This window comes from Peromyscus californicus, unplaced genomic scaffold (assembly GCF_007827085.1).
Source record: "Peromyscus californicus insignis strain IS unplaced genomic scaffold, ASM782708v3 Scaffold_5__1_contigs__length_169319896, whole genome shotgun sequence".
Classification (NCBI taxonomy): Eukaryota; Metazoa; Chordata; class Mammalia; order Rodentia; family Cricetidae; genus Peromyscus; species Peromyscus californicus.
In genome coordinates, this window is record NW_026294573.1 from 128251650 (window position 1) to 128323738 (window position 72089).

Sequence of the window (72089 nt, forward strand, 5' to 3'; positions counted from 1 at the left end):
GGGAATAGAACCTAGGTCCTCTGCAAGAATAAAAAGTTCTCTCTTAAGCTTGGGGGAGCGGGAGATCCCAGCTGGATCAACAACAGAGAGGGAGAACAAGGAATAGGAGACCATGGTAAATGAAGACCACATGAGAATAGGAAGAAGCAAAGTGCTAGAGAGGCCCACAGAAATCCACAAAGATACCCACACAACAGACTGCTGGCAATGGTCGAGAGACAGCCCGAACTGACCTACTCTGGTGATGGGATGGCCAAACACCCTAATTGTCGTGCTAGAAACCCCATCCAACTACTGAGGGATCTGAATGCAGAGATCCATGGCTAGGCCCCGGGTGGATCTCTGGGAGTCCAATTAGCGAGAATGAGGAGGGTTTATATGAGCGAGAATTGTTCAGACCAAGGTTGGATAAAGCACAGGGACAAATAGCCAAATGAATGGAAACACATGAACTATGAACCAATGGCTGAGGGGTCACCAACTGGATCAGGCCCTCTGAATGGGTGAGACAGTTGATTGGCTTGATCTGTTTGGGAGGCATCCAGGCAGTGGGACCGGGTCCTGCGCTCATTGCATGAGTTGGCTATTTGAAACCTGGGGCCTATGCAGGATCGCTTGGCTCGGCCTGGGAGGAGGGGACTGGACCTACCTGGACTGAATCTATCAGGTTGATCTCAGTCCGCGGGGGAGGCTTTGCCCTGGAGGAGGTGGGAATGGGGGGTGGGCTGGGGGGAAGGTGAGGGGGGCTGGAGGGGGGAGAACAAGGGAATCCGTGGCTGATATGTAGAACTGAATTGTATTGCAAAATAAAAAATAAAAAGTTCTCTCTTAACTGCTGAACTATCACCCCCATCCAATCTTATACATTCAAAGTATGTAAATTATGAATGATCCAGACTACACTCAACTACTTTTCTTATATCTCCCAGGACTACCTGCCCAGGGATGGCACTGCCAATACTGGCTAGGCCCTTCCTCATCAATCATTCATTAAGAAAATTCCCCCACAAGCCAGGCTTTAATCCCTTTAATCCTAGCACTAGGGAGGCAGAGGCAGGCGGATCTCTGTGAGTTCGAGGCCAGCCTGGGCTATGGAGCAGCCAGAGCTACACAGAGAAACCCTGTCTTGAAAAACAAAACAAAAAACCAACTCCCTCCCCTAAAAGAAAGGAAGGAAGGAAGAAAAAAGGAAAATGTCCCCCATAGACTTGCCTATAGGCCAATCAGATTAAAGCATTTTCTCAGTTGTTTCCTTTTCCCTGATATCACGGAGCCACGGAGTAACCTTAATCAGGACAGGAATCTACCACACAAAGAAAAGTAAGTAAAAGCAAGAATAACTTTATTGAGAAATGGGATATATAGCTTTCTGTATCAGATTCGTTTGTAGTAAGTGAAATCATTTATGCAGTTCTTCCTCCCGCTCCTCTATCTCCCTGAAAAGAGCCAGCGGCAAGAGTTTTACCCCGTCAAGGTGAGGTTCCTGTGACATTTTAACAAGAATATTGTTTAAGGAGTGGTTAGTTCCTTCTACCTTTCCTGAGGACTGATGGTGATACAGGATATGAAAATGCCAAGGGTTGTTAAGAGCTTTATATAAGGTTTGGGAAATCTGGGAGGCGAATTCAGGAGAGAGGTGGGAATCCCAAATCAAGGAATAATCTCCTGGAGAAGGTCAGAGATTGTCTGAACCTGTTTGTTAGTCGTTGGAAAGGCCTCAACTTAGCCTGAGAATATATCTACTACTAGAACCAGGAGATACTTAACTTGTCTGACTGTGGGCATGTGAATAAAATCAAATTGCCAGTCAGTCCCCAGGAGGGAGCCCCGAGCCTGGTGGGCAGGAAAAGGGTGGCTCTGATATTTAGAATTAGGGTCTGACTTTGACAAATTTTATAAGAGGCAGCAATAGTTTTTAAGAACTGTAAGTCCTCAGGGGTGGGCTGTAGGTGAGCTTTGACAAAATGAGACAGAGCCTGACTATTAGGATTAAAGAGCTGGTGTAGATAGTACAGAATTTGCCAAGTGTCAGGGGCTGACTATGAGGATGTGGGTTGTAGTGTATGGATTGATTCCCTGCAGTGGGTGGAGTGAGTCTGGGCCCTGGAGGGCTGCTATCCTAGCTGCCTAGTCAGCCTGGTTATTTCCCTTGGAGATGATGGAGTTGTTGGTCTAATGAGACCAGCATTGTTGGTCTAATGAGACCAGCAGTGAATAATTCCTATAGCTTTGGAGAGATGGGGGGCTTTTTGCATGGCCATAATTTGGCCTGAGTTAGTTATGGATCCTCCTTTTGTTGTAAGAAGTCCGTACTCTTTCCAGATGGCAATATGGGACAGGAGGCTATGAAAAGCATATTTAGAATCTGTGTAAACATTTAGGGATTGTCCTTGTGTTAATTGGAAGGCATAGGTAAGGGCTATTAGTTCAGCCTGCTGGTTAGTAGTGTGAGCAGGGAGGGCCTATGCATTAACCACCCTAGTATCTGACTCTACGGCATAGCCTGCTTTATGGGTCACCTCATGTAAAAAGGAGCTGCCATCTGTGTAGCAGGTATAGGTGGCCTGAGGCAATGTGCCCTCCTGTATGTGAAGGATGGGACAGTAGTTCCTCTAGGGTTTCAGTGCAGGAATGAGATGGGGAATAGTCAGTATTAGGTTGAGGGAGAAGACTTGAGATATTGAGGGTGGGCAAGATTGGAAAGTAAATGTGGCATCTTCCAGTAACGCCACCTGGAGAGAAAGAACTTGGGAAGGAGGTAGAGTTTGTTAGCTTTATAAGTAAAGAGATGGGACAGGTTGTGGTGGGAGAAGACAGTGGTGGGTGACCCAAAGGTTAGTTTCTTTGATTCACAAATAATGAGCTCAGCAGCTGCTAGAGCATGTATGCAGGGTACCCATCCTTGAGTGGTAAGATCTAGTTTTTTTGACAGGCATATCCCTCCTTTTCTATTGCCTAGCAGGAGAAGGAACAAGTTAGGTCTGGGAGATGGAGAGTTAGAGCCTGGAGAAGAGCCTGTTAGAAATTCTGAAAGGGCTTACTAATGGGATGGAGGAGGGGGTTTGTGTGGAGAGCCAAGAGCTGTCTCATATAAGGGGTGAGCAAGGGGAGAAAAAGGGGATCCAGGAGCATAAGAAGTCAACCATTCCTAGAAATGATAAAATCTCTTTTGTAAAGGGGACTGCAAGAGACTGGATTAAGTGCTTTCTATGTAAAGTAATAGCCTTGTGGGTTGGGGTAATGGTTAGACCCAAGTAGGTGTCCTGAGGGGTGGACAGTTGGACCTTGGAAGGTGAGACTCTATAGCCCTGGCTGGACACGAAATTTAGGAAAGCAGAGGTGTTAGTTTGGCTAAATTGTAATGACAGGCTGCAAAGTAGAATGTCATCTACATACTGTATGAGTTTAGAGTTGGGGAGAGACAAAGAGAGTAAGTCATAAGGCAGGGCCTGGCCAAATAGGTGTGGACTGTCCCAGAATCCCTGGGGTAGGACAGTCCAAGTGAGCTGTGTGGAAAGGTGAGTGTCAGTCCAGCTGAAAGCAAAGGTATTTTGAGACTCAGTGCTGAGAGGGATAGAGAGGAAAGTGTTCTTGAGATCCAGAACTGAGAAATAGGAGGTTCCTGAATGGATAGTGGAAAGAAGTATGTAAGGGTTAGTCACTACAGGATAGAGGGGGACCACTGTACTGTGGGATGTCTTTCAGTATGCTGTGAATATGTGTTGCTCTGATTGGTTGATAAATAAAGCTGCATTGGCCTATAGCAGGGCAGGATGGAGCCAGGCGGGAAAATCCAAGAGAGATAATAAAAGGAGAAAGGAGAGTAAGAGCAGATGCCAAACTGCCGTCCAAGGAGCAACATGTAATGGGATGCAGTTAAAGCCATGGAACACATGGCAATACATAGATTAATAGAAATGGATTAATTTAAGATGAAAGAGCTAGCTAGCAAGAAGCCTGCCATAGACCATTCAGTTGATAATTAATATAAGCCTCTGAGTGATTACTTGGCTATGAGACCTCAGGGCTGGGCAGGTGGGACACAGGAAAACTTCCAGCTACATTATGGCTGTGGGATCTCAGGACAGGCAGGACACAGGAAAACTTCTAGCTACATTTTGGCCCCCAACACAGTAGCAAGAATTTCCACTCAAAAACCTGAGAAAGCTTTTTAAAAGGATTCTAAAATGGATCCAAGAACAGCTTCTAATTCATGTCGCTCCTGGCGGGCCGCAGTACAGAGACATGTCCCCTGGCCTCAGCAGGCTTCAGTGGCAACATGGCAGACTCCCATGGTCTCTGATGGGCTGGGCCTCAATACAAAAAGGCTTCTCCCAGCCACTGCCTGCTGGCTTGGAAGCACAGCTGTGGGCTTAAAAACACAGGCATACTACTTAATACTGCTTCCCAGAATTGGAGAGATAAGCATGACTTGTTAGTACCTGCACCATGTTAAAAAACCTAGTGGGGTGGGGCCAGCAGCCAGTGCTGCTACTGCTTTGGTCCTAGCCACACTGCAATATAAATCAATGGTCAAAAATGATTACAGATTCATGATAAGACAGATTCAGATGGAATAAAACTCTAAACGGTTTACAGTGTGTGTAAAAAGGTACATAGGCTTGAGAGAGAGATATAGCTAGTCATAAAAACAAAATAAAGTCTTAAAAAATAAAATAATATATAAAAAATATAATAAGCCATGCAAAGATGGAAATTACACAGAAAGTCTGGATTATGTTGTCTTTGGGATTTTTAACTAGAGAGAGATTTGATTGTAAGGGCATAAGAGCTGGTGAGTTAAATCTCTCTCTCTATATATATATACATATATATTTTAAAGGTATCTGATTTCAAAATTTATGTGTAAGGATATGTTGCTTTTCTTTCCACAGATGAGAAGCTATAGATTCCTTCCAGGTTAATATGGTTCGATCAAGGAAGACCCCCCTGAGAGGTCTCCAGATGATCCAACATCCAGTACAGCTTCAAAGCAACTGATTCAGAGAATACAATCTCACAGACTACTCCAGGCAGGACTTGACCATAATCCTAAAATTTTCTTTGTGTCCCCCTAAGACTACCCCAATCAGGAGGAAGTAGCCAAGAAAACTACACCCACATTCCCAAAAAATGGATTATGGATGTTTGTCTTTGTTTAGGGGTTAATTAAAAACTGTTATTGGTCACAGTCAATGTCTTTCTAAAAGAAAAAAAAGGGATATAGATATGATAGGATGAAAGGGTAGATTATTGAATCTACTTTTAAAGAGCAACAACTTGTTTGAAATGTTTTACATTGCTATGGATTTTAGTGTATTGATAAAAATTTAAAGTTAATTTTGTTATATTATATATACATTCTTGTTTAAGGTATTATGTTCATGCAACTCATTTAAAATTGTAAAATATAATTAAAAATACAGAATAATTAGTTATTTATGATAATCAAATTTATAGTCATGTTAGTTTTTTAGATATACAAAGATATATTTCAATTAGGTAATTTTCACACACTTCAAATACCTACAGAATATGGCATTTAAAATGTTTTAAAAACTTTGACTTTCTGGACAGTGAGACATGTCTGCTCCTGGCAGCACCGATTTATTTCAAAGAGGAAGATAGGCATCAAAGCCACTCCATATGGAGTTTATCTTCTTGGCAAAACTGGCCATTTGGGCAAGAAACTGCTCATGCCTGGACTGATTAATAATATGTTGTATAAACTGGACATATAGAACCCATAGGAAAATGACCACTGATTTTTGCCAAAACAAGGCAAAACAGTCCTTCAGGTTCCTGCTTCACAGAAGAGACTGCCAGACATTCTACAGGACACAGGGAAAAGTGACTCCAGGCTTATAGGCTGAAGATGGATGCCCCAACATTGCAGGGGAACTTTGGGTGACTGTCCAGGCAGCCAGCTGTCTCTGTCATTTCTAGAATTATTGAAGTTGCTTGCAATGCACTTCCTGTTTACTTAGGTAATATTATATCCTTCTGAGGACTTTGATGGAGTTGAAGACTAGATAGTTATAATTATAGCTTTTCTTGGTCATGATAAAAGATAAATTAGATATAAAACTTTAGACTCACAAAAACAGGATAGATGGTAGAATATTTTCTAATTTTGTCAATGATAAATAGACTATATATTGTAACTGTAATTCTTGCTTTATAACTGTTTTGTTATATGTAATTTTACTATATAAAAGTTAAAACCTTCCTTTTTGATTAGACAGAAAAGGGAAATTGCTGTGGGATGTCTTTCTGTATGCTGTGAATATGTGTTGCTATGATTGGTTGATAAATAAAGCTGCATTGGCCTATGGCAGGGCAGGATGGAGCCAGGCAGAAAAATCCAAGAGAGATAGGAGGAAGAGAAAGAAGAGGCAGAGAGATGCCATACCACCGTCCAGGTAGCAGCATGTAATGGCATACAGGTAAAGCCAGGGAACATGTGGCAACATATAGATAAATAGAAATGGGCTAAGTTTAGTTATAAGAGCTAGCTAGCAAGAAAATTGAGCCATAGGCCATGGCCATGCAATTCGTAATTGATGTAAGCCTCTGTGTGTTTATTTGGGTCTGAGTGGCTACAGGACCAGGTAGGACACAGGAAAACTCCCAACTACAGCATTAAGCTTAGAGGTTTGAGGGTTTCTAAAAGAATCATCCCAGAGGAGATGTTGGGCTTTTATTGTTGGAAGGCTTATTCCCCATGGTCGAGGCAGAGAAAAATAAACAAATGAGATCCAGTGGCTTTTAATCTACGGTTGTAGATGGACCTGGTTCAGGTTCCCAGCATGGGGAGGTGCCAGGAGAACCTGTTCAGCATGAGAATGAACCATAAGATATACAACAAAACTCACTTTAAGAGTTCTTTTGGTGGAGAGTAGGGAAAGGGAAAAGGGGGGAGTGCACAGGTCTGTCTGCAAGAATGTGGTGGAGAGAAGGTGTGGGTCTGGTGAGTCCACTTTTAAAGGTAGCTCAGCGCATGCATATAGATTACGTGGGATGTAAGGCCCTGCGATGACTAAGCATTCTGTCTGAACGCTGATGGTGCATGTGTGGCGATGGGCCCCTAGAAGTGGTTAGGAGGATGTGGAAATGATATCAAGTCCCACAAGGTGGAAGGAGAGAAATGATTCCCAAGAGTTGTCCCCTGATCTCTTCCACACGGGCTCCATGGTATTTTTATGCCTGCAAACACACACCCATACACACAGAGAAACACAGACACAGACACACTGACACACACACGCTATTTTAAAAATTTAAATGAACCAGAGGAAGGAAACGCTTATAGAGGGAACAGTTGCTGTAGACTGCTGATTGCTGAAGCTGGCTTTTATGAAAACAGGATAGAAATGAAAATTGTGAGGACATGAAAAAAAGGGGGGGGGGGGCGGAATCCCCTTCACCTTGTAATCTGCTTGAAGCTTCTCACCAGCAGCAGAGCAGGAATTCCAGAACAATTAACAACTGCTTGGGGCCTTTCTTCCTTCCAGATACAAACCTGCAAGTGTTTAGAAATCTCAGTAGAAACCTTGCTTGCAGGGAAAAAAACATGTACTAAACTCCTTGTTCAACTCTAGTGGCTGATAGTTTTACCTTATCAGATTATAATTCTATCCAAAGCATCTCAGGAACCACCCTATTGTTGTGTGATATTTTGTGTTCTAACAAATAAAGCTGGCTTGGAGTCAGAGGGTGCAGCTAGCCACTAGTTAACCATAGAGGTCTGGAGGTCTATATAGAGAGGAACAGGAAATGATAAGGCGAGGCAGGGACAGGATCTCGGCCCCTTTTTGATCAGAGGATCCAGAGAGGTAGGAAGTGACTATGGCTACTCCCTTGCTTCTCTGATCTTTCAGATTTTTACCCCAGTATCTGACTCCTGGTTTTTATTGATAAGATTAATTAAGTTTATGCTTCACCCTATAATCTCAAAGGGAGGATAAGATGTGATCCATCACAATGGTATATATGGTGAATGCTAAGACAATTGCAACTCTCCCTTGAAGAGCCCATACCAACACTTGGGTGTGTCTTGCTTAGTTTCTGTGACTCTTCTTTGAGAAGCACACACCAATGCTCTTGAGTGTGCCTTTATTCTTTGGAGTGTCTATCAAAATGCCTTTTAAAAATTATGAGTGTCATATACTCACATAGATACATACATAAATAAAAGTCTTAAAAACAAATTGTATCTGTGTGCACGAGTGTGGGTGTTCAGGGGCCACAGCATGCATGTGGAGGTCAGAGGGCAACCTTAGGTGTTGGTTCTCTCTTTCTACCTTGTTTGACGCAAGGTCTTGTATTATTTGTCACTGCATAAACCAGGCAAGCTGGTCAGGGGTATTCCCGTCTCTGCCTCCCATCTGGCAGATGTTAGGATTGCAGTAACAGATGTGTAGTAGCACATCTGACTTTATGCAGGACCTGAGGATCCAAATTCAGGTTTTGAGCTTGCACAGTAAGTGTTGTGCCCACTGACTCATCTCCCCAGCCATAAAATATCTTTAATAAAACCTCCAACTTTGCTTCACACTGACTAGTCTTGCAATCTTTTCTGCATCAAAGTCATGAATCCTGGAATTCCTCGGGCTGCTGCAGGTACCAGCATGGAGTTGTCTCTCTGTGCCTCATTGACACCTACTCTAGAATTCCTATGATGCTTTTTGTTTTCGTGTATGTGACATTTTGTCATTTTTAGATTGAAACTGACCCTGAAAGTTTTCCTTGATTCTAAATAAGAACCTTGGAGACTCATTTCAGTGTATCCTATTTCCTACAGCGAGGCAGTTGGAGCTAAGGGCAAAAGCTGAACAAGAAGAAATGAACCTTGATTGCTAGAAGAGAACACATGTAAATAAATTAATCCATATTACCAAATGGGGCTGTCATTCGGCCTGACATGGGAGACAGTTCCCCTTCTTTATTGGATCACAAACACAGGAGTTTGTTTTTGTCCTTCATGGTGACGTTTTTGGGTCTTTGAGATAAGCCTGAAATTGGCCTTAGAGTTCGGCAGATACTAAACACTCAGTCCTCAAGGATTCTTTGAGCTGGCCTTCTGGGCTAGGAGTCACACAGAGTCAAAAGGAAAGTTTCTTTTCTAGATATATTTCGTGCATGCAAGTGGGGTGTGTGTGTGTGTGGGGGAGATCTCCCTCTGTTATATGGGTTCCAGTATCAAATACAGGCTATTACACTTGGTGGCAACAGCCTTTCTGTACTGAACCATCTCCCTGGCCTCCATAAGTCAAGGAGCTTTTCAAGGCAACTGCTGACTCATTTCCTTCTCTTCATCCAAACAGCAGATGAACTTTCAGTTATTCAGGATTCTTCCATTTGTTTAGGAAAACTAAACAAGCAAACAAAAAACCCTCCAGGATCAAATATACTAACAAAAAACAAAGTCCATTTTTTTCCCCTAATATTTCCAAATGACTTGCCCTGTAACATTTGGTCCAAATTCAGAACGATCACCTTAGAAGGAGTTTGTGCATATGTTTTGGCAGCTCCAAACTGAAATGTAAGAGCCTATGGTCTTGTGGAAGAGAAGCTATATTCGTTATCTCTTATTTCCCACCAGCTCACTACAGACTGCCTCAGCCTAACACAATAGCTATGTATTATCTCCTGCTCTGGGACAGGCAGCTGGCCTGAGCTTAGCTGAGTGTTGCCGGCTTGGCTGTTCACAAGGCTACCGTAGAGGTGTTAGCTGGCTGCAGTCATTTCAGGGCTTCAGCAAGATCTTTCTCCCAGCTGAAGCCACACAGCTTTTAGCAGGATTTAGGTTCCCACAGACTGATGGACTACTGGCCAGAGAACTCCCTCATTTTCTTGCCATTCAATCAATGTAGCTCAGGGTGGACTTGAACTCCTCATCTTCCTGCTTCCTCCTTGAAAGGGCTGGGATTAAAGGTATGTGCCACCACTGCCTGGCCTCTATGTTTAACTAGTGGCTGGCTCCACCGTCTGATCTCCAGGTAAGCTTTATTAGAACACAAACAAAATATACAACAAAAGAGTGCAACCAAAAAGTGGAGAAACTAGCAAAACCTGCCATACTCAGATGGCCAAAACATCACTGCTAACACGTTCCCTTTGGCATTATGTGAGTCAGGTATCTCTATGTGTAGCATTTTCCTCAAATCCTATAATCGTAATCTATTTATATAAAAAATACCAGACAAATTCAAATCAAGGAGTATTTTACAATACCTGATCATATGCCTCAAAACAGTCATGTCAAAGTCATGAAATGTAAGACTAAGAAAGTACCAGAGAAGACGAAGGTGATTGTATGACGAAGTGCAGCCTGTAGTCTTTGCATTAATAAAACCTGAATAGGGCTGGAGAGTTGGCTCAGTGGTTAAGAGCACTGGCTGCGCTTCCAGAGGACCAAGGTTCAATTCCCAGCATCCACATGGCAGCTCACAGCTGACTGTAATTCCAATCCCAGAGGACCTAACACCCTCACACAAATGTACATGGAGGCAAAATACCAATGCACGCCGGGCGGTGGTGGCGCACGCCTTTAATCCCAGCACTTGGGAGGCAGAGCCAGGCGGATCTCTGTGAGTTCGAGGCCAGCCTGGTCTACAAAGGGAATTCCAGGAAAGGCGCAAAGCTACACAGAGAAACCCTGTCTCAAAAAACCAAAAACAAAAACAAAAAAATACCAATGCACATAAAATAAAAATAAATAATTAACTCTAAAACAAAAATAAAATAAAACCTTAATAAAAGTCTGGAGTTTTTGTCAGTAATTATTTTACTTAGGGTTTCTATTGCTGCAATGAAACACCATGACCAAAAAGCAAGTTGGAGAACAAAGGGTTTATTTGGCTTACACTTGCACATTGCTGTTCATCACCAAGGGAAGTCAGGACATAACCTCAAGCAGGCAGGAACCTAGAGGCAGGAGCTGATGCAGAGGCCATGGAGGGGGGGGGGTACTGCTTACTGACTTGCCTCCCATGGTTCACTCCGCTTTCTTAGAAAATCAAGGGCTACCAGCCCAGGGATGGCCCCACCTACAATGGGCTGGGCCCTCCCCCATCAATCACTAATTGAGAAAATGCCTTACAGCTGGATCTTATGGGGGCATTTTCTCAACTGAGGCTCCTTCCTTTCTCATGACTCTAGCTTGTGTCAACCAGCCAGGTCAGTAATAATGTATGAGTGCTGGATTTCTAACTCTGTAAATGTAAGGTTAGGGGACACTGGGTGAAGAGAACACCAGAATTTTTTTCTACCCTTTGCCACTTCTCTGTAAAACTAAAATTACTACAAAATATTTTTATTTCTTTCAAAAAGCAAAGCTTAATAGTTCAAAAGGGTAACGACTGCAGGACTTTCTCCTAGGTCAGTTCCTGGCTCGACTTCTTTCAAACCCTCTTCTGCCTTCAATCAGTAGTGTGTGCCACACTACTGAATGAGATGGCACACAGCTGGGTCAGAATTCTTAGAAATAATTCCAATATTGGGAGAAACAACAATACCTTGTGATGAAATTGCTCAGGTTTAAGTCATCTCTCCTTCATCCTGACATTCAAACAGTCCAGGGCCCCTCCAGGGCACTGGAGGATAAAGCAAGGTGTGAAGGAAGGGGAAAAGAAAAGAAATAAAAAACAGGTTCGAACCGATCTCCAGTTAAGGGGCGCTTTCAGACACCCCCCTTTTCAGACACAGAGGATAACACAGGCCACTGGTGTCACACAGCCAGGCGTTGCCTGTGGGTCACACAGCTGGTGGTCAGAGCTCCTAAACAACTATTAGCTTAGCAGGAAATCCTACAAGTATTTCAGAAGCAAGGAACCACTGCCGGGAATGCCACTCCTGTCTGTCTGTTGCCCCCACCAGTTCAACTCAGCAGCTTTCTCCAAGTCTCAGACCAAGTACTCACTCCTCCCTGAACTGTTCCCTGAGGCCTCCCACCCCCAGGCTTGGTCACGGTTTTTTCAGGCTCTTTTGTACTTGCATTATAACATCTGATCACATATGGTAACCTTGTCTTTATCTCCCCGGTATACAGTAGGCTCACTCAGGGCGTGGTTCAAAACTTTAAAAAAAAAAAAAAAACACCAAAAAACAAAACAAAAAACAACTTTGTACTGTCATAGTGGGCTCCCAACAAGCCATTATTGAGTAACTGAAAAGAAGCTCTTGCTGAAATACAAAGCCTTAGCCAGGAGGAACTAGGCCATCCAGGGCAAGAACATCAGCGCTCCAGTTAGGCTTCAGAAACATCTGCCAAAGAGAGGGTAAGAGAAAAGACTAAGTAGCAACAGCTGCCCACCCCCAGCCTTTCCCCGTTTTTTTTTTTTTTTTTTTTTTTGGACTTAAGGTTTCTTTCCAGTGGCTTAGGCTGACCTTCAACTCCAGATCCCCCAGCCTCCACCTCCAAACTGCTGGGATTACACACACGAGCCACCACGCCCAACTAGCAACAGCCTTTTGAAATACTGATAGGTTTCCCCTCCATATTCATGTTTTATCGCGCCCACACACATTACCATGCTGCTTATGGCTAATTAGACACAGAGGTCATATTTTCACACAGGTTATTTGAAATCTAGGGGGTCTCAGAATAGCCATTCATTAAAAAGCACGTGCACGAGCACTCTGGCAGTTGTGGCCCACGCCTTTAATCCCTGAGGCAGAGACAGGCGGATCTCGGTGAGTGCCTGGTCTACAGAGCGAGTTCTGGGACAGCCAAGACTACACAGAGAAACCCTGCCTCGAAAAAAACCGGGCGGTGGTGGCGCACGCCTTTAATCCCAGCACTTGGGAGGCAGAGCCAGGCGGATCTCTGTGAGTTCGAGGCCAGCCTGGTCTACAAAGCGAGTTCCAGGAAAGGCGCAAAGCTACATAGAGAAACCCTGTCTCGAAAAACCAAAAAAAAGAAAAAAAAAACCAACCCAACCCAACCAACCAACCAGGCCAAAGTGCACCAACTAGGCCGACTTTGAGTTGGGGGAACTGACGGCAGGAAAGTAAACTCTTCATTCCCTCTGGGCAGCACAGCATTCCTACTTCTCCAGAACAGACATCCGGGATGGGAGGCCGGAAACACAGATGGGCCTGGCCAGCACAGGTCCCCACAGAGCGTGGGATGACACAGGCTAGGTGAGGTTAAAGACCCAGCTCCTCCCAGCGGGCACGCACTTTCGACTACACACGGAATGTGGGTCTTCCTACACCCTGACGGGGCGAAGCTCCCCAACAAAAGCAACCGCGCCAAGAACCCCTGAAGACACAAAGCACCATTCACACAAAAGCACCACGCCCCTTACTGTGCTCCGCGCGTGCGCACAGAGACCCGGAAAGGTAGCGGGCGCCACTGGCGGGGAGGCAGACACGCCTTCGGCCCGCCCTCCTGAGCCCGCCCCCCAGGCCGCAGCGAGCCGCTCACTGGTCAGCCTGGGCCCGGCCAGGGGCGGGGATTGGCTGATTGGCATAAGGTCCCGGGACGGCCAATCTGGAAGGCTGAGTCGTCCGGGAAGGTGCTGGCTGCGGCGCCGTGGAGGTGAGTGGGGGCCGGGACGGGGGGAAAAGCGGTTGGCGAGGGCGGCGGGCAATGGCTGCCACCCTGGGCTGGACGGCGGCGGGAGGCCGTGTGCGGGTTAGGGCGGAGACCGGAGCGCGGCGCGGGAAGACGGCGAGCGGGAGGGAGGCCGCCGGAGCCCGGAGCGGAGCCTGCCGCCTCACCCGCGCCGGGCTCGCTGAGCTCCGCGGGCCGCCGGCCTGGCTCCCATCCCCCGCCGTCAGTGCAGCCGCGGGCGCCGGCCGCCAGGCGGGGATCTCCGCGGTGCTCGCCCTCGCTGGGTCCCGGCTGGGTCCCGGCTGGGTCCCGGCTGGGGGCGCGGAGCGCGGCGACCCAGGACGTTGAACCTGCTCCACCTGGCCCCACGTTCCTGTCGGTGACGGCTGGCCGCCCTGAACTCCCTTCCTAAGCGTGCGCAGTGTGCGTAGTAGACAGATCAGCAGTCAGACTAAGCAGACTTTCCCCTTCGATGGTTTGTTTTGGGACTGGTCTGATGTAACCTATTCTGGCCTTCACCTAGGGAATGTAGTTGAAGATGGCCTAGAAGTTCTGATCCTCCTCGCTCCACCTCCCAAGTGCAAGGTTTAATAAGGCTTGCTTCACCACTCTCAGGAAAAAGGGGGGATATTTCACAACACTTGGAAATTTTAGCGCTCGCTTTTTTTCTTTTCTTTTCTTTTTTTTTTTTTTTTGAGACAGGGTTGTGTGTCTTTTACTCCAGGCTGGGGTGGAATGCACTATGTAGATTAGGCAGGCTGAGCTGCCTACAACTCTAGGTCACCCTCCTGCCTCAGCCACCACTCCCAACTCCATAAATAACCTTTTATTGGAATCCAGTCACATTTATTTTCATAGTGTGTGTGGCTGCTTTTACATTACAATGATATAGTCACGGAGACTTAAAAGAATTACTTTCCAGTTACAGGAAGAGTTTGACAGTCCCGGCCACTCCCCATCCCCCTTCCCCCATTTGAGACAGAGTCTCACTATGGAGACTTTGCTGGGTTACAGGTTGATACATAGACCAGGATGGTCTTGAACTTGTGGAGACTCCTTGCTTGTTTCTCTAGTGCTAGGATTATGGATGCACACCACCACTCCTAGCACCATTTTTTCCCTTTTTGATACAAGATCTTGCTGTGTATTCCAGGCTAGCCATTTGTTTGTTGCCCAGACTGGCCTCAAACTCTTATTTTTCCAAATACAGGGATTATAGGCAGGTGCCACAAGATGGGGTTGACTTTGGCTTCTTTCTTTGTTTTTGGTATTTCCAGACAGTGTTTCTCTGTGTAGCCTTGGCTGTCCTGGAACTTCCTTTATAGATCAGGCTGGCCTTGAACTCACTGAGCCTCTGCCTCAGTGAGCGATGAGATGAGATTACAGGTGTGCACCACCACCGCCCAGCTGCTTCCTGGTTTGCAAGCACTTTATAGAAATAGTCAAACTTAGTTGTATATAATCGTAAATAGATTTCTTGTACCTTCTTTTTCAAAATAATGTTTAATTTTTTATTGCATTTGTGTGTGGGGGTGTGGTCAGTAGACAACATATGGGAATTGGTTTTCTCTGACCATATAGTCTCAGGGATCAAACTCAGGTCACCATGCTTGGCCGCGGGCTCCTTTGCCCACTGACCTGTCACTGACATTACACCCACCCTCGAAAGCAGAATGGCTAGTAAAATAGTCTGAAGTCAGTCAGCAGGGAGTGCGCTCTGGTTGTTTAGGAACCAGAATATGCCATCTGCAAGTAGGTCCTTCATGTATGAAACTTCAGTTATTAGCAGTCACACTGAAAGCCACTGTCACCAAGTAAATGTACAAATATTTGTAATCATTTAACAGTAGTTTATGGAACGGCATTTGACTAGCATAAACTAGAGCTGTTAAAGTATAAAAGACAGTCCGGGCGGCGGTGGCGCACCCAGCACTCGGGAGGCAGAGACAGGCGGATCTCTGTGAGTTCGAGGCCAGCCTGGTCTACAGAGCCAGATCCAGGACAGACTCCAAAACTACACAGAGAAACCCTGTCTCGAAAAAACAAAAAACAAACGTGTGTGTGTGTGTGTGTGTGTGTGTGTGTGTGTGTGTGTGCATATGTGTGTATATATATGAAGACAGTAAGAAAATTAAATGAAATTAGGAAATACAATTGTAATAAGTTGTAAATAAATATCAATATAGCTAGAATTCTTAAACTTAAATTTTTTTTTTTTTTTTTTTTTTTTTTGAAAGAGTCTGTCTTTGTAGTTCTGGTTGGCTTGGACCTCACTATGTAGATCAAATTGAGCTTTGAACTCATGGACAGTTCTCCTTTCCAAATGCTGGGATTGTAGGAACTCACTCTGTAGACCAGGCTGGGCTTGAACTCAGAGATCCATCTGCTTTTGCTTCCTGAGTGTTGGGATTAAAAGTGTGTGCCACCACCGCTTTAAAGACAGGGCTGCCCTGCTTGGCTATGTAGACCAGGCTGGCCTCAAACTCAGATCTTTCTGCTTCTCATCCTGTTGGCTGGGATTAAAGGCTCATGCCACCATACTCAGCAACCCACAGCTATATATTTTTTAAAAGATTTATTTATTATGTATATAGTGTTTTGCCTGCACTCCAGAGGAGGGCACCAAATCATTGTAGATGGTTGTGAGCTGCCGTGTGGTTGCTGGGAATTGAACTCAAGACCTCTGGAAGAGCAGCCAGTGTTCTTAACCCCTGAGCCCCATCTCTCCAGCCCCTTCTAGTTTTTTTTTTTTTTTTAAACCTTTGCATATAAATCTAATCCCAACATTGGATAAAGGAGGCAGGTGGATCTCTGTGAGTTCCAGGCTAGCCTGGTTTAGATGGTGAGTCCCAGGCTAGCCAGGGTTATATAGTAAGACTCTGTCTTTTGTTGTTGTTGTTGTTGTTTTTCAAAACAGTTTTGTGTAACAGCCCTGGCTGTCCTAAAACTCACTTTGTAGACCAGGCTGGCCTCAAACTCAGAGCACAGAGATCTGCCTACCTCTACCTCTCAAGGACTAAAGGAGTGCTTAACCACGCCCAGAGTAAGACCTCTGTCTTAAAAACCCAAGTTTTATGTTAGTTTTTAAATGAGCTTACCATAGTAAATACTGATTTAATATATAGTGGCAGTACACTGGGGAGTTGAAGCAGCCTGGGTTACAGAATGAGACCTTGTCTCAAGAGGAAGAGGAGAATGAAAAAACAAACCAGAAAATGAATTATTTATTTGAAGTTACCAACAATACAGAAGTTAATAAATGTAAGAACAAGTAAAAGGGGAGGGGTCTCATGACTTGCTCTGAGATGTCTTCAGTGTTGCTTTTTCCTCTGTAGACATCAGGAATCTTTTGTACCACTGTTTCTTTGTGGGTCTGTGGTATGTGCAGATGTGTGTGTAGCTGAAATTTTTCTCTGATCCCACCCAGTCCCACCGCTGCTCTGACTGTGGCCCTGTGGTCCCAATAAACACACAGAGGCTTATATTACTTATAAACTGTTTGGCCAATAGCTCGGGCTTATTACTGACTAGCTCTTAAATTAACCCATAATTCTTATTTATGTTTAGCCATGGGGCTTGGTACCTTTTCTCAGTTCTGCCTTCACATCTTGCTTCTCATGGTGGCAGCTGGCAGTGTCTCCTCTGTTCTCTTTTCTTCTCCCCTCTCTCTCCAGTTAGAATGTGCCACCGAACCTTATTCTGCCTCACCATTGGCCAAACAGCTTTATTTATCAACCAATCAGAACAACATATTCACAGCATACAGAAAGACATTCCCTCATCATGTGTGTGGAGGCCAATGAAGGCAGCAAGTGCCTTCCTCTATTACTCTCCTCCCTTTTTTTTTTTTTTTTTTTTTTTTTTTTGTTTTTGTTTTTGTTTTTTTGAGACAGGGTTTCTCTGTGTAGTTTTGATTCCTGTCCTGGACCTAACTCTGTAGACCAGGCTGGCCTCGAACTCACAGAGATCTACCTGGCTCTGCCTTCTGAGTGCTAGGATTAAAGGCGAGCGCCACTGCCACCCATCTCTGTTTTTTAAGACAGAGTCTCTTACTGAATCTGAATGGAAACTCAGTATTTCAGCTGGACTAGTTAGGTGACCTACAAGTTATTAGCCTATGTACCATCATTACAAAGTTTCTAAGATAAAGCATGTTTAGCTCTATATGTGTATTCATACACAACCTAGGAAATAATCTGCAGCCTGGTTTTTTTTTTGGGGGGGGGGTGAGATAGGGTTTCTCTGTGTAGCCTTGGTTGTCCTGGAATTCACTCTATAGACCAGGCTGTCCTGGAACTCAAGAGATCCTCCTGCCTCTGGCTCCCAGTGCTGGGATTAAAGGTCTGCGCCACCACCACTACCCGGCGTCTGCAGCCTGTTTTAATGGTATTTCTTTGATCCCTAGTGCCCTTGTGAAAAAGCTGGGCTTGCTGGCATGCACTTATAATCTCAGCTCGCGGGACCAGACTGGAGGGTTCTGGGGGCTCACAGGCTCTCCAGCCTATCCGGTTGATTATTCCAGGCCTATGGGGGCCATGGTGTGGGATAGGAACTATACTTTTCTATGGGCCTAAGGATAAATAACTTAGAATGTAGTTTATACTATAGGATCATGCAGGATTGTGCTGGTTTAATTACAGTGGCAGTTGCAGGTCCTCCAGGATCTGTGACTTCACTAGCCCCAGGTGGTTGGCTAGGTTTCCAGTGCCTGGGCCTTAAGTCCAATAAGAGAGCTGTTGGGGACAGACAGGTAATCACTACTGTACCCTTAGGGTCACTGTACCATCCTGGTCACTGTTGTGGTTCATAGACTTCGTAGCTGGGTAGGACTGTGGGTTGTTTTTCCTCCTTAGGAAGCTTGCATATGGAGCCTCTTGGTACCCTGAAAGCTAGTCTTCAGGGAGGAAGCTTTCCTGCACACCAGTTGATTATCTAGCACTAAATGGGCAGCCCTAAAATGGTATACATGCAAGTAACATACAGACCGAAGCAGATTGTATTCATATTTTTCGGAATATATGTGGTATTAGTCAGGGTTCTCTAGAGGAACAGAACTGATAGTACATACATATGGGTTTATTGGAGTGGCTGTGATCCCAGTAGTCCAGCAAAGGCTGGCTCCTGACAGAAAGGTCAAGCACCTGATAGTTGTTCAGTCCACGAGACTGGATGTCTCAGTAGCCCCAGTCTGATGCTGGAGTCCTAGAGAGGTACCAGTCTTTGGTCTCCATTGGAATCCCAAAGAAGTGGATTCTAATACCAGTGAAGGAATGTCTCAGCAACAGGACAGATGAACTTACCAGTGAGAGTGAGGACAAGCAGGCAAAAAAGCAGAGATTCCTACTTCTGCACCCTACGTGGGCTGCACCAGAAAGTGTAGCCTAGATTTTGGATGAGTCGTCCCATCTCAAATGAATCAACTAAGAAAAAATCCCTCACAGGTGTTCCAGCTGCTTAGGTTCTAGTCCATTCCAGATGTGCTTAGGTTGACAAGATTAGCTATCACACATGCATACTTAAATTTATATACACGCGCACATATGTATATATATGCATCAGTGCTGGGGGGGGGGGAGCAAGCTGGATGGCTCTTGAAATACAATTCCCAAAGTTGTCCTCTGGCCTTCACACACACACACACACACACACACACACACACACACACACACACACACACACACACAAAATGCTGTTTGGTTGGTTGGTTGGTTTTTTTGTTTTTTCTTAGAGTTTTTTTCTGTGTAGTCCTAACTGTTCTGGAACTCACTTTATAGACCAGGCTGGCCTCAATCCAATTCAGAGATCTGCCTGCCTCTGCTGTGCTGGGATTAAAGGCATGCACCACCACCACCTGGCTGATTGAAACAGGTTTTAAGTGTTCCCAAATTAGATCTTTTTAAAAACATTTTTTTTTATTATGAAACATATTAGCTACTTTTTTCATTGCTGTGACTAAATACTTGTTAAGGAGGATCAGGGAAGAAAGCTTTTGAGGGTACATTCTTTTCTGGTGGGGCAAGCATGGTAGCAGAATCTACCATGCAGCTTTGGGAGCCTGTAGCAACAGGTCCCTGACATCCCAGAGGATCAGACAGTCATGCTGCTACTAGTGTTATTTGATCTAGGACTCCAGCACTGGGGAAGGTGTACCAATGTACCGGCAGGCCTTACTCCCTCAGTTAATTATTTCTGGAAACATCCTTCACAGACACACCCAAAGGTGTGCCTCAATGATACCAGTCAGCTTGACAATGGAAATTAGCCATTACATGAAGTATAACACAGACGTTAATATGTAACTCTATCACAAAACATTCATGTAATAGTCACCCAAATTAAGAGAAGAAAGTTGTATGCATATCAGAATACACCCCATAACCCTTTCCCAACTATTAAATTACTCACATGGATCTGGTGGTAACCGCCATAACTCCTAGTGTTTTCCTTATATGATTCTTTTGTTCCCTGTGGGGTGTATGCTGATGTCCTTTTTAAAATTCTAGTCCTGATAGCACTCATGTATTCCTTCTGTTTTCTTGAAGAATTTCTTCAGAGCACTATATTCTTACACTTACTAGTCTCACAAAGAACCAACCTTTTTATTCTTAGTTGCTTTTGTTTTTATAAAGGTCTCTATATATGGCCCATACTGGCTATGAACTCGCAATTCTCCTGTCTCCACCTCTAAAGTGCAGGAGTTGAAAGAATTTGCCTTCATGCCTGGCTAAAGAGCCAACTCTTGACTATACTTTCCTGTCTTGATAGGTCTCTGATGGTTTCAGGGACAGGATTTTGCTTTTCTTTTTTTCCAGCTAATTTACTTGTCCTAAGTGAGAGGAGAGTTTGTTTGAATATTACTCATAGAAGCAAAAGTGTGTGTGTGTGTGTGTGTGTGTGTGTGTGTGTGTGTGTGTGTGTGTGTGTGTGTGTGTGTGTACATATATACAATTTGTTTTTGAGGCTAGGTCTCCCTGTCTAGTCCAAGCTGGTCTTGAACTCTTTTTTTTTTCTTTAAAAACTTTTATTACATTTTAATTAATGTGTGTGCATGTGTGTGGCACATGATGGATGTCAGAGGGCAAGTTGCAGGAGTCAGTGTTTTCCTGTCACTGTGTGGGTCCTGAGAATCCAGCATGGTCTTTAGGCATGGCAGCAGGCAGGCAACTTTACCTCTAGGTCATCTTGTTGCTATTTCTTTGAACTCTGATCCTCCCTGCCTCAGCCTTCTACATACTGGGGTTAGAGGAACCTCACCACATCTGGCTTGACAGCCACTTAACAGTTGAGCAGCTATTACACACTGCCCCAAAAGCTGAGATATAGTGTCTTTCCAAGTGAAGGAGAAAAGCAATTTGGGCATATTGTTTTAATGTGCTAATGCACAGAGAAATATAGGCACAGGAGGGTCTTAATTCTGGTTGATCAAGAAAGACTTCTTAGAGGAGGCATAGCTAAGCTGAGACAAAGAATTAGCAAGACCTAAATTAGTGTAGGACACAGCAGGGAGGTAGACTCCAGGCTGAGCATTGAAGAGAGGATATTGGATTTCGGAGTTACCTTTAGGACTATCAAAGCATACACTATGAATGATGGACAGGACAACAGAGAACTGACCAGCTCATAATAAATTAGGATAGCAGTGCATGGAAAGGAAGGAATAACTATCCAGTTATTTACAGTTGTGAGGTTTCTAATAATAGTAAAGACTGAGATGGTATCTCTTGAAGACAACTTGATTGATACAGAAAATGAAAGCAAAAAGGAATAACTGGCGATACAGATGTGGTTTTCTCAAGTAAAGGACATGGACAACAGATTTGGGAGGGAAGTTTAGAAGATGAGTTTGGATTTTCTTTTCACTGCAGAGGGGAGAAACTAGGAAATAGTGAGAGGAGAAGTGGTAAGGTTAGAGAGAGAACTGAGGCCGTGCAGGGCATTTTTGGTGTTGTAAGACCCATGCAGTGCCAGTAGAGGAGACCTGAGCATTTGCTTGCACAGAGGAACGGGAGAGACTGAGGGTACAGTAAATGCACAAATGCAAGTAAATACGTGACAGGGCATGATGAGATTTGCACTCAGATGATGTATCAGTCTGTTGCTTTATTTATCTGCTGAGAAATGGCGAAGGAAGATCGATTTAAGTAATAGCACTGCTTGGCTCTTTTGGAGACTAGGAAGTGCAGTCCCTCGGCACCTGTTTCTGGAAAGGCACACCGTCCAATGAGGAAAGGTGACCAGCATGGGAGGGAAGTTGGGGAGGTAACATACACACAAGGTGTTGAACTGGTTCTTCTAGCTAGAAGCCAACCACATTATCACGCCCTCCCTGTCTACCCATCATCATGGGCTGATCACCATGGGCTGATATCCCATCTGCATATCTCCTTGGGTATCAAGTTTTTCTTTTTTATTTTGTTTGAGGCTGGGTCTTGCTATGTAGCCTCCACTAGCTTTTAACTCAATATAGCTGATTTTGGCATTGAACTCAATGCAGTCCTGTCCAGCCTCTAGGAGAACTAGGATTTTATACTACTTGGGGGATTAAGTTTCTTTCACAAAGTCATTGTGCAGAGCCAGGCCTGGAGGTGGCTCACACCTGTTTGGTTTTCCTGTATTTGTTTTATTTTTATGTGTGAGTGCCTGTATTTAAATCACATGCAATGCAGGACTGTCAGAGGCCAGAAGAGGGTGCCAGGTTTCTGTGGAACTGGAGTTATAGGTGGTTGTTAACAGCTGCCATGTGGATGCTGGGAACTGAACTCATGAACTCAGATCCTCTGCAAGAGCAGCAAGTACTCGGAACCACTGAGTGGCCACACTTTTAATTCTATTGCTTAGGAAGTAGAGGGAGAAGGACCAAGCCATCTTTGCCTACGTGGTGAGTATAAGGCCAACCTGGGCTGGCTACCTTGTAGCCCGAACCAATCGAAACAAAAACAGAAAAATTGGAGGGAAAAAAAAACCTGGAGGGCATAGTCAAACTGTATGGATAAGTTTGAAAGAGCTGGTCTGCCAAGTGTAGGAGGGCGTAGTTAGAGAGGTAAAGATGTGTAAAAAAGCTTAGTACATTTTGTACAACCTCATTGCTAGAAGGAAGATTTATGAAATTCTAAAGTTTCGGAGAAAAAATAGCTGAAAGTAATGGTAAATCTGTGAGTCAAGTGATCTTGGATGTGGTGGGTACAAGAGTGAGGGTGAAGACTGGCTAGGAGAACATTGCTCCACAGGCCAGGGATGCAGCTCCATTGTACAGCTCTCCTTGTGTGCTGAAGCCATTCAGTACTGTGAAAAGGTGAAAAAGACTTAGGGCCAAGTAGGATTTCTTTTTGATGATGCTAAGGTCTGACCCTGGAGTTTGTGCATGCTACAATCCTCAGCCCTAGATTTGGTACAGCTGAAGATAGCCCTGAGTTCCATCTCCCAGGCACAGGCATTACAGGAGTTCACCGCCATACCTAAATTTTGGTGTGCTTTTGTTGTATGTATGTATGTATATGTGTATGTACGAATTTATTTATTTAGAGCCGGCGTCTTGTTATGTAGTCTTGGCTGGCCTGGAACTCACTGTATAGACCAGGCTGGCCTCACACAGAGCTCCATCTGTCTCCGCCTAAATTTTGGTTTTAAGTGAGACACTAAACATTTTCAAACATTGCCTACATAGTAATGACTACGTAAGGACGAAGACTGCTTCTGTCTACTCTGGTCAGCTTTAATAGTTTGATAAATGTCTTTCTGTACATAAGAAAAATAAAAAGTGGAGGATTTTTATAAAAATGAAATCATACTGTTTAGAGAGCATTGTTCCTAATGATGTGACTGGACCTTCAAGTCAGTATATAAACTACATATGCATAGAATTTTATAATATTCTATGATTTTTCTATTGATAACCTTTAAAACCACTACAGAGTATGTTTTAATACAGCAAAAAATTTCCATTGCTGTGTAACTTGTTCAGAGGCTGTATTTTAGCTGGCTGTGGTGGTGCACACTTTTAATTCCAGCACTTGAGAGGCTGAGGCAGGTGGATCCCTATGAGTTGGGAGGCCAGCCTGGTCTACAGAGTGAGTTCCGGCCAGCAGGGCTATGTAGAGAGACTGAAGGGTCTCGCAGGCTCAAGCATGGCAAACAGGGCACCTGCAGGCTTTGCCCTTCCCCCTCCCTTGCTGAAAACCATTAGGTTACATTCCTAAAGCTAGTGCCCAAGGTCCATTCCCTTATTCGGCCACTGACTCATTCCTGATCCAAAACACCAAGGTCCAACAATCAAAATTCATTATTTGGCTAACTTGTCCAATCAGGGTTAACCAACTACTCTTGCTCAGACTCTCTCTCCCTTTTTCTCCTTAAAAACCCACTCCTCTGCAAAAAAAAAAAAAAAAAAAAAAAAAAAAAAAAAAAAAAAAAAAAACAGCCACTTACTACTGCTGCTGCTTGCTGTTTGCTTTGCCTGATTCAGAGGCACCCCCTGCCCCTGCCCATCCAGGGTAATAAATCTCCTTTGTACTGAGAACTTGGTGTCTGGGTGAGTCCTTTACTGACTACTGAGGGCAGACCAACCTCCCCAACAGACCCTGTCTCAAACCAAAACCCAAACAGAGGCTGTATTTGTAAAACTTGTGAGTTGAAGAATAACTACACTCCTAAAAAGTTTGTAGACTTCTTGGTGAGTTATTTAGAAGTCTATACATGAGTATGTGTGCCAAGAAATAGAACAGTGCCAGGAGCCCCGAGCTCTGCTGGGACCTCTTACCAGCCACAACCTCCTTCCTCCTCCTCGTTTGCCCTTCTTTTAAGGCAGGGTCTCCTGTTGTCCAGGCCGGCCTCAGACTACTATGCTGCCAAGGGGGACCATGAGCTGGTTTCTGCCACCTCCTCCGGGTGCAGGGATGACAAGTGTCATGTGTTTTAGTCTTATCTTCTTATGTCTTTCTGACAATGGGCATCATCTGTGGGACACTGATGGGACCAGTCACTAGACTAGTCAAGTGTGCAGAATTACTTTCAGGGAAGGCCTTAAAGACTCAGAGAAAGTCCCAGCTGAATGACAGGAATGAATTGAGTGTCACAGACATGATGTGGGATGGTTGGTGGTAAAGAAGCAGCACTTTGGGAGATAGGGAAAGAGAGTCAGGAGTTCAGAGTCAGAGTTGGAGAGCTGGCTCAGCGGGTAAGAGCACTTGTGCTTTTCTAGAGGACTGAGTTCAGCTTCCTGACCCCCTTCTGAAAACCTCTGAGATCCTGCTCCAGGAAATTTGATGCCGTCTCTGGCCTTTCTCGGGCACTCACATACATGTGGCGTACAGGCATACTTGGATACAGAGCATAAAAATAAAAAATCTTAAAAGCTGAGAGCTCATTCCTTTGCTGCATCCTATGTTTGAGGTTTTTTAACAAAGGGGGGAAATTGCTGGGAAGCAACATTGACAAGTTTAAGGGAATAGTGAAGAGAAACCTTTTGAGAAGTCTGTAGAAGGAGCAGTATTCCAGTGGCTAGCCAAAATCCCATTAAAGAATGAACATGGGCTAGGAAAACTCAATGTTGGGTGATTAGTTGACTATGTGGAGTTGGGGAATATTCCATTGAGCACAGTGGAGGTCATTAGGTCACTTATCCCTCCCATTTTCAATTTGGCATGACATTTTCAGTCTCTATAGTTAGTGAGTCAGTGTGTCATAAGACTATAATCTGTGTACATCCTATGGGTTCTGATTTTCTTGAGAACCCTGACCAATACAGTATTAAAAATAAAGAAATCTGGCTATGTATGGCAGTACATACTTACAGAGAACTCAGAAAGTGGAGGCAGGAGGATCAGAAATACAAGGTCGTTCATTCTAGTTTATGCAGTGAGTCAAACCTGGTTTGAATTACATTAGACCCATCTGAAAAAAGAATAATGCAAGCAAAAAACAAAACAAAACAAAAAACAACCCAGGGTTGGGGAGGTAGCTCAGTAAAGACAGGGACCTGCATTTAATTCCCAGAACCCAACTGAAAAAAACTGAGTAGGGTAATGAATGCTTGTAATCCCAGCACTGGGAAGAGGAGATAGGCAAATCCCTGGGGCTCGCTAGCCAGCCAGTATACTTTCAGGCCAAGGAGTGACCTTGTGTTGAAAGAAAAGGGGGTTAAAAAAGACAGCATCAGGGGAATGGCACCCGAGAATGTCCTGTGATACCCACAAGCTGGTAGGTGCTCATGCATTTCTCCACTCAACACAAAAAGATGTACATAGATGTAGTTTTCTATTAATAATTATTAATGCTTGGAAGCAATTGATCTCTTTAGTAGATGACTGAATAATAAACGATGGTACTTTCAGACAAGGAAATACTCACTACAAAAGAAATTCTCTCTCAAACCTGAGAAGATGTGGAGAAACCTTAAGTGTATCATACTGGGTAAAAGAAGATGGACTGAGAAGCTGCATACTGTAGGATTCCAGCCGAGACAAATCTGAAGGACTTTAAAGGATCAGTGTGCTTAAAAGGATAATAAGTTAGCTGGGCATGGTGTGCACACCTTTAGTCAGAAGCAGGTGGGTCCCTGAGTTCAAGACCAGCCCGGTCTACAGAGTGAGTTCTGGACAGCCAGGGCTACCCAGAGAAACCCTGTCTTCACAAACAAACAGACAAACAAAAAACCCACCAAAAAACCAAAAACAAGAAATTAAAATTTGTGTTTGTGTATGTTGAGACAGGGTCTTGCTGTCTGGCCTACACTGGCTGGAAGCTCTCATTTCTTGTGCCTCAGGAGTGCTGGAATTTTGGGAGTATACCACCACATTTGGATCTGTACACATCTATATTAAGTTAATCTCTCAAAAAAAAGTGATAGGGTGCTGTTATTTTATTTGTGGACAGGATATTACTGTATATAGGCCATGTATACTGGTGTCCATCCTTCAGCCCCAGCCTCCTGAGTGCTACCACACCCATGAAATGTTTAGTGTGTGCTTTGTTTTTTGGGTTTTGTTTGTTTGTTTGTTTTTGTTTTTATTTTTGTTTTTTCGAGACAGGGTTTCTCTAAGGAGTAGCCCTGGCTGCCCTGGAACTCACTTTGTAGACCATGCTGGCCTCGAACTTAGAGATGCCTCTGCTTCTGCCTCCCAAGTGCTAGGATTAAAGACATGTGCCACCACTGCCAAGCTTGTTTTGTGTTTTAATTACATGATTTCTTGTAATTTAGGGTGGCTTTGAATACCCGATCTTCCTGCTTCTATCTCCAAAGTCCTGAGATTACATGTGAGGCTCGCCACATCTAGCTGCTTTATTAAAAAAATTTTCCAGCCATTTCTGTTTTGACAGTTTTGAGTCTTTGCTTTTTAAGTTCCTGTTGACTCAGAGATGATTTAGTCATATAACCTGTATAGATCAAGGTGATCTACAATGTGTCTGACCAAAGGTCTAGTCATGGACATCGTATAAAGTAATGAAGACACACATGTTCTGGTTAGAGTTGGACATGCAGCATGATTTTACCATTACATATGCTCTGTCATCTCAGCCTACTTTATTATTATTATTATTACTTGTTTGTTTATTGTTGTGTTGTTTTGTTTGGAGACAGGGTCTCTAGGTAGCTCTGACTACTCTGAAACCGTGTAGACCAGACTGGTCTCAGATTCACAGAGTTTGCCTGCCTCTGCCTCCTGAGTGCTGGGATTAAAGGTGTGTGCTAACATGTAAGCAAGCTGAGAATGTGTAATTTTTTTTCTCTTAATTTGCACACCAAGTTTTGATGTGTTGTATTTTAAGCTGACTGTATGAGACATATAAATAGTAGAAGTTCTAAATAAGAATGACCTCATGTTAGTACACAGCATTTGCATTGAAAATTCCAGTGTGCTCTATGGACCATGTGCTGCTATGGATGCCTGAAGCACTTGAACTGCAGGTTGGGAAGACGTGGACACCTAAATGCTGGGCTGGATTAAGTGCCTGATGAGGATGGTGATTCAGCGAGTTGGGATCAGCATGCAGTCGGTGAGTGCTCACAGTCCAGCCTAAAAATCCAGACATTTCGATGTTCTGAGGCTTTCCTGAGGAAAATGATATGAACATTAACAACATTTACAGTTATTGTTTGTGTTCTGTGATTTATGGCTATTTAAATCACAGAAGTGGGTCTGTTCCTGGCACAGTGAGGCAGTAACTTCCTAGGTTATGCTCAAAACTTATTATTGTAGTTACATGACCTTAAAAACAATGCATTCACTAATGAAGAAAAAGATTAAATCTATAGAGAAGCACTGATTGTTTGGCTTGCAATTTGTAACTTTGTTTTTTAATTAATATTAAATATTATAAGTAAATGATAAAGCATGATTTTCTAAAATGTAACAATAGCGAGAGAGAAAATTTAGCCTATTTTATAATTCTATGCCATAGATTTTTTTTAAACTCTCCTGGAAGTTGATGTGTAGGCCAAGCTGGCCTCAGATTTTCATCTCTGAATAAGAATACTTGCCAGTATAGTTAACGATGGATTAGATGGCAGTCTGTCTGGATAGGGCGTCAGGAATAAAGAAAGGACAGAATGAAACTGGGATCAGGTGGTTAGCATGCATTGTGTATTTTCTCAAGGACTTGGCATGAAAATGAATTTGATTTAATGCTGGACAGTGTCCTGGAAGCCCAAACTGTCTTCATCCTTTACCTGTTTTATTTACATCCTCACTTTTTAAACATTTAAAACTTTTTTTTTTTCATTCATTGTGCATGTGTACAAGCATTGGAGAAACTTCAGGAGTTGGTTCTTCCATTATGTGAGTTTCAAGGATAGAACTCGGGCCATCAGGCTTGACAACCAGTGTCTTTACCTGCTGAGCCATCTTGCTGCTGGAGTCTGTGTCTCTCTAGAGATGAGCATTTTGTGTGTGTGTGTGTGTGTGTGTGTGTGTGTGTGTGTGTGTGTGTGTGTGTTTATTTGCTGTACTGGACATTGGACCTAGGGCCTGGTACATGCTAGGCATGTGCTCTACCACTGAACTCCTTCTCCATCTCCCAGATCCTTGTATGATGTGTGGATGTGGGTGAATACTGTGGCACATGTTGGAGGTCAACGTTGTGGGCTTCAGGGATCAAACTCAAGTTGCCAGTCTTGGGCAAGCCCCTTTAACTGTTGAGTCTTTGCACCAGCAATTCCTCATCCCTAAAAAGCAATGTTAGATTGTCTCACAAAGCCACTTAGGCTGGCCTTGAACTTGCAGTTATGCCCCCTTAGCCTCCTGGGTCATTGGGATTACAGGTCATGTCACCAGGCCTGATTTTGCTCTGTTTTACTGTAGATATCAGAAGAGGGTATCAGATCCCCCGGAACTGGAGTTAAGAGACCACTGTTTGTGAGTCTCCATGTGAGTGCTGGGAATTAAACTCAGGTCTCTTGGAAGAAGAGTTAATCTTGTTAACTACTGAGCCATCTCTCCAGCCCCTCAACATTTTTTTTAACATAGGTGTGTGTGTGTGTGTGTGTGTGTGTGTGTGTGTGTGTGTGTGTGTGTGTGTGTACCACAGCATGTGTATTTAAATTAGAGGGCAACCCTAATTGGAGAAAGGAAAGGAAAGAAAAGGCAAACTCCAGCCAGCAAGATGGCTCAGCAGGAGTTCTATCATCCTTGGAACCCACAGAGTGGGTGAAAGTCTTGCAAGGGTCCTTGCAAGGACTCCTGCCAGTCTCCACCATGCTTGAATACATGAACACACACACACACACACACACACACACACACACACACACACACACACACACACACATAAATGTAAAGAAAAGTTTAGAATTTCAGCTAGAGGAGTGAGTTTTCTCCTTCCTTCCACACTGTGGGTTCTGGGTATTGAACTTAGGTCAGGCTTAGCTACTGCCTTTTTTGCCTGATGAGCCATCTCACTAGCCATACTCCAACATTTGTTTTTGCTTAAAACATATTCATAAGGTTTGAATTTTTTCTCAGTCCTATATGTTCATCCTTAAGTAGAAATTTCAAAATTTGTGTTTCTATTTAGACTTTTTTGAGATGGTCTTAACTGTGTAGGCCATGCTGGACGTGAACTCAAGATCTCTCTGTCTCAGTCTCCAGAGTGATGTATTACACCAGGCCCGCATTCAAATATGACCGGAACTGGTCCCAGCAATTTCTGTTTGAAAAGTTAAAGGCAATATGTAATTTGTATTAGCAGTCTATTAATACACATTAATTATCCCTTTGTTTCATTTTGTTCTGTGGAGGAAGAGTATAAATGAGTAAAGGGTAAGGTTGGGAAAACTGAGAGAAGCCTACTCTCTAGTTGGGGATTCTACTCTCACACATATGTGTGGGGTGTATGTGTACAGGCATTTGTATCTGGGCTGTCGCATGCCAGCACCCTTTTTTATTTTCTTTGGCTCCTTTGGAATTAGGAATATATATTTATTGGATCTCTTTAAACATTGTGATTAGTGGTGTGGATTCCCCCCAAAATGTTACATGTACATGTTAATTTACAAATAATTTCAGGGATAAGAGACTCAAACTATATCGTATAGTTTGAAGAAAATACTAGAAAGAAGCTTATTGTTTGACTAAATATTTTCTTTCAGTTAATAATGTATATTAGTTTCTAATGGATTCCTATATTGAGCAGGGACAGATGCCAGCCTCAGATTCTAGCTTGGAACATCAACACTTCTACAGTAGCATTTCACAATTGAAAAAGAACAAATTGCTTTCCCTTTGTCTCCTTGCTGTCATCACTTTGAAACGCTGTTGCTAAATGTTATGGACTGTCACTGCAAGACACAGGCATGCACACATCCACAGGCGTAGTAGATTATTTTTAAGCAATTTTCATAGATAAAGCAATATATAGTTTCTTCTTAGAAGTGGATTGTCTTATTAATTAGATCAAATGTTCTAGGAATGACAGTTTTCTCCGTGCTTTCTCTTACATCTGAAAAAATAATGATGACAGTTTGTCTCTAGAGAGAGTCTGCCCTTCTCCAAACCAGGATTCTGACAAGCACAGTTCAGCCCCAAGTTAGGGTAGGAGATGCACTTGGGTCATGCAGCCCCCCAGTGCACAGATGGTGACTTTTCAGTGCCATCTGCTCACTGTTTCTTCCCAGCCACTTACAATTTCTTCCCCACTGCGAGGGCTGTATTAAAAGAAAAAGAAAAAAAAAACAACAAAAAACCCAAGTATAAGGACCTGGCGTTTCCTCCCATTTCTCACCATCTAATGGAGGCTGTGACTCTTCCTTCTAAGTATTCCAGTCATTGTTACATAGACCTTTGCTTCATTCTGTTTTCATATGAAGTACTGGGTAATTCACAAGGATCAGAAGAGCAACATTATGTTAGTCTCTTGTGTGTGCTTAAAAAAATAATGACACAAAGCAATCTGTTCTAACTTTGTAGGCAAAAACCTGAACAGTTTACTTACTCCTCATAGTGAAAAGCTGGCTCACTGGCCACCTCTCTTCCTGAAAGCACCTGGCATTCTTTGCCCCTGGTATTAAACAGATGGGAAGATGCTAGTGAGGGTCTCGGGAAGCTGGCAGATGCTCTGGCTCCTGACCTGGGCAGGCCCTCTGAGTTTTTCTTTGTGAACTTTTGTCTCTCTGGGCAGGAACTTGTTTCCTAGAGAGGTGGAGGTTCACTTCCGACTAGGTAATCGTTACATTATGATGCACAAATAGCATTCCATTTTTCCTGCATCATAGAGTTTTGGCTTGTGACTAAATGGAAGATTGGAAAAGAAATGAGTGAGTGGTGTGGTCACTACTGCCCTACGGGTTTTGTTTTAAGAGATCAAGACCTATTAAAATGTACAAGGTAAAAAGTTAGCTTAGTGACTATTTCATAATGACTCTATTGTTTCTTGGCTGGTGATTCTTTACTTCTGAAGAACTGTGAGAACTGTCTCCTCTGTCAGAAGCTCTTCCTCGTTCTCAAGTAATGAAGACTGCTAATGGCCCTCTGTAATCCATGGAGCCATTGATACTTTGCTGGAAGCTTGGGTAGCTTTGCCTCTTAAATCTTTGAGTAACTTAGTTCGTATTTTAATTATGTGCTGACCCAAATTTCCAAATTGTGCTATCACTTTTTATTTACATTTATAGAGAAAGAATTCCGGGTTTTGTTGACTGTTATAGCCAATTTTCTGGAGTTCTCCCAGGTAAAAGTTAGTGAAACCAGGAGCATATATGATAGAAAACTTTTTAAAGCATTGAGGCAAATGCATGAGGGGGGTACCATATGTACCCCACAAACTTCACTTTGACTCATACATATTAGTATACTAAATTGGATTTGATTGCTAAATTTGAGAATTTAAAGCTATTTCTGTAACTGTTTAATATGCTGTATGTACTTAGAGAATGGTGTGAGGTCTAGTTTGGTTTAGTGTTATAGGCATCACATAAATGGATACCAACTGCTGGTCATAAATTTTCCATAATTACACTAATATATTAGCGTAATTTCATCCTTTAAATTAGAATTTTGGCTGACCTTAAAAAGGGAACTGTGTCCATTCTTTTATCTGGTTAGTGTTTATTTAGTATTAAGAGATAATTGAATGTGAACCTTTGAGTAAAGTATGGTCTTTTTCTTTGAAAATTACTCTTAGTACTGTGCTGCATCCTGTACCTCTCTGTCTAGGCTTTTAGTTGTAGCACCCAACATGGCTAGATTTTCTGGGTAAGGAAAGGTAATGTTACAGGTGTAATTTGCAGTGGCTTAACATTTATATGCATGGATTTTGCTTATGGAGTTTTTAAGTATAGTCTAGGACACTGTATATTATCTTCCCAGAGGGATAGCCCTCACTATTGGCAACTCCTAACTCACATAGCATTTTTATAAGAATTAAAGACGAGGTCCTTCAAGAAGGTGCCAGTGCGACTAGATTTATCCCCACTAATGTTTGGTCTGTCACTTTTGTGTAGCAAATGCTATTCATGACACAAAATCACTCCTCAAGCTTCATACTGATTTTGGATTTAATTTGAAAAATCACCATAGCAGAAGTGGCTCACATTTCCAAAGTTTTATGTTTTTAAAATTCTAAAATTGAAAATATGGTAGAATAGTTACAGCAGCATTTTCTCTGTAGAATCATAAGAAAATAGTTTGTACTCCCAATACAGTATTATTTTAAGTTTGCTAGAGGATATTATTATTAGGGCTGGTGAGATGGTTCCACTTGCTGCCAAGGAGTGACAACCTGAGTCTGATCCCCACAACTCATGGAAAGTAGCAAGAGAGAAGAGACTCAGCTGTTCTCAGACCTCCACGTATAAGCCAGTATACACACATCTGAGCACGCACACATGCACAAACACAAAAAACTAAAAAATTGCTAGATACTATTCTGTATTTCTATATAATATCTTTTTGAAGTTTTATCACGTTAATACCAAGTGTCTGTCTAGCTATCTATCCTTTCAATTTTGAATTGGGAAATACTAGCTTATTTCCTAGAACATTTAGAACATTCTGATACTGTGATTAATATGTTAACATGCACTCAGTAGGCCAATATATTGAATTAACAGTTTGAGGAATTTTGTAAACGTTTGGTTTTCCCTATTTCCTTAGGTACTTTGGTCTGGAAAACCATATGGTTCATCTCGAAGTATCGTAAGGAAAATTGGTACCAACTTATCTCTGATTCAGTGTCCAAGAGTTCAATTTCAGGTACTGTTTTCTATTTTTCAGATTTTCATGATAATATGTGCCTTAGAATGTGAATGGGCAATGTGGTTTGGAAGTACTGAATTGTTTTTGAGGCTTTCTCTTATTAATAACACTGAAATAGAGAGGATTAACAGCAAAGGTCTTTCTAATTTTAGTTCCTCTGAAGTGATTATTCCAGATCCTCAACATTTATCCTCCTTGAAATGCCTAGGGGAAGCTTGGGAGACCTGTGATAAGACAGTTGTTAATTCCCAGGTGACCTGGAACGTATTTGGCCTTTGGGTGGTTCTTTAATAGGCCTTCCTTAGCTACTCTGGTCCTAAAGAAGGCCTTTGTTTGTTGCTTTTTTTTTTTTTTTTTGGTGGTGGTGGCTAGGGTTTACCTGAGGGCCTTAGGTGTGCTAGGCAAATATTCTACCATTTATCTGTACCTTTTGCACTTACAAATGTTTCTTGGGGTCAGCAAGACAACACGAATGATGATTTTGATCCCCGGGACCCTCATGGTACACTTGCACACTCACAGTGACACACACACACACACACACACACAGAGCAAATAAGTAAATAAATAAACGTAGAAATCACGAGTGTTCCTTGTGTTGAACAAGCAATACATGTTCATCACTGTGAAGAACTTGCTTGAAGGTTTGTGTTTTTATGGATTGCTAAGTTGTGTGAAGTAAAAACAGAAGAGGTGGATGTACACACTCCTGTATCCCAGCACTTTAGAGGCTGAGCTAGGAGGATCAGGAGTCACAGGCTAGCCTGAGCTACATAATAATACAATGTTTCTGTAACAAAAATGGAAATAAAAAACAAACCCTGAAACGGAAGTGTGCATTTTTAATGTTTTAACCTTAAGAACACATACATCCAGGTGACCACAAATATAACCAGGGTAAGAGGTGGTGGTAGGATGGTTAATTTGAATTCCGCCTGCTGCAAGGGACAAGCCTCTGGGTGGGTTGATCTTGACTATTCTTTTTGGTAATTCTGTTCCAGACTGTTTTTTAGAATTTTGAGGAGTGGTTTTTTGGAATTGGAGAAGTTATGTAACTACGAAAGTAATGAGTTACAGTTCCACAACAGGTCATCCATAAATCTGGGAGCAAAATGGCCACTTAAAGAAAATGGCCACTTTTTCTCTAACAGACTTGAAGTTTGTACTTTTTGCTAGGTGTTGTTATTCACCTAGAGAGACACTAAGCAAGCAAATATGTTAATAAACACAGGGTTAGGATCAGAAATGTCTGCAAAACCCACAAAACCATGTATACGGAGCATAAACAGACTTAGAGTAGTTAGGTATTACAAAGTAATCTGGAGATGAATGGTTGAAGAATATGGGTGGGTGTGGACATGTTATATGTAAATGCATAAGCCATTTTAGAGCAAGTGACCCATGTTTACTATGCTTTGGTATGTATGGAAGGTGTCCTGGAAGCCAGCCCACCATGGACACTAAGCATTTTGTTGCTGAAGTCCATTTCTCAGAATAGTTTTACATTATCAGACTATTTTAAATTAGTCAAGAGTATTGTGGTAAGATTCTAAGATATTGCCGAGTTTTAGTTTACTGTTTTTCAAATTAAGAAATTCAAATGAATTTCTTAAAACTTTAAAACTACAGTGCCTACTCTCCATTTCTTTGTCTTCACTCTTCAATCTTTTCTGCTAACAGTAGCTTTAACAGGACAGGACCTTCCTACAAATGAACAGTAAGTCCTTTGTTTTCAGACGTCTCATTTATCCGTGCATGCCCATGGGAGTAATGTCTAAATCATGCTTGAAGAACTTGGTCTCGTTCCCCTCGCTAGTGCCCACTTCTGCTTGACCTGGACTTTGCTTCAGTTGTCCTGGAAATCGCCTTTCCGTGTCATGCTTAGTCACTCAGTGAATGGTTCTTTTCAAGCAGTAGCTGAAATGGCCTTTTAAAAAGTTTGGGGTCAGTTTTCTTTTTTCTCTTAATTGAATTTGGCTTCAGTGGGGAACAGCTTGTGTTGGGGAGAGTATCAGATCAAGATGGTAGAGACAGATCTTGACTGCTCACTGCCATCTTCATATCACTGGTCATGTGCCATGTGTTCATGTACATGGCATAATAAATAGTTAAGTAAGATTGCAAAATAAGCCCTGGGAGATGGGTGTGTGTGTGTGTGTCTGTGTCTGTGTATGAATGCATGCATGTATGCATGCATGTTCTGTGGAAAGGTCAGAGGATAAGTTGCAGGAGTCATTTTTTCCCACAATGTGAGTTTTAGGAATCAAACTCAGACATAAAATTAGAAACAATGTTTGATCCATAATGATCATTATTTATAAAACCTTGAAAATTAGATTTGAGTCCTTAAATGTGGCCTGTTTTTTTTTCCCTCCTTGTTTGAAATAAGGTCTGACTATAGCCGAGACTGGGCTTGAATCCCTGATCATCTCCCCTTACGGCCTAGTATTGGGTTGCCGGCATGCATAAGCATGTGCTGCTGACCCAAGTCTCTGTTTTCCTGTCCTTTTCCCTTTTTGTTTTTGGGACACGGTCACATATCCCAGGCTGGCCTCAAATTTGTATGTAATTGAGAGTAACCTTGAAGGTCTGATCCTCTGGCTTCCAGCTCCGTCACGCTCTTCTGTGGTGCCGGGGATCAAGCTTAGGGCCTCCCACATGCTAGGCAAGTACAGACTAAGATGTTAAGCATATAGCACATAAAATCTACTTTTGATTAAGACTTTTTACTTTTCTATAAAAATTAGAGAATTTTCAGTCTTCCTCCAAAATAAAGCATAGCTAAAGACACAGACTTCAGGGTCTGGTGTATGGAGCCCTGTGTTCACAGAAAGATGGTCCAAATACTGACAGTTCCCAGTACAGCGGTTCTGATGAATGTGGTAGGAAATCTTTGGCCTTGTTGCTTCTTTTTCTTCAATTATAAAGCGAGTTGTCTTGTTTCTTTGAATTATTTCTTCCTTTTGATGCATTGGGACTGAAGCTAGGATTTTTGCATGCTAGACAAGCACTCTACAACCAACCTAGCTCCCCAGCCCCTCTCCACTTCACTTCTAGGAAGTTTATTTGGACACTTTAAATTGTTAACTATTGACCTTCTGACTCTGACACATAATATGTGAAATGTAGCTTAAGTTTAATTCAGTTAAATTGTTTGCCCCTAGATACATTTTAGAATCTACTTCGGTGTTTCTTTCAAGATAGTTTTCTTTCACCCTGTGTTTAAGTTTAGGCAGAGAACTCTCTTCCTCTGCTCTTCGTTTTGTAATAGTGCTAAAACTTAGTACTGTGCTGTCTAATGCTCAGATAGAATGTAAGAGACAGAAGGCCTTTAGCACTTCCCTTCCAGCCCCTCCGTACTGTAGCACACAGAACAGCAGTTTCTGTGTCAGCTGCTCTGCTCATCGCTGGGGCCAAGTCCCTGACAGAGTGACTTAGGGTAGAGGGCGTCCATCATGTTGGGGAAGGCATGGGGCAGGGGGAGGTCAGGTGACGCCTTCGTCTGCAGGCGGAAAACAGAGACGCTTGCTGGTGCCCATTGGCTCCCTTCTTAACCACATCTAGAGTAGGTCTTCCTCCTCACTGAAACCAGGAGGTGCGTGTTCCGTTTTTTCCTTTCTTTTTTTAAGATACGATTATACTGTGTATCCATGGCAGGCCTGGAACTCACTTTGTAGACCAGGTTGGCCTTGAACTCACTGAGACCCACCTGCTTCTGCCTCCCAAGTATTCTGGGTGATCTTAAATGCAGTCACTTTGATAAGAATATTAACTGTCAAGCTAGGCGGTGGTGGCGCACGCCTTTAATCCCAGCACTCAGGAGGCAGAGCCAGGCGGATCTCTGAGTTCGAGGCCAGCCTGGGCTACCAAGTGAGTTCCAGGAAAAGGCGCAAAGCTACACAGAGAAACCCTGTCTCGAAAAACCAAAAAAAAAAAAAAGAATATTAACTGTCACTGTCACTAGTGCAATAGTATTCACCACAGGTGGGCTAGCCAGCGCTAACATCACCATCACTAGTGCAATAGTATTCACCACAGGTGGGCTAGCCAGCGCTAACATCACCATCACTAGTGCAATAGTATTTACCACAGGTGGGCTAGCCAGCGCTAACATCACCATCACTAGTGCACAGAGCATTCACCACAGGTGGGCTTGTTGACTCTGGGCCCCCCACACTTGCTTCCCTGAGTCGCTCCAGGAAGCAGTGGCATCTTTGGTTTGTTTTGGGCGCTAGAGAGCTGGGGCCTAAGAGTACCACGGAAGTGTCCTGTTGCTAAGCTGCACTCCTAGCTCCAAGTCAGACTTGTAAGACTTAGAATCTAATTTTTTCTTACGCTTTTGGATGAACGAAGTAAATGAATTATGATGTGAAACTTGGGTAATGTTAAATTGTAATCCAGAGGTTGTGAGCCAGGGCTGGGTGGCACGTGATGTGACTGGTCAGCCCTTTCATGGAGGCCTGCCATGGAGCTACTGGACAACCATGTGTTCTAACACCGGCTGACAGTATCTCTTTGGTTTTTAATTTTCTGTGAAATTTCACAGATAAGGAACTTTCTCTTTTGTAACTTCTAGCTCACCAGCCATGCCACAGAAGGGAGTCCTGCCCAACCAGGAGAGGATGTGGTGGCATCTTTTGCTGATGTTGGATGGGTAGCCACAGAAGAAGGAGAGTGCTCAACAAGACTCAGGTTGGTTTAGAAGGCTGCTGGGCTGAGGTGCAGTGTCTGCTGCTTCCAAGGACATGTTGGAATACTTTAAGATCCTGTGTGATGATATCTGGCCCCGCTCATTTTTTCTTGAACAGTCTTCTTTGTGGTTTATTTTTCGGAATCTAGTATTTGTAAAGTTCCCAAGAACATATGTCCTAAGTCCTTGTGAACCACAGAATTTCCTTCCATTCAGGAAGTTAGTTACATTCTAGCATAAGGGGCCAGAAAGAACTGTCAACCTAAGTAAGTTACAATAGTTTCATTGGAGCACAGCGATCCATCAGATCATAGTGAACTTGTGTACTGGGAGAATGTTTCTTAAAAACTGTATCAAGATTGTGTCATGTAATCGGGGTTACAGGAGGGGACAGTGAGTGTTAGAGGTGTTTCCATTCATTGGAAGCTTACGGAGAATATCCACTCTGCGGTCAGTCTACGGAAGTTACTCAGCACATACTCTCCACTGGGCACCAGAGAGCAGACACAGTGGGTAAGAGACACACCGTGCTGGAGGAGATCCCAGGGGGAGGAAGTCAGGGTTCCTGATAGTGGAGAAAGTCCCTGCATGAGGAGGGAGGTTAGCTTGGCTTCTTGAGAAGTGGGTGCCAGGCCGAAGGTGAGGGGCCAGCAGGAGGTGAACAGATGGGAGGGCTGTTTCTCAAAGGGTGGAGATCCTATTTAAAGGTCAGCCGAGACACCTGAGACTGTCTCAAAATAAAGTCAAGCCAAGAGTGGCTTCTCTTCCATCACAGAAGAATGATAATTGTCCTAGTTAAGGTTACTGTTGTTGTCATGAAACACCATGAACCAAAAGTAACTTGGGGAGGAAAGGGTTTTTATTTCACTCACAGTTCCATATAGCAGTTCATCATCAAAAGCAGTGAAGGCAGGAACTCAGGCAGGCAGGAATCTGGAGGCAGGAGCTGATGCAGAGGCCATGGAGGGGTGCTGCTTACTGGCTTGTTCCCCAAGGCTTGTTCTGCCTGCTTTCTTATAGAACCCAGGACCACCAGCCCAGGGGTGACCCCACCTACAATGGGCTGGGCCCTCCCCCATCAATCACTAAGAAAATGCCCAAAAGGCTTGTCTGTTTATAGCCAATCTGGAGCAGTGGTTCTCAACTGTGGGTCTTGACCCCCTTTGTAGGTTAGACAACTGTAGCTAGAGTTTTCCTGCCTGGCCCACCGTCAGGACAAATCTCTCTCACCCGCCAGTCCCACAGCCTCTCAGACCCGACCAAGTAAACACAGAGACTTATATTGGTTTCAAACTGTATGGCCGTGGCAGGCTTCTTGCTAACTGTTCTTACAGCTTAAATTAATCCATTTCTATTAATCTATACCTTGCCACGTGGCTTGTGGCTTACCGGTACTTTACATCTTCCTTGTCCTGATGGCGGCTGGCAGTCTCTCCCTCACCCAGCTTCCTGTTCTCTCCCTTCTCCTCTCTGTTAGTCCCGCCTATACTTTCTGCCTGGCCACTGACCAATCAGTGATTTATTCATTGACCAATCAGCAACACATTTGACATACAGACCATCCCACAGCAGACAACCCTTTCATAGGGGAAAACATAGATATTTACATTATGATTCATAACAGTAGCAAAATTAGTTAAGAAGTAGCAACAAAAATAATTTTATGGTTAGGGGGTCACCACAACATGAGGAACTGTATTAAAGGTTCGCAGCATTAGGAAGGTTGAGAACCACGTTCTGGAGACATTTTCTCAATTGATGGTCCTTCTTCTCAGATGACTCCAGCTGTATCAAGTTGATGTAAGACAAACCAGCACAGTAATGAGTTAGGTAATGTCAGAGCATCGTACTTTACCCAAGAGCCCGTGCTTTTCTACCTTAGCATATGTGGGAGCCGAGTGGAACAGGTCAAACAAGAAATCTCACTAGCAGAGCCGTGTGGTGAAATGATTTTAAAGGAACATCACAGCTGTTTTCTGTTTTTTAAACATCTGTGCTAGATACTTCTTTTTGTTTTTATATTTGTTAAGATTTCAGTCAAATGAAAAGGAAAAGGATAATATTCATCTATAGTCATTATGTAGAAATGTAATCCTTTGTGTATGTGTGTGCTATGTGGTGTGTGCTTGTTCATGTGTGTCGACATATATGTACGTACACAAATGTGTGGAGGCCAGAGGTCAGCCTCAGGTATTCTTCTAGTACTGTCCATCTTGTGTTTTGAGACAAAATCTCTCTAGGACCTGGGCTTGCCGATTAGGCTAGGCTGCCTGGCCACTGAGTCCCAGGGATCCACCTTTCTCCGCCTCCACAGTGCTGAAGCTACAGGCATGTACACCCACACCTAACTTTTCACATGAGTTCTAGGGATCAAACTTAGGTCCACAAGGTTGTGCAGCAAGCACTTTCTATCAACTAAATGATCTCTAGACCCTCTTGTTTTTTGAGACAGGATCTCATGTAGCCCAGTGTGGCCTTGAACTTACTATGTAATGAAGGATGATTGATCTTGAACTCCTCTCTCCTGTCTCTGCCACCACAATCCAGGGATTGTAGGCATAGTCTGCTGACCTAGTCCAGTGCAGTGTTGGAAGCCAGCGCCTTGTGCATGCTGACCCAGTACTCCACTGACTGAAGTGCATTATATCCCCAGCCCTCAGATGGGGTTTCTCTGTGTAGGCCGGGCTAGCTTTGTACTCGTGACCTGTGGCTTCATCCTCTCAAGTTCTGGGATGACAGGCATGTGTCACCATGTCCAGCCTTTGGAAGTTTTTGTGAAGGTTTATTTTTCACTCATCTTTTAAACCAATTTCCTCATTTGTTCGTCTCAGTGTCAAGGTAAAAAAGGAAGCAGTAATCAAGGCTTCAGAACCGAAACGCTTTGCTATCCCACACATATTCCAAATTAAATAAAGTTACTACTATGATACTAGGTGGGCTAAGGACTGGGGAAGAGCAGGCATTTATTCTTGAAATTTATTGTTTAAATCTTACAGGTGAAAAGGCAACTTGCAGACATTTTAACTTACTCATAAAGAGATTTGAGCAAAACACCCAGATTCAGTTCCTAATGCTTAAAGCTAAGAGTCATCTATACAGTTCTCAAGCAAAACAAAACACCAATATCAAGTTAAGCAAAAGTTAAATTGAGTGTTGCTTAAAGGACTTGATTAATACCTGTGATTAGTAACATTTGATTATTTAAAGTAAGCATGGTGGCACGGGCATGTAATCTTAGAACTTGAGGGTAGAGGTTGGGGTATCCTTGAAAGCTGGGCTGCCTAGAGAGTTTTAAATCAGCCAGAGCTTCACAGTGAGTGAGCCCCTTCCTCAGAAAAAAAAAAAAAGCATTAGTCGGCTTGCATGTGGTAGAGGAGCTATGAGGAAAGAGGTTTGGATGATGTGGCAGCCCACTTTTCTTGCCAAATGGTTTCTTTTCTGTCTCAGAAATCTCTAAGCATAGCTGGTGTCATGGAGCCAGCCTTGCGAAGTCTCCAGTGTGTGCTGCCACATCACCTGCTCTCACTGACACCCCTGTGCACTGCACTGGTCTCAGCGCAGAGGAAGGTTGAGGCTTGGCTGCCTTCAGCTGTTGCCTAGTTCTGTCTGGAGCTCTGTTAGCCCGGTCAGCTACATGTTCCCCAAACTGCAAGAGGAACTGGAAAGTGCAGTCTTTAAGCTGGGCACAATGCAACTGTTTCTGCTCTTTGTAGCACAGGTTGGCTTCCAACTTACTGTGTAGTCCAGACTACTTTGAATTAGCAATCTTTGTACCAGGAATTGCTTCTTGTACTCATGAAGAGTTCTTCTGGTTTTGTAGTGTTCCCAGTGACTGGCAGATCAGAGCCCAGGGAACAGTGTTTGCAGTGTTCAGACTTTCACTGCGTGGGTATAAGGGGAAATGACACTGATTCCCCTTGCCTTTCAGTTTCTGGGATGTGGTTAGCTTATATTGTCCTCATATTTCTTGTTTGATGTGTTTTGTCATATATGAGGAATGCTGGCACTAAAGGCAGAAGCCAGCACCCTAGAGACGGGCTCATAAATTTCTGGTTTGATCTGTCGGTTATGATTAGATTACCATTTAGAAGATGAAAATTGTCTTAGTTGAAGCTGAACCAGAACACAGACCATCAGCAGCTTGTCTGGGCTCCTGTGGTGCCTCTTGACAGTGGTAGATTAGCACTGTAGGCAGTAGAGGAGTGGGACAGTGCTGGCCTGTAGCTGGAGAATGCTGCCTTGTGTGAGAGCATCGTGTGGGTGTCTACTCATGTCTCCTTAACAGCCCTGTGACGGCCACCTTTATGTTTTCCTTGCAGGGCAGAGGTCAGGTCCAAGTCTCCCCTCGAGGATGACCTTCCTTGCTTTGAGAAGCCCCCAAGCAGGCACGTTTCCTTACCAAACTTGTCTCAAGATGAGCACCCTCCAAAGACAACACTGGCCAGTGAGGAGGCCTTGCAGAAGATCTCCGCACTTGAGAATGAGCTTGCTGCCCTTCGAGCTCAGATTGCCAAGATTGTGACCCTACAGGAGCAACAGAGTCTTGGTGCAGGTATGTGGCTCCTGTGTTGGCTTCTTGTGATTAGCCAACAGGTAGATGAAGGTAGGACAGTGCGAGCTGTTAAGTCTTCTTCAGTCCATCTACTGTGAACCTGGTGTGTGTGTGTGTGTGTGTGTGTGTGTGCCTTTGTGTTTGAGAAGACGACTAGGGAATTATCTACTTGGCAAACACTGAAATGCCTGCTGAAGTGTGCTGTTATGAATGACTGCTTTATGGGAAGCTTAGCTCCCTCCATCTGATAACCACTTCTCTCAGACATGAGGACAACCCAGTTGTGAAAGGAACCAGTTTCTGGGTGGGACTTGTGCCAAGTGCTGTTTATGCTTGCATGGCTTGAGGTAAACATCTGATATTTCACCTCTTTCCTGCTCTAAGTTAGGTATAACAGTACCCGTGTTACCAAGTGTCTGTGCTGTTAAGTATGGAAAGTAAATAAATGCACACAGCAGATACCTAGTGGCCATTCTCTTCTTCTTGTCCAGAGTAGAAATCAAATTCAGGACTTTTGATTTAATACTGTTGTCTTAATTAGTGTGGTGGTTTTTTCCATGGAGAAGAGACTGGCCTTGAACTCCTAGCCTGCCAGTCTGTTGGAACATAGTGGTTGTTTTCCCTGTTGTTTCTTTCAAAGCAAGTGCCCTGTGTTTGAATCATCTTGGAATCCCCATGCAGTGTGGCATGATGGGTAAAGGTGCTTTGGGCTCTGAGCACGGGAAGGTGAGGGGTGGTCTTTAGTGATTTGCATAGACATGTGCTCGCATATCAAGTTCTGCCTTTTTCTTCTATTAACTTGGAAGTGTTTTCTTTACCTCCCTCTGCTGGTAGACTAGGAAAACTACCATAAATGGGAGCTAACTGGAGTTGGTTGAGATGTCTTAGTTACAATCTGAATACTCCAGTAAAACTCTCCACACATAACCATTGCCCCCAAGTGCTCATCAGTACAGTTCTGCAGCAGAGAAAGCTAACTTGAATTAGGTGAAACAATGAATTTTAGGCTTTTTATTTCTTTTTTGTTGAAAATTAAGTGTAATACTGTTTTGTGGGACAAGGTTTTCTTCTGTGTCTCTGACTGGCCTGGAATTCATTATCTAGATCAGGTTGGCCTTGAACTGGTGTGATGATCTTCCTGCTTCCTTCTCCCAAGTGCTAACATTATAGGCATGTACCCCAAAGCACACAGCTATGATGAAGTTTTTGTGATACTTGACAATAGTTCTGAATTGTCCAGCGTGTATTGAGGACAAATGTTTTCAAGTATGGACTGCTTTATTTTTTTTTTTGCTGAGTGATTATGCTGTGTACCACAAACAGATGCATCTAAGATCTCAAAGCCACCTTTATTCATTTGAATGAGACATTTCCATTGGGTGTGTTTGGCTTCAGTGGAGTAGTAGCTCAGATTCAGACATTTTTCAGCAATTGAACTGCATTTTCCTTATAGAACTGACATTCTTTTTTAAGGATACTGCTTTTAGGAATACAGAAGTCTGTTACATACTTTTGCTTTTAAAAAGTGATGTTTTCTTGCCTGTTACCAGAAAGTTTATGTTTGTTTCTGTTTCCTCTGTAGGTCACTCAGATTCCTCCACAGTAGCACCACCCCCTCCTCCTCCCCCCCCCTCCTCCACCTCCCCCACCCCCTCCCCCACCTCTCCACCAAAGTATGTCTGCTGTTGATCTGATTAAAGAGCGAAGAGAGCAAAGACTCAATGCTGGAAAGACTTTGGTGAAGAGCCACCCAAAGCCGCCTGACATGCCAAATATGCTTGAGATCCTTAAAGATATGAACAGTGTGAAGCTACGGTCAGTCAAGAGGTGAGGCGCTCCCCTTCGTTCTTGCTTCCCATCTGTCTTGTGGGGCCAGTGCTGTCTCAGAAGTGTTCACAAAATGACTGCTAGGCACCATTTTCCCTTCAAGAGAGGTTAGCAGCTCCAAAGACTTATCAATTCCACCAAGTATCATCCTCTAGACCAGGATGGCCTCAAACTCTCAGCGATCTGCCTGCCTCTGCCTCTCTCTGTCTCCTGAGTGTTAGGATTAAAGGCATGTGCCATCACCCTCTGGCCATAAACCCATATCTTTAATAAAGTTTACCTATTTTAAGAAAAAGTTCCGGGGGCTGGAGAGAAGGCTTAGAGGTTAAGAGCACTGGCTGCTCTTCCGGAAGACCTAGGTTCAATTCCCAGCACCCAGATGACAGCTCACAACCATCTCTAGTGGGACCTGATGCCCTCTTCTGGCATAAAATTGTACAAGCAGATAGAACACTCTCATTCTTAAATAAAAAAAAAAAAAAAATCTTAAAAAAGAAAAGCCTCCATATGTGTGTGGGGAGGTCAGAAGACAACGTGTGGGGATTGGTTCTTGCCTTCCATGGAGTCCTGGGGATTGAATTCAGTCTTCAGTCTTGGTGGCAGACACCTTTACTTGCTGAGCCATCTCATTACCCGTGTGTAGATTCTTTATTGTGAGTACTCACTCAGTGAAGGCATGCTGTGCCCCTCTCTTGGAGGCATTGGACACCTGTGGAAGATGAAGCCCTGACTGCCCTCAGTGGCTCTTTATCTGATTGTGCACTCTCATGCTGAGCTATGAAGTCCAGTGCTTCCTCCAGCTGCTAGTAGTGACTAGGTCACAAAGGAACTGCTGTCCACAGAGAACCTCCATGAGGGACATTCACATATTGACCTGTCCCTTTGGTTTCTGCTCCCTTCTCAAAGGTCAGAGAAAGATGTCAAGCCTAGGCCAGTAGATACTGCTGACCCTGCTGCCCTCATAGCAGAGGCTCTGAAAAGGAAGTTTGCTTATCGCTATCAACACAGTAGTCAAGGTGAAGTGGAAAGAGAAATTCCAAAGCCAGAGTCAGAGGCCACCTCAGAGCCAGCCCTGGTGAGTATTAGCAAGTGAGGTGCTGATTCGTATTCAGGTCACCCATGTGTGTCCCCTGCGTGATGCACTGGGTCCTATTTTCTACCTGTATGGAGACTGTAGCTCGCTGGGTGGGGAAAGGTGATTCTTTTGTCCGTTTGAGACATGAAATCCAGATTGGCCTTGAACTTGGGTTGTAGCTAGACTGGCTTAAGTCCTGATCTTAAAACCACCACCTCCATGTGCTAGGATTAAAGGAGTTGTGCCACTGTGCCCTGCAAGGACATCTTTGTTTCTGCTTTTCTCACTGTAAAAGCTAGCTGTTTGGAAACCTAAAACTTACAGAGAAGTATGAGTGAAAAAAGCAAAGTCTACCCTGAATTTCCCTGCAAGCTTTTATTTGTATTTGAGAATGATAAAATGAAATTCAACCTAATAAAATTTTCATTATGACAGTGTATAGTGTTTGTATTCAAATTTTAAAAGATTTACTCAAAATCAAACAGGATCATTTTCTCCCAGGAGCACCCTGTGAGTTTTCCTAGTGAGATCCGACATGGACGTGGAAGGTGTGTGCCAGTCTCTCAGAGACTGAGCAGATATCTCCAATACTAATTCCTTTCTGCCCGGTGTTTGCATGAAGATACCTGTTGACCTAGTTCATGCTTTTTTTCTTTTCTTTTCCAGTTTGGCCCGCATATATTGAAGTCTACAGGGAAAATGAAGGCTTTAATTGACTCCTAATGGACAATGAGTTCAGAAAGACTCCTGTCTCACCTGTTGGCTTGCAGAGCTGAGTTTGACTAGTAGAAATCACCAGTATTTAGTAAATTCCTGACTGGAGTATTCATTGGTCTCCTTAGCCTAATTAGGAGTAAGAAGTAGTGAAGCCACAGGAGTTGGTTTGACTCTTATGAGATGGTCAGTTCTAGAGCTCTCCTTAACACAATGATTATAATATGTTTTTAAATAGGTAGCCAGGCTTTATCTTCCAGCCTCAAAAGTATTTGTAGGGCTTCAGGATACAAACGGGCCATTTGTGGATGTTGCTGTGCATTCTCAATTCTTAACACTAATATCTGTGCAAATGTTTTATATGCACACATTTGGATATAAAACTATGTAAAAACTCGTTATGAATGGCATCAGTGAGGACACTGTTACCTTCATCTTCAAGCTGACTGGTCCGTGACGGAACAGCTGGTGTACCCTGCTATTTGAGTAGAGTACTGGTGGGAATGCCCGAACAGAACTTAGGAATGTTCTCACATTTTCCTCCTCTTGGAGCTGAGTTTACATAAGCAGCAGCAAATGTTTACTGCTGAGTTTCTCTATTGCTTTCTGTTAGAGGAAGTGAGGGCCAGGAAGGCTGCTTAAACCTTATTGCCACCCAATACTGGGAAGCAAATGTACTTCTCAAGTGGTAACAATCAAATTATTGAATTAAAATAACTTTGTAAATAAAAGCCAGAATGTATCATCTTTCTTTTCAGTTTAATGAGTGGCCTCATGAAGATGATTTATTGCTAAATTAACAATTGTCTTAGTTAAGTTTACTATTGCCATGATGAAACACCATGAACCAAAAGTAACTTGGGGAGGAAAGGGTTTGTTTCATTCACAGCTCCATAGAACAGTTCATCATCAAAAGTGGTGAGGGCAGGAACTGAACAGAACAGGAACCTGGAGGCAGGAGCTGATGCAGAGGCCATGGAGGGGTGCTGCTTACTGGCTTGCTCCCCTGGCTTGCTCAGCCTACTTTCTTATAGAACCCAGGACCACCAGCCCAGGGGTGACCCCTCCCATAGCAGGCTGGGCCCTCCCCATGAAATCACTAATTGAGAAAATGCCCTACAACTGGATCTTACGGAGGCGTTTTCTCATTGAGGTTCCCCCCTTCCTGATGGCTCTAACTTGTCAAGTGCACACAAAACTAGCCAGCACAACAACACAAAATGTTAGCATAACTAAATTTATACATTTTAAATACTGGTCAACATATCCTTTACAATGAAACATTACTGAATAGGTGAATAGATTCCCTTTCAGCTGTTTATCGTCAGCCGACGAATTGCATTATGCAGATAAACCTTAGGTGTTACTAGAAAGTTGAAAACTGCCTTTATTATCTAGGGCTTGAAAGGACTTGTTATAATTTAAAGTACTTAATAAGTTTTCATGATTTTTGTGTTTCTAATAAGCTCAACTATCTTTAATATCAGAATCTCTTACTTTGAATAAATATTTGGATTATTTAAATCTAGCGACTAGTTGTTCTTCCCAGGAGAATTAAGAGATGGGAAGTGTAGATAGGTATTTTAAGTTATTGAAAATATGTGTTCTAAATCTTAAAGATTGAGCTATTTTTCATAGTTTATTTAGTTTAAAATGTGGTATGTTATTGATGTATATTGTTTATAAATGTTTTATATGCTTTGAAAACTGTCTTTTATGAGATTCAGAAAATTCACCTGACCACATATTTTGACCTAAGAAACTTATTTATTCAATAATACAATATTTATATCAGTATTGAATTTGGCTAGTATTCCAATATATGAAAGTTACTATTTTACAATAAAGCAACCTGTTGAATTTTCTTTCGACTATACTATTATCTTTGTACATTTACCTCCCTTCTCTCTGCTTTCCTCACCTCCTTTCCTGTGTAGCTAAGGTTCTTTGTGCTGCACCTGTGGCTTTAGGGTAACTTGTGATGCATTTTTAAGCAGTGATACCTTCCTTAATGAGCTGTGTTATCTATCATTCACTTTCCTCTTAGACTGGTTTTAATGCAGGAAAACCACCCCAGAGGCCTGAATGAAACACAACAGACAGCTAAGGAAAGAGTTCTTGAAGTAGAGGAACTTTGCATCTGATAGAGCTGTAGTGATAGTTCACAGAGAGAAAATGTGAGTCAGAGCACTGGATTTGGAGCCATACATGATCGTGGACAAGTGGATTTATTCTGGAGCCATTGAGATCCCTGTCTCAAAAACAGAGTTTAAACTTCTAGTAGTTTACACCATTCTGAGCTCCTCTTGAGCCTGTTTCTTGGTTCTTCTTGGACAGTTCTTGGAAATCCTCTTAAGCAGGCCAGCACTTCACTGGTCTTAGTGATACCTTGACAACAAATTCTAACAAAAACACCACAGCCAAGTAAGGACCCAGCATCTTGTATTTTTCCGGAGGAAGTTGTCAGTAGTTCACTCTAGGACTAAGAGATATTCCTCTAGCTACAAGTTCTCAGACTTTGTCTTTTGATAGATTTTTCTGGACTCTTGGAATAGTCAGACGGCCCTTTATGGTTAGAGCAGAACATGAGTGTAGTTTTAATATTCTCAGGGCAAAGGGTCAAGTAGCACTTTCCATTTCAAACCAAGTGGTTATGGTAAGGGAGCCATGATTACTTCATGATAAAAAGCCATAATTTAAGGACAAAGGCCACTTTTTACAAAGTTTTCAACTAAGGTATAACATGTCTGTCTTTGTTCCCAATGGCCATTCCTGTTTACTGACCAGATGTTTTTATGAAAGAGTAAATGGTTCACATCCCAGGGGATTTTATATTAGAAACCAGTATCTTAAGTGGGGCGGGGAAGGCCTCAAGTAGAGCTAGGAAGTCATTCTGAAGTACTGATGTTAGCAACGGAGTACACAGGTGTGTGTAACAGCACAAGGGTCACGTTAGCCAGACGGTCCTTATCCTCTGTCCTCCCTGACCCGTGGAGCGTAGGCCACAAACTTCTTCCAGAAATCTGAATGGGACTCTCAAGACTGTGTGGACTTAACAGGTCAAGGGCGTCAGGAGGAAATGGACTAGCAGCCACTCCTTTAGTACTTACTAGCCCTTTGACTTTATGAGGTAAGGATTTCAGAAGTCAGGAAGATTGGGTACCTTGTTGAATGAAGGACTTAAACCCAGGTCTGCCATGCTGTGGACACTACTCCTAAAAACAACACTACATAATCCTGCTTCCTAAGGAGAAACTGAGGCAGAGGGAAGAAAACAGGAACCAAGAACAAGGGGACGCTCCCAGGATAGCTGAATTCCATTCCATGTCTCCTGAAGTTCAGCTTTGTAAAAGTGGTCCCCACTGCGACACACAAATCTCTGTACAGCACCCCAGTTACCTGAACTGATATGTCCACTACAATAGAACACTGAACTCCTTCCTGTTATGATGACTCCCAGATAGAAAGTCCAGTTTTCTGTTCATTTTGTGTGACGGAGAGCCTTTTGCATGGCCGAAGAAAGCTCTACCACTGAGCTATATCCCTACACCTAAGAATTTGGAGCAGTTAATAAATGCATGTTTGTGTAATACCCGTCTCATGCATGGCCCTAACTCATTTACAGGAATGGGTTCTTTGGGTGGCAGTTATCCCCACGACGGGATTAGTGTTTTCAAAATAGGAAAATTGGCCCTTTATCCTACTGGCCATGTGAGAAAGAACTAAGTTAGCAAGTCTGCAAGCTGGGAAAGAGACCCCTTTTGGAATGACGGTCCTGGCACCTGATCACGCACCTTTCCAATCCGTGAGCTGTCCTGTGCCACAACGCCTGAAGTAAACCGACAGGTAGACTTTGATGTTTCCTTCAAAACTTTATAATCTTTATAAATTTTAGGTAAGATAAAAAACTGTGATAGCATTACAGTTTTCTGAAATTTTTAAAGACGTGTCCAAACAGTGAAGAAATACTTCAGATTTATTTTACACACACATACACACACACACACACGAAGGAAAGAGAGTGTGAGAGCTTAAAGACAAGTACAAGATGGAATTTTTTAACAGACTGCTGAATCAACTGAAAGCCACAAATGACTAAGTCAGCAGATTTCAATTTTAAGTTCACAGCCAATAATACGCTGAACGTTGAGAATAACGGCATTTCTCTTTCCCCTTCCGTCCTACCAGATTCTAAAGATGGAGTCCCGGATAGTTTAGAAAACTTAGGGAGTTTAAAATTTAGTTGATAAAGTCAGTATTTTACTCAAAGTATCATTTTGAATACTGAAAACTGTATTTTGTAATAAAATTTGAATGCTAAGTGACTTAAGTATTAAGAGATAAGAACAGTGTTAGTTTCCTCATTAAGCCAGTCTCTCAAACAATACCCCAGCATTTCCCTTCATATGCAATTCTGAAAACTAATCACAAACATTGTCTTTCACCAAGAAAATTTGAAAGGAGATCCTGGCTTGTAACTTGTAATGCTCTTTAAAATTCTAACACCCATTGTCACGTTCTGTGTACAACGGGAACCCAGACCTCGTTTACGATACAACTTCAGCACTACCAAACCACTTCTAGTAAATTTCTTATCCATAATCTGATAGCCAAAGGGTACATTCCACAGTAATTGGTTTGCTGATGGCCCAATTTACACCGGCCTATGCCATGCACACTGAAGAACATGAGACCTTTATATTTCTGTCAGCTCATCCCCATGTTGCTCTGCAGTGGTGGTGATCCCTCCTGAAGACCATGTCCCCTTGGGGGTCCTCCCAATGCCATGCAGGTTCTTAGGGAATGGCTGCAGACCAAATCTCCAATGTAAGTTATGTTTCAAATACACATTGAAGATATGCTAACTAGTTTGAACATTTCTTTAAAAGCAGTATGAATTACATTAGTTACTGGTCTCAAGACATGACAAGCTTGTGACAGTTTTTAAGTCTTAAATCGGAAACATAAACATCAAAAAAGCATTGTGGGAAAGACCACTGCAGAACCTCGAAGGGATCACTAGCACCTCTAACCTATACCTCAGGTACAGGGTATTTTTTCCAGGTTTGCAAAGGACAAAAAATGTAATTTTTGCTTTAAAAAAAAAAAATACAAAGAGGCTTGTTACAAACCATTATGTTTAAGGTACAAATATTAATGAGGAACCAGATTTGTAGTTAAGGTAGGACTTGTCAAAAATTTTTTTCTCACCCCTAAAGCAGACTTCCTCACCCACCCCCTCTTCAGTACTGGGCCCAGACTCCCAAATGGCTGCTACATCCTCAAAAATTCTTTGACATGTCCAATTTATCTTGAAATGCCATGAATTTTGCACTATGTATTTGCTTACTTTAAAAAAAAATGTGATCTAAATGTTTCCTCAAATTCTTCTAGAAGAACCAATTGTTCAGGAATATAAGTCAAAGCAGCAGGAGGGTGACCGGTAATTCCCACACACTGTAAGCAAACCAACTCTGCTGGGTTTGGGAGCATCAGCTAGCGACACCTTGGCGTTAGTAAACTCAAGACCAGCACAATCGGGGCAGAAGTAAACAGGTACCCCAGGCAGTGAACCGCCTAGGCCAGCTCAACAGAAAGGGCTGAAGGACGTGACAGACACAGTGGGATTCCCAATCAGGCTCATGTGGAGAAGCAACCAGTGGCAGAGGGAAAGTGGGTACCCAGTCCCCAGCTATGGATATCAGCAGGTGTCCCCACAGGGAGATGGCTGCATGAGGAAACGCGTCCCTTGCTCAGAATCCTTGCTCACTGAGTAAACCAGCTGCTCCTAATTTGGCTTCTCAAGGAGATTTGCCTAAAGGGAGAGAATGATTGGTAGTTACATTTCTCATTGCAAATTAAAATGCCAAGACTGTTCTTTACAATGTCAGTTACTGTGAACTTGTATAAGGTGAGTTTCTCATGAGCTGGGAAACAGCCTATGAGTTTACAGGAGTTTTTGTCAGACCTTTGGACAAATCAAATATGCTGCCACTTTAGGAGGGACCGATTGGCTGCTATCCTGTACCTATGCTGTCTAATAAGAGAGCCAAATGTGAGCATGGACCACTTGAAATGAGACTAGTCTGAGTTGAGATGTGGTATAAGTTTAAAATACAAAATTTAAATTTCAAAGACAACACCCCACTTTAAAAAAAAAAAAGGTAAAGTATCTTTAAACATTATCATATGCCTAAATAAAATATTTTGGATATATTAGAATAAGATTATTGAAGTTGCATCTTTATGTAGGAAACAGGTACCACTCAAGTGGGTTCTGTAAACTTCTACTTTCTTCTAGAAATTAAGAACACAGATGTTTGACTTTAAAGTTTGCACCATATTCCTTTTAGTGAATTAGGCCTGGGAAGGCAGAAAGGCCACTCTTAACTGACATGGAAAGTTAAAGGTGCACACCTTTAATCCCAGGATACAGAAGCAGGGAGATCTGGTAAGTTTGAGGCCACCTGAGACTGGGGAGACCCTGTCTCAAAAAAAGTGAGTGGCTGTTGGTTATGTTGCTTTAAGAAGGTCAACATAAACACAGCTGGTACTTTCAGCCCTTTCCAAGGTGTGATTTCCTAGGCATTGCGTTTCCCAATTGCGGGAACAAAATGCTTTGAAGTCAAGTACCATCCATACTAGGCAAGCCTGATCAAACTGAAGCAGGCCTTGCACACTTGTGGGGTGCAGAGAGTAAGGCCACATGAGCCAGAGGAGGTGTCTGCACACAGCTTAGACTGCAGAATACCCAGGAGTGAGTGGAAAAACGGCTGACTGACCACCTAGGAATTCAGCACATGATTTCCAAAGGATCGAGTGGGAAGGTAAAATGCAAAGATAAAAATGAGAAAAGACCGGTTTTTATTCATCAAAAGTTAACAGCAACAGGCACATGTTTGAATGAGTATGGCAAAGCCTTTGACAAATGGCTTTACACTCAAGCTTTCTCCCAAGATGGCTGTTGCAACAAACTGTAAACATAATTAATAAACAGTCTTTTACAGTAACGAGGGAAATACAAATGAACTAAAAGAAAGCACCGTTTCTCAAACTAGATTACAGTTGTGCTTGCTCTACATAAAACCATTGAAAACAAATTACAAAAGTGGAATGTTTTGTCTAAAATTAGTCCTTAAATTTTATCCTAGAAAACGTATATTCACATCAAAAAGCCCACCAAAGCGTAACGTTTCATCAAAGGGAGGGACAAGAAAACAATGCACTTTTCCAATCAAAACGAGAAGTTTGGTCACTTAGCTTTGTGCAGAGTTTAAGGCAACTGGAGCATCTTTCAGCTTGACCCACCTTCCCCTCCCCCACGTGTGGCTGCTCACTATGTCACATTCTAAAACAATAAATAAAAGCTGACATTTCCAATCCCTTCCCACATGGATGGACAGAACATGCACAGCCATACATGCACAAACATGCACGCAAACACACACATACAGTCACACAACATACCTCTCACGCACTGCAGCGAAAGGGACTTTAGTTCCCTTGATCTGAAGGACACACTTCCCTACCCCACTTTATTTCGGATTGGCAAATACCCTGAGCTGAGATGGTGTGTTCAACAGTCCACCTTTCCCTTGCATGTGCAGGTCAAGTGTGCAGCAGTGAAAACAACATGCAGTGTCTTCACTGCAGTCTGGACACAGCCGGGACACTGGTGTTCCTTCCCTCCCCCCAATTAAAAACGGAGAGTTCAAAATCTGCATTGCCAAGCAGCACTGGAGTGAAACACTCGGTGCTCCGTGATAACCACTCACTCTCCAGTGCACAAGACAAAACGGCGAACGAGAGGCTCTGAGGGCATCCAAAGAAGAAAAAAGGCAAACCACAGGAGAGCTGCAGGCTCCAGTTCGAGCAGTGAATGTCTCAGTGGTTCCTTCACAATCATGCTCCAAGGCAATTTAGAACCAGTATTTCAGAGTTGATTTGTAAACATTTGAGTCTTGCCAGAGGCAGCAGAGGCTGGGCACTTCACATTTCTGTTTTCTCAGAGAGAAAATAGTGGAAGGGACGGATGCGCTGCTGTATCAGACAGGTAGACCAAGATTGCTGCTGAGATTCGGTTCAAGTTTCAGGGCTTGGAGGACACATGCTGTGAAATCTGCAGCAAGTCTTCCTCTGTTAATCCTTTCTGGTTCTCCTGCTGAGCTTTGTATATTCAGGGTCTCACACAAAAGCCAGATGCATATTGCTGTATATTCAGGCTTATCATTAAAAAGTGGGCTCAAACGATCCAACAGAGACAAACTCAATAATAAATAATGCTGGCATCAGTTCCCTGGACAGAACCAGTTCTTCACCTCGAGAGAGACCCATTTCACAGTTCCAATCTTGCAGGAGGGAGTTTTCCCCACTGGTTCAGGGTTATGATAATCGATTTTCCTGAGTTAGTGACTGTGAGTTCAACTCAAATGCAGCATTGGCGTCCTCGCTGCTGGGCTGCTGTCTTTGCAGTCCCTTCCAGCTGGCTTTATTCAGCCCCACATGTCCGAGCATTGTCTGTGACAGCCTCGTGTCTGAAAACCTGGCCCACTCCGTAAATAAAGGCTCCACTAGGTAAGTCATGAAACCTTGAGAAACGGGGGAAAAATCATTAGTATACATATCTTAAATTGATCTTTAAAACATCTAGAGTTTTAATGTTCTTGAGTTCCACGCAAGTATTACCAGAATATTATTTTTCAAAAGGTCTGGTTGTGTGTGCACATGTCATTTACAAATCCGGATCTCTTGGATAACTCGGTGGTACTCTAACCAGAGTGAGCTGGCCAACATTATCCCGCCTTTCCTGACTCTCTCTCAGCTGAACAACCAGATCCTACTTAAGCTAATGGATGGTGACCACACCAACTCTAAGGGCACTAGGACTGAACACAGCTCAAGGGACATTCTCAGACCACTGCAGGCCGAGAGGGGCCCACTGGTGACTGCTTCACTTCCTCAGGGGTGGAATATTACACCTGGCGCGCCTTAGTATTTATACAAATGTCAAAACTCCTGAGTAGAAATGGTCTAAGAATCATGAGACTAGTTTTTTAAAAAAATGACTAAAGTGAGACCAGCCAGTGCACACAGGGAGGTCAGAGGCCAGCCTGCGGGAGATGGTTCTGTCCTAAGCCATGTGGGCCCCAGGGATCAGACTCGGACTGTCAGGCTTGATGGCAGCTACATTTACCCACTGAGCCATCTTGCCAGTCCTTGCTTTGTTCTTTGAGTATGACATACCCTACTATATAGCTAAGGATGACCTTGAACTTCTGACCCTTCCTCCTCCACTCCGAAAATGGTGAGATTATAGCCATGTATAGTCATGCCCAGCTAAAATCACGATTTAAAACACATTTTTATTCATGTGTGTGCTGAGTGCCTTCCATATGTGTCTGAGTGTCCTCAGAGGCAGAGGCCCCTAGAGCTGGAGTTACGGGTGAGCCACCTGATGTGGGTGCTTCCAATACAGCTCTGGAGCAGCTGAGCCATGGAAGTCCTCTTTAGACTAGAGAGTAATTTCCTCAGGCAAAAAGACATAAAAGGGACTACTCATTCACCTAGCTTGCATATTTCACCTATTCTTTGGACTTGGGAATCCTGAAAATGAGACAGCAGATCTGTTCACTGTCTCGTTAGCTCCACCAAGAGAAAAACCACAGTGTAGAGCCTCAGCCACAGGAGCCAAGGGCGACTCCTACAGGATCAGCACCAGGGCCCTCCGCAGGCTGTGCCTGTTGTCCGCATCTCTGACTGTAGTCAAGTCAGCCCCTCTGCCCTACAGGAAGATGCTTTGTGATCAGGGGCGTGAAGGGGCTGCTGCTGCTGCTGCTGCTGCTGCTGCTGCATTCTCCCGCCGCATTATGCCTGTGCTAGCCCCGAATCTCTAGCAACTTCACCTTCCTGATGTTTATCAACCCATTTCACCATGTTCACTCTGAACTCTAAGGCCCTCCCAACCCCAGCTGCTTAACATACACTCTACTGTAACTCTGGAGTGTCATCCAGCCATCTTCCTCCACTTTCAGTGGCGATCACAGCACAGTCTATGCGTGTCCCAGTACACGCTTAGTTCCCTCACTTCTAGAGTGCTTCCCACCTCTTGGTACAGTGGCGACAGGCAGTGGGACGACAAAGTCAAAAGCAAAGAATGCATTACGTGTGTACACTTTGGGAGCCCGACAGAGGGACTGACTGCCTGGGGACAGGAAGGTGGCTTCTGGAGGAAGTGACATTTGAACCTTCAAGAAACGAGTCTAGGAGGCAGACAGGAGGGGCTGGCAGAGAGAGGGAACAGGTAACAGTGGTTAAGAGTTCCTCAACTCTCCTACAAACTAGAATGAGCATAAGCTGAATACTCTGTTTTGAATGATTTTCTAGTCTAGTCTTAACAAAATCAAAATGAATGTAATTTTTTTAACAAGCTCCAACTAAATGTGCATAGTTACCAATCTGGATGTTGGCAATCGACTCAGTCTGACGGTCACAAAGTGGACTCACACCCAAATGGTACTTTTTTTCTATATCTCCTATAAATTAAAAAAAAAAAAGGGAAATGTTAAGATGGAACAGATCTGCTATCTAAATCTGTAACAAATACCTTCATTGTATCTGTAAATTTACTGGAAGAACATTACACCATCCTCATGAGAGGATTAAACGGGAAGTTAGCAACACACAGAAAGCTTGCCCAACTGGTATCACTAAATGGACCACATAGAGGGTTTTTTACTAGGTGTTCCTCCCAAGACTAATTCTGTCACTATTTTCAAGCATGCCCCACATGCTCACATGGTCCTGCGTTCTACACAGGCAAAGGGATGGAGTGACCAGAGCAATCTTTCTGCACAGCCAAGCCTGCAACCTGCTTTCTGTATAGTCATGAATACACAGAGTCACTCAGTCTCAAAGTATGCTCCGTGTGTTACTGGTCATACTGGTTCATAGCTACACATGAACTACGAACAGTTGTTAAAAACATGATGCAGCTACGGTGAGGCTCTTCTAAATGGCTGGGTTCTGAAGTTATTCACACGGTACTATAACCTGCCTTGGTGGAAGAATTCCTCCGTTACTTTTTCACTCCACTGCTTGCTTAATTCCCAGTTCCGACATGGGTTACAAATGTCAGCACATTTCAAGGCCATCTAGCAAACAAAATATTAAAACTGTGTTAAGGAAGGAAAGCTCTTAGTTGTACCAAGTTTCAATAAACTCCAACAATGGGAAAAACACCGAAAAGAGAAAGGAGCACCTGGGCTGGTAGCTCAGGTGTAGGGCACGTGTTTAGTGTGCCTGGGATCCAGAACCAAATAAAGTGGAAGCCAGCCAAGAGGAAACTACCGTGAAAGAAAACTCTCGGTTACATTAACTTGATGCTGCCACCGATCTACCAATTTTTCGTGCAGAAATGCTGATAAGGGTGCCGAGCCTGTTAAACTGGAACTACCCTCGACAATCCCAAGGAGGCAGCGACTGGGTCAGTCATCAAGTACCAACAAACCAGAGAAACCATCTACTCCTTGCCCCCCCTTAATGTGAGACTTCATCAGAACAGAAAGCCGCTGATGACTGGGTGCCCTTCACTCTTCATCGGAAACTCGGGGATGAAAGTACCAAAGCCAGACGCTTCTCCAGCATGTCCCTCTGGAAGGGAGTGTGCTAACTGGGGAACTTCTCTTTCCTTCCAACTTACCCTGAAAAAATATGCTGCTACAGGGTTTCCTTTTTGCTCTGCCCGTCACATGAGTTACCCTGCAAACAGAATCTTTGCAGTGTGGACCTTACCTGTAGAACCAAATGCCTATGTCTGCCATCGTCAAGGTGTAAGTCACCTCTGTCCAGGTGCGATCTGAACAATGACAGGTACTCGTTCTGGCGACTGATGTCTGTGGCTAGGATCAGAGCACCTATCTGAGTCTCCATCTGCTGCCTGGAATTGGAGACATAAGAAAAAGACACTGAGTACTTTCAGTTCATTTTCTCCCTTAAACTTAAATATTCAGAAAGTTTTACAAAACCCTAAGATACCCCGTCAGTTGCTTTAAACGTAATATATAAAAAAGTATTGGGAAGAATGCATTTAAAAAAACTATTAAAATAATCAAAAGTCAAACTAAGTTTACAGGGAAATATCACTATGCAAATATTCCAAAGGAGTATCTTTTTCTGTCATCCAAAGTGTAATTATTCACTTAAAAGGGGAAGAGTCAGTGTAACACTGGAGTGCCACTTGAGAAATTCTTAAGAATTTTCTTATTTTCTTAGAAATCCATGCGTACAGCAAATGACTTAAAAGTCAGAACATTCAGAGAGAGAGAACGCTAGCCCATTCAACTGTCCACTGAGATACTTGAGAAAGATGCTTCATGAAATCCTAATAAAAGTCTACTCAGCAGTTGAATCAAGTGGCCAGAGAGACGGTGTAGTGGTCAAGGGCATAGACTCTTCTTCCAGAGGACTTGGGTTGATTCCCAACTCCCACATATACTACCCACACAGTAACTCCAGTTTCAGGGAGTCCCTCACTCTCTCCTGGTTCTGGGGCACCAGGCACACATGTGGTGAATGGATACACATGTAGGCAAAACACCCATGCACATAAAAAAAAAAATGAAAAGTCAATTATCTATATAAGTATATTTGAATTTTCTGGAGGGAAAATGTAATATGTTAATACAGGTAGCAGATACACTGAATCATTTTAAAAACTGCCTCATGTGAGATAACAAGAGAAAGACACTTAAAAAAAAAAATCTGTCCTTAACAAGGTTACAGTAAGCTTATCTTTGTGTTTTCAACAATAAAGAGCTGTCACCAAGGCCAGTGAGATGGCTCAGTGGGAACAGCACTTGCCTCCCAAGCTTGATGACCTGAGTTTATCCTGAGGACCCCAGAGGAAGGAGACTGCCGTAAGCAGTCCTCAGACCTCTGCATGTGTGTGAACCACAGCACATCTGTGCTGAATGCATACAACACAGTTTTACAATTTAGAAAACAGTTAAAGCTGGCTGTTTGGAACCTGGGGCCTATGCAGGGACACTTTGCTCAGCCTGTGAGGAGGGGACTGGACCTGCCTGAACTGAATCTACCAGGCTGAGCTGAATCCCCAGGGGAGTCCTTGTCCTGGAGGAGATGGGAATGGGGGGTTGACTAGGGGGCTGGAGGAGGGAGGACAGGGGAGTCCATGGCTGATATGTAAAATTAAATTATAAAATAAATTAAATAATAATAATAATAATAATAATAAAAGAAAACAGTTAAGGAGGTTAAGACAAACACAATACTGAATATTTAAAATGAAGTGACAAAAGGCCACCCTGGCAGGGCAGGAGATGTTTCTGCCACCACTATCACACTGGACTAACTTACATTAGTGTTTTTATTAGGCCACCAGAACGGCCTGTTTAGTGTCACACTACTTTTTCTAAGCTATTTTCCATTGTTCTTCTCATTCACTCTTTTGTCTGACAGCACCACAGGTGTCTAAGACTGCACATCTGCAGGCCCAGGGCCTCCTGATACGGAGTGCTGTGTTGGCTTTGAAGGTGTCCTGAGGCTGGAAGGAGTCTGGCTATGCAGTGTCCACTTTCGGTGTGAGCTTTCAGCCCAGATCTGAAGCCTTTGTCAACAAAGTATGAAAAGTTAAGTAAAGCCACCAAACCACTGTATGCGGAGGTTGACAGTATTCAAAAAGATGCAATATCTTTCATAAGGTAAACAGCCAATGAAACACCAGGGGCACCTACCCAACAGAATGTTGATAGAACTCTTTGGATTTTAAGGGTATGAGTATTCATCCCACATTTATGTGTATGTGCCGGGAGTAGATGTCTGTGAGCCAGCATGAGTTGCTGGGAACTGAACCCAGGTCCTCTCCAAGAACAGCAGGTGCTCTTAACTTCTGAGCCCTTTCTCCAGCTCCACAATTTTGATAATTTTTAAAAAGATACATCCAGTTTAACAAAAACTGAAAACTATGGAACACCTGACTAATAACATATTTTTCAAACCTTTATAAACTAGTTTAATTACTAACTTTATTTCCATAGGCAATATATTTGTCTTAATCCAACTTACCTGCTCTCCAGTGGCAAATGTGAGAACAAACCAGATTCTCTCAACAAGCCCACTGCTGATCTCCAGTGGTGATTTTCCAGGACTGAGGTATTCTATAAAAAGGGTTTCTCGGTTACCTGACAGTCATTTCTGAACATAAAAAACCACTTGTCAGCAACATCAACTTGGTTAAAGCTTTAACACTCATTGGAAATTTGCTTCCACTACTTTTATTTCCTTAAAACACTGAACAGCATGGAATGCAAAGTATTAAAATATTGTTAATTTATTCGTGTGTGTGTGTGTGTGTGTGTGTGTGTGTGTGTGTGTGTTTATTTGTGGGTGGGTGAGTGCATTTGTGGTGTGAGCAGCATGCACATGAGCACGTATGTAGAGGCCAGTGATCAACCTTGGATGACGTTCCTCAAGAGTCATCCACACTGTTTTCTGAGAGGGTCTCTCACTGGCCTGGGCCTCATGGATTAAGTGAGGCTGTTCAGCTAGTAAGCTCAAGGGATCCTCTTGTCTCTTTCTCCTCAGTGCTGGATTTTAAGCACATACTAAAAAAAACAAAACAAAACAAATTAATTCTCAATGGAACTGTACTAACCTTGTATAAAGTTGCCAAATAATGGTTGGTTTTGATAAGGAAAGGCTGATTAACACCTGGGTGATCCAGATCATGAGTAGCAGCTGCAATTAAGCTCAGCAAGACATCCCAAGGAGTTACAGAATTGGCAAGCTACAGTGTAACAAAAGAATAATTAATTAATACAAAGAATTAATAATAACTATAATAATAATAGTAATTAATCACAAACACACCTGAAATACACTCTCTACCACTAGGAGCCAGTGGGGGTGATGGGTCTCCTCCTCTGCCTGGTAATTTTTTAGGTGTCCCTTAGTGCCATCAAGAGCCTGCCAGGCAGTGACTTAGGGGACAGTGCAGTCTGAACTGTGATGCACGGTGCTACTGCCTGACGGACAGAGCTTATCCTGACTCTGCCTCACTTTCACCACACAGCTAAAAACAGCTAAGACAGGAACTACTCCTCCTCAGAAGCAACTGACTCTCAACTGACAAACAGGGTTGTGTATTTTCATTCTACCAATGGATGGCCACATGCAGGACAGTGAAGTCACGCCAGAAAAGGAATTTCATTGATTGCAATGTAACTTCAGTCGTAGTAATTATCACCATACTTAACCAACAAAATAACCATAGCTAAAAGTCTATTATTAGCTGATGAAAAATTTTAGCAATAAAAACCTTGAGTCTATCACCAGCATCTCTCATGAAGCAGCCCTTTCAGGAACACCTGTTCTCATCCTGTAAGGCCCATCTCCAGGGACCCACACTGTACCCTGCTCTCCCCTTCAGCCCTAGCCCTGGCAAAGGACACATCTGTGTCCACAGCCCTTTCTTCACAAGTCCGGCCATAACGGCACTCGTTTGATCCGATTTTTATTTAGGTTTACTTTAAGATAGTTTGAGCTTGTAGAACCTTGTAATCCAACAGCGAAACTCTCTGAGCATAAATCGCTGATAATGCTAACATATGAGAGAGACGAGGGTGTTACAAAACTTCAAACATTCAAATCTGGGCATTTCCTTCCCAGGCCAGAAGAGACCTTTTTCTGCCTATGTGCTGAGGTTTATCTCAGTCACATGTCACTGAGTGCTTGCATCTAGGAAGCTACAAAGTACCTTTAAATTTGTGATTTATTATTGAGGTGGGGTGGGGAGACACATGCCATGATATGTGTAGGAAGGTCAGAGAAAAGCCTTCAGGAACTGGTGTTTTAATTCTGCTGTCCAGGGATTGGTTTGTGAGACAGTGATCACCGCCCCAGCCCTGTGAGGTATCTTAAGGTAGAGAACATACATGATTTCTCTTTGTATCATACAAGTTAGTACATGCTCGACCTCAATAAATATGGCAAAGTTAGTAAACAACATGACTTCTTCTTCAGAATATACAAAGGGTTTAAAAACCAAACTTAAAAAGCATATTTTTATTAATTCTTTGAGAATTTCATACCTGTATGTAATGTGAGTTGATCATACTTGCCCAACTCTTGCCCTTACCTCCTCCCAGATCCACCTCTCACTCCCCTACAAATTCCGTGTTCTCTTTTTAAAGAAGTAATCCACCCCAGTCTAATCTGTGCTGCTCAGAACTCACGGGTGGGGCCGTCCTCTGCAGTGTTCAACCCTCAGAGGAAACTGTCCCTGCCCCAAGAACCACCCTGTCAACAGCTCTTCTGCTAGGGAAAGCTGTCTCTCCTGATTCCATCTAGAATGCTGACTTGATCTTGTGGAGGTCCTGTGGAGGCAAACATGGCTGCTGTGAGTTCATGACTCATCCTGCTGTATCCAGAAGACTTTTGCCCAGGCCCTTTCTGACCTCTGGCTCTTACAGTCTATCTGTTCCCTCTTTCTCCATGGTTCCTGAGTCTTGCACAGAAGGAATATGATCTGATATAAATGTCCTATTTATGGTTGAATAGTCAGTCCATAGTACTTCTCTGCTCTCTGACTAGTAGTCAACCAAATGTTTTTTGAGACAGAAGTCTCACATAGCCCAGGCTGGCCTTGAACTCACTATGTAACTAAGGGTGACCCTGAACAGATTCGGATCCTCCTGCCCCCCTCTTCAGAATGCTGGGATTACACATGTGTACCATCACGCCCAGTTTTATAAGGTGTTTAGGACTGAACCTATGCCTTTCTGGCAAGCTAAGCAAGCATTCTACCAAATGATCTAGACCCCCAGCCCTAAAAGCAAACTTCTGAAAGCACTAATAAAGATGAACAGAAGGTGGACTGTAAATCAAGCCATCTCTTCCGTGACTCAAATGAATGAGCATGGGAGTATATACCTAATGAACACCTAATTTATGAATGGGCATGGAGTTATAAATGGAATGCCATGTCTTTCATTAAGCAACATGGTAAAGTATTATATTCTTATGATAAGAGGAGGTGGTAAAATAACATTGAAGTACCTTCCTGGAAGAAAATGGTATCTTAGATTTACTGCAAAATTACTACATGACCACACATAATTTTACAATCTCAGGTAAAAAAATGACACACAAAAAGAATTTTTTAAAAATTCCGTGGGAGGGTTGAAGACAGCCTAGTGGGTAAGAGCACTTGCCCTAGGCCTGAGAACCTTTGTTCAATCCCCAGAAATCCTGGGAAGGAAAGAACCTAAAAGTCAGGCTTCCCTTCTCCACTCCAACTGGGGCATGTTCATGCCCCTCCCCCCAAATACACAGTAATAATAATGAAGTCTGTGGGGAAAATACAAAAGCAAATCACATATTTAAAGCAGAAAAATGATTAAAAATATAATGTTTCTGTTTAAAACTTTTACTAGAAAGAGAACTTTATAACAAATATAAGTAATTCAATGGTGTGTGTATATGTGTGTAAATGCATGTGCACATTCACATGTGTGAATATGTGTGTGTACTTGCTACAATGCGCATGCTATGGAAGTCTGAGGACAAGCTCAAGTGTTGGATCTCACTCACCCATCTTCATCTGAGACATGGGTCTCTGTTCTTCCCACAGCACACGCCAGGACAGCTGTCCTGCCAAGCTCCAGGGCTTTCCTGCCTCCCACCTCTGTCGGAGTGCTGGGGTTACGGACACTCTAGGGCACAGACGCTGCATATCCAACTCCTACATAGGTTCTAGGGGTGCAAACCCAGGTCCTTGGGTTTGTGTGGCAAGCTCTTTAACCCAGTGAACTATCCCCCCAGCTGCCCTAGTCGTCATCTCCATTACTGTGCTAAAACACTAACCCATGCAGTGTGCAGAGGAAAGTTCATTTCTTCTTACTCTCCAGGCTACATTCACCATCAGTGGAAGCCGAAGCAGGAACTCAGGGTGGGAGCTTGAAGCAGAAACCACGGAGGGATGCTGCTTACTGCTCTGCTCAGGTACACTTCTCATACAGCCCAGGCCCACTTGCCTAGGGATGGCACCACCTATCATTGGGCTGGATCTTCTTATACCAATTAACAATTAGGAAAATACTTCACAGACATGGCCACAGGCCAGTCTGAGTTGGACAATCTTCAGTTGAGGTTCCCTCATCCCAGGTGATTCTAGGTATGTGTCAAGTTAACAGCAGAGGCTCACTATGACTCCAGCCCTTATCACATATTTAGAGTGTACATATGCAACCCTTGAACCTTCCATCCTTTGGATTCAGCCTCCCAAGTACTTACAAGCATGAACCACCCCACCTGTCTAGAAGGGATTTTTATGAAGACAAATGTTGTTACTAAATGGCTATGGATTCTAGTAATATCTGAGTTTTGTGAATAAGAAACTACAACTCTTTTAAAGTATCTGAAAGTCAGATTCACTATATCTATCTATAAAACTATCTTCAGGGCCCTTTTCAATAAAACAGAGAACTACTAAGAGGTGACACTCCTCAGTGAAATTCTGTGTTTGGCTGTTTGCTGGCAGTATGTGTATTTTCCTCTGTAATGGCCACTACAAGGTTCATCATCATTTTTATGTAAGATGTCAGTATCCTGCCCCAGTAGGCTGACATTTTCTACGTTAGGTAATAACATGACCCACAACTGATACTGCAGGCCAAAACTCCTTCTTTCTTTCTTTTTTCTTTTCGGGTCAAGATTTCTATGTCGCTGACATGTCTGTCATAAGCAGCCAGCACATTACTTAGGACATCACTAAATGTCCACTGCTAAGGAAAGCTGCTCAGCAGTCACCAGCTCCTGACAGGCTATGGTGAGAGGAAGCTGCCACAAAGTTCAGTCTGCCTTAAAACTCCTGGCAATCCTGCTATCTGGGCTTTTCCAGAGCTGGGATTTACAGGTGTTAGCCACCACTCCTGCCTTACAGTCAGGCTCTTATATGAACTGCCAGGGACCAGAAGAACAGTACTTAAGCACTGTTATCAAGTGGGCCTGAGCATCTCCAGAACAGGTGGAAGAATGCTTTTTCAGGCCTACGCCCCACGGCCCCAGGCTCTGCGTCAGCACGCCCAACAGTCTCACATGGGGACACCTGAAAACAAAACTCCATCTCTACTGAACGGAGCCCATGGGAACTCAATCACATGCCAAACGCTCTCACAGAGCCCAGGGTTCTCAGATGTCTGGGCACAGTTCTCTAGTTCTTCCACTTACAGCCACATCTGGAAAGTCAGTCAAGTTTGATCTCACTCTTACAGAAGTAGCTTCTGAACTTGCGCTGAACCACACTAACTTATGGAAACATATGTCCAAAGAAATTGTCTTGTGACTGTCACCTGAAGTTGGTTCCCACCGCTTACCTTAGGTTCCTTTAGGTAACAGTGCATGGCCTGAGTAACGTCTGCAGCATGGACCGCATTGTGGTAAGGATTTTGACTGTGGTAATCTTCTTGAATCATAACTGAATTAAAAAAAAAAAGACTAAATTTTTACTGTATAAGAGGGACATCCAAGTACTGAAAGTGGTAATTATGAGTGACCCATATACATTTTCCATGTGGCTATCAACTCAGATGTCCACATTCTAAGAGAGTCATCTTAATTCAGTCAGTCACCAGGCATTTCAATACCATGTCACAGCAGAGGGCATCAAAAAAGAATGTGGCTGCAAGGCCAACTGATCCATGGCCTGTCACACATGCTGCCTGTCACTGACCCAGATGTTGCTATATGGAGTGCAGCGACAGGCTTGTATGATCCTGAACAGTTTGTTATGACTGACTGAGAACCACACAGATTCTCGTACACTCTTATTGTTAAATGGGTTAGAATCACTTACCTAAAAATCGACGAAGTTTCACCATATCTAAATGGAAGTACTCAATCAATCCATGAAGACTAAATAAATGAAAGGTTAAACTTACTAGACTATTTCCTAGAAAAGAAAGAGGAGAGGCCACGTTAGTAAGACATGCAAGGCCAGAAGGCTACTGTCTCTAGACAGAGTCCGACCATGACCCCGGAAACAGTACCCACGCCCACTCTGTTCTACTAAAGTCTGCATGCAGCTCCTTACTCTGATAGCTATATACTTTAAGAAAAAAAAGTTTCAGTTTTCCACAAAGAACTGAAAGATAAAACTTTTAAGGATTTTCAGGTTAACTTTTTAAGCTACCAAATAATACTCAACAGTAGAATGGGAAAACTGACCTATAGTGAACTAGCCAATCCAACTTTATAAGCACGTCATAGAAATGAGTGGACTCACAGCAAATTTGGCCACAACCTTCCAACGTGGAAACTGTGTTTATTTTTACTGGAACACAACTAGGAGGGGACAGTCACCTCCTCAAGGTTCCCAAAATAGAAGCTTTGAGCTAAACCTCTCGCCTTTTCCTTACTTGAGCAGAAAATCTGAGAGCTGGCGGGGGGGGGGGGGGGGGGGGATGTGGGGGGAGGGCAGTATGACAAAACCTACCACCATGAAGCTATGGCCACCACTGCTGGGCGATCTCACTGTTTTGTTAGGGAAATCCCTCTGTCACTTTGTAAAGCACCTATTTCTAAGACTTTGCCATTCTTCTTAAAACTTTAACATGCTGATTTCCCATCTTTTCCCTCATTTTCCCCAAGCCTTTAGTTTCCCTTTCCTTAAACACTAATTCATCCGTCTCTCCTCAAAGACAGATCCTGATCCACTGGATACATCTGACCTCATCAATCCATGTTTTCCCTTCTCTCTTTCCTGTGATGTCCAAACGAGCAAAAACATCCAGACACCTGCACATCCCTGTGGCTCTCCATTCCCCACACAAGCACCGCCAGTGCTCATCTTCACGTGAATCCCCATCTTGACATGCTTGTCTGTTCCCTTCCCTGACAAAACTCTCCAGGTCCCCATACTCTGTTATATGTCTCAGGATTCTGTAGACTCCATTTACAGGACAAATATGCTATATTAACAGTTAAAATTGTTTTGAAGGGATTTACTCTCATAAGTTACTGCATCATGAATAACAGTAACATATATGTGATGCTAGCATCTTTTGAAAAATATGTTAAAGGTATAACAAATCTCACACTAAGAATTTACAATATTTAGGAGGTTAACAAAGCATTACCCAACAACTCATTAAGCCACTGTCAACAGAACCTACAGATGAGTACAGGTAAACACTTCAACACATCTGGAGTACCATGGGGGCTGTGGCACACAGGGGCAGTTCACAAGAAGGTTTTTTAATATAACACTCTGTGTGTGTGTGTGTGTGTGTGTGTGTGTGTGTGTGTGTGAGTGAGTGAGTGAGTGAGTGAGAGAAAGAGAGAGAGAGAGAGAGAGAGAGAGAGAGAGAGAGAGAGAGAGAGAGAGAGAACTTTGGCAAATCAGTTCTCCCACCTTTATTGGGAATTGAATTTAGGGTCACCAGGCTTTTGCAGCAAGAGTCTTCAGCTACTGAATCATCTTGCTGGTCCATAAGGATTCTTTTACACACACACATACGCACGCACGCACGCACGCACGCACGCACGCACGCACGCACACACGCATGTGCGCCATGGTAGATGCGTGGAAGTTGAAGGGCAACTTGTAGAAGTCATTCTTGCTTTCTACCACGTGGGTCCAGAACAACAAAGTCAAGTGTGTTGGCTAGTTGCAAAATCATCTTGCCAGCCCCAAGGTTCTTTTTAAAGATGACCTGGCATATCATCTCCATATGGAGAGAAAAAAATATCTGTAAGAAATTGAATGCCAATGAACCAGGCATGGTGGCACAGATCTTTAGTCCCCAGCACCTGGGAGGGGAGGAAAAGCTCTGTGAGTTTGAGGCTAGCCTGGACTACATAGTGAGTTTCCAGGGGAAGGAAGGAAGGGAGGGGGAGGGAGGGAGGGAGGGAGGGAGAGAGGGAGGGAGGGAGGGAGGGAGGAAGGAAGGAAACCCTATTTAGAGGTAAAGCTGCCACAATGAAAATATAGGCCAGCTAAGGTGTGGTGACCCCCTAGTGTTTAGAAATTGACTCTCCCTGAGAGCTTGAGCAGAAACACAAGCTGGCCACTCTCCCCCCACAAACCAGAGGCTCTCAGGAGCAACAGCAGGGCCTTGCTATGGCTCATCACCTGATGTGCATCCCTGTAAGAGGAGAGTCGGACAGTAACTGCACTCTCCCCCTCTGAGAGTGGATATAGGAGATGGATGCAACCTGTCCTGGGCAAGCCACTCTCTGCTCTGCCCGCTCCTTTCCTCTCCTCTCCCCTACCACTGAGAGAGCACCAGAGTAAGAAATACAAACCACCATTCAATCACATAAGCAAGGAGGGGAAACTGTGACCTTGGATATGGTGAAACACAAATCACAGAGAATTTTAGTTCTGAAAGGAAACCATTGCAACTATGTGGTGGCATTGTGTTCCTCAAAATATTGTGCACTCTAATAAACTTATCTGGGGTCAGAGAACAGAACAGCCACTAGATATAGAGGCCAGAAAATGGTGACACACACACCCTTTAATCCTATCACTTGGGAGGCAGAGATCCATATGGATCTCTGAGTTTAAAGCCACATTGGAAACAGCCAGGCATGGTGACTCACGCCTTTAATCCCAGGAAGTGAGGGCAGAAAGCCGAAAGGTATATAAGGCATGAGGACCAGGAACTAGGCTGGTTAAGCTTTTAGGCTTTTGAGCAGCACAGTTCAGCTGAGATCCATTTGGATGAGGACTCAGAGGCTTCCAGCCTGAGGAAACAGGATCAGCTGAGGAACTGGCGAGGTGAGGTAGCTGTGGCTTGTTCTGCTTCTTTGATCTTCCAGCTTTAGCCCAATACCTGGCTCTGGGTTTGATTTTATTAATAAGACCCTTTAAGATTCATGCTACACAACTATATAATGCAAGCTGAAGAACAATTTTTTCTGCCCATTTGTTCAATTACATTTCTTCAAGTAGATTCTCTCTCTGGTTTCCAAGGGGCTGTTGCTAGCTTCCTACAAAAGCAAAGGAGAGCGGCCAACAATAGGTGGTTTTCACTTGGGCCAAGTCATTCAGCCACATTCTCCAAAAACCCAGTTCAAGTGGGGTGGTCTAAGGAAAGGGGGTTAATAATGGGGACTGACAGAACTTGGTTCACAGAACAGTGGTTGAGCTCACTGGCTTTCACTCTAAGCCTCTGATGAGCAGGTTGTATACTTTTTAAAATTAAATTTAGAAAAGAACCACCAACTATGTCAATGAATGACAGGCATCCCAGTAGCTGAAAAACAGGCTATGAGCTATCAGTTTATAAGGCTAGCCTTTAAAAGTGCTGTGGCTGGTACTGCTCCATCTGTACCTATCTGTGATAACTGAAGTCATGTTTGTGTTGAGTTAGGAAGGAAGAATTTCCCAAATCTTGAAGGAGGTGGGCCACCTCATATTTCCCCATCTGCATTAAAAAAGGAAAGAAAGAGGGCTGGAGAGATGGCTCAGGGGTTAAGAGCACTGACTGCTCTTCTAGAGGTCCTGAGTTCAATTCCCAGCAACCATATGAGATCTGTAATGAGATCTGGTGCCCTCTTCTGGCCTGAAAGGGACACATGCTGGCAGAACACTGTGTACATACACACATACATACATACATACATACATACATACATACATACATAAACAAATAAATAAACCTTTAAAAAATTCCCTGGGATATAGTTTAGGAATCCAAAACAGACATTTAAAAGAAAAGAAAAGAAAGAAAGAGAAAGGAAAAACCACCAGGCCCAGAGGAAGGTCACCTGCCTTTCCAGTCGGGCAGCCAGCTAGGTGTCAGGGAGAGAGCAACAGGACACCTACCCACCCCAGGGCTCCAGAGAGGTGGAGAGAAATGGAGACTGACAGACAGGCAGGGATGCCAGGGCACCTGACTGGCAGAGCAAACCTCACGGTCTTCACCACTCTGCCCATCAGTCTTACCTGCTTCCTAGCCACAGGGCAGAGACAAGCAGGGGATGCAGAGCGGCCTTTCCTCTGCTCCTACTGCTCAGAGGCAATAACAGGGACACTCAATGAACTGCAGCGGGGCCAGTGAGATGGATCAGTGGGGAAAGGTGCTTGCAGATGTGAGCCTGACAAACTGAGTCGGAACCCAGGAACCCACAGGAGAGAGAACCCACTTCAGCAAGTCGTCCTCCGATTTCCACAAGTGCGCTCTGGCATGTGCAGACACACTGCCATAAATAAATCAACACATTCTTAGAAGAAAAGAAAAGGCAAGGGAACACATACTTTAGTCCACCCTTGCCAACAGAAAAACTGACTTCTCTGTGTAGCTTTATTAAAAGCCTACTTAGACAAAAGGGGCAAAGATGGCTAGTGTCACCAAGAATTCTGGCAAAGATTTTGTTCTAAATAAAAAAGGTTTCTAAACAGAATCCACTTTTGGATCCAAAGAGTAAAAAGAAAAGGCAATGCCAACATCACATAAGACTGGGCTAAGCTAGAGGCAGGGGACAGAGTCCCCTGTGACTCTGTGAGAAATTTCTCCAAACCACTCTTACTCTCCACAGAGTCTGAGTGCCCCACCTGAGCTACAGGCCCTTCTCCAGCATGGGGCGGCAGGGGCAGAGGGAGGCTTCGGGTAACATGCTGAGCCTCTGCAGAAGAAGGGAAAAAAGCCTGAGGACCAGCACACTCAAGAAAGGACCAAGAGGTCCACCACGCCTCTGGGCTAACCCTACATGGGAATACTGTGTCTGAAAACGGTACTGTGAATAGTCACACGCTGAAGAACTTTAAAGGGAAAATCAAGACTGCTATGAGATTCAGTCTGAGTTATTAAAAATGGCAGCAAAACACTGCCAATTGGCCAAGTCATGATTGAGATGTCTTTTGATTACTATCAAGACTAATAATAAAAGCAAAAAATTATGAAATGATTTCTGTTGGCTTTTTAAAATGCTGTCACTAGGTTCATAGCCTAAGTGAGTAAAAACAAGGACACACCACGCTGAGGCCCTCTCCAGAGGCACTAGCGACCACAGTAACTCGAGTAAGTCCAATGCTTCACTTACCATTTGTTAGTCTATCAAACAGAAAGATATCAAAATTCCAGTTTCCAACTCTGTCCAGCATACACTGAAATGAGAACCAAACATTTCTCCTGTAATTTAATCTCAGTAACACCCACTCTCTGCAGATAGTCCATAACAAAGTTAGATGGAAATGAAAAGTGGCCTATTTACTTGGAGAAACACCAAGGGTAATTGGCCTTTGTTAATTTTGTTTTCTAGTTTTGTTTTGTATTTTTCAATCCCAAACGTGTTTACTGGGATGGCTCCCACTCATCTTACATCGGGTGCTTTTGGCCTTGCTTTTCTGCCGTAGGGGAGGCCACCACACAGGACCACTGTTTGCAGGGCTGAAGGCCGCGGAGATTCACAGCATCCTGGGCATTGCACATCCCTACAGTGAGAACTGGGGCTCTGCACCACACGACCTTTCTTCTGTTTCCCCTTCTTGTCTTGTGGAGAGGGATGGGGAGATCCTTTGCATGAGGCATGTTCTTGTAGTGGTTGTCACCCCGGAAAAACTATGTTCTAGTTTTGAGGCAGGGTCCCACTTATGCAGCCCAGACTAGTCTACAACTCATGGCAATTCTCCTGCTTCAGCCTCCTGAGTGCTGGGGTCACAGGTGTGTGCCACCACACTTGGCTTTCATTCTCCTTTTAGTTAAGACATTTCCAACTGGCTCAAAAACTGTCTACAGAAATAAACTCCATTTGAGAACAAATTATTTTGTTTTTCAATTAATTACGTATAGGTCAGGTCAGTCTTTCAACCTGTTCCTATGATCTACATACTTAGAGAATTTGGAAATAATTTACCAGCATGTAACCCATATGCTGCATATTCTGAAATCAGATTTTAAAAATCCGCCCAAGAGTTATAAAGGCCACTGGGTACTCGCTAACTGCCGAGTATGTCCGATAAC

The 72089-nt window shown here is 43.3% G+C and overlaps 2 protein-coding genes and 1 long non-coding RNA gene across 3 annotated transcripts in view; 2 read left to right on the plus strand and 1 right to left on the minus strand.

The window, feature by feature from the left end:
- Positions 1-1270: 1270 nt before the first annotated feature.
- LOC128096476 (uncharacterized) lies at positions 1271-6564 on the plus strand. Its single transcript, XR_008213655.1, has 2 exons — positions 1271-1320; positions 4896-6564. It is a non-coding gene; the product is annotated as an uncharacterized LOC128096476 (long non-coding RNA).
- A 6849-nt stretch (positions 6565-13413) lies between these two features.
- Positions 13414-47969, plus strand: Mtfr1 (mitochondrial fission regulator 1). Its single transcript, XM_052718750.1, is given in 9 exon segments — positions 13414-13546; positions 27412-27553; positions 33145-33243; positions 37823-37938; positions 42256-42488; positions 44071-44111; positions 44113-44315; positions 45222-45390; positions 46057-47969. Coding segments are annotated over 8 exon segments (984 nt in total). The 5' UTR covers positions 13414-13546; positions 27412-27487; the 3' UTR covers positions 46114-47969.
- A 4978-nt stretch (positions 47970-52947) lies between these two features.
- The window catches only part of Pde7a (phosphodiesterase 7A), a 116394-nt gene continuing 97252 nt past the window's right edge, over positions 52948-72089 (minus strand). The window contains exons 5-13 of the mRNA XM_052718751.1: positions 71170-71233; positions 65975-66070; positions 65496-65596; positions 60776-60907; positions 60187-60278; positions 57895-58039; positions 57158-57254; positions 56556-56636; positions 52948-54692 (exon numbers count right to left, since the gene is read on the minus strand). Coding sequence (XP_052574711.1) covers positions 54487-54692; positions 56556-56636; positions 57158-57254; positions 57895-58039; positions 60187-60278; positions 60776-60907; positions 65496-65596; positions 65975-66070; positions 71170-71233 — 1014 coding nt within the window. The 3' untranslated portion in view covers positions 52948-54486. The remainder of the gene's footprint in view (positions 54693-56555; positions 56637-57157; positions 57255-57894; positions 58040-60186; positions 60279-60775; positions 60908-65495; positions 65597-65974; positions 66071-71169; positions 71234-72089) is intronic.